General features: G+C 42.9%; 3 protein-coding genes and 1 long non-coding RNA gene across 7 annotated transcripts; 2 read left to right on the top strand and 2 right to left on the bottom strand.

The window, feature by feature from the left end:
- Positions 1-17,080: 17,080 nt before the first annotated feature.
- cln6b (CLN6 transmembrane ER protein b) lies at positions 17,081-29,144 on the top strand. The gene is made up of 8 exons (XM_055932954.1): positions 17,081-17,142; positions 20,733-20,847; positions 23,100-23,198; positions 25,452-25,640; positions 26,163-26,218; positions 27,414-27,536; positions 28,575-28,703; positions 28,906-29,144. Exons 1-8 carry the CDS (start codon positions 17,081-17,083, stop codon positions 29,054-29,056), a joined length of 924 nt encoding a protein of 307 aa, XP_055788929.1. The 3' UTR covers positions 29,057-29,144.
- Positions 29,145-34,544: 5,400 nt separating this feature from the next.
- On the top strand, positions 34,545-46,997 carry calml4b (calmodulin-like 4b). 4 transcript variants are annotated; one of them, XM_055934825.1, is made up of 6 exons: positions 34,545-34,635; positions 35,285-35,348; positions 35,472-35,502; positions 44,164-44,304; positions 44,492-44,680; positions 46,476-46,991. In XM_055934825.1, exons 2-6 carry the CDS (start codon positions 35,346-35,348, stop codon positions 46,571-46,573), a joined length of 462 nt encoding a protein of 153 aa, XP_055790800.1. In that variant the 5' UTR covers positions 34,545-34,635; positions 35,285-35,345; the 3' UTR covers positions 46,574-46,991. The 4 variants fall into 4 exon arrangements, with proteins under 4 accessions (XP_055790800.1, XP_055790801.1, XP_055790799.1 ...); XM_055934826.1 differs by lacking the exon at positions 34,545-34,635 and adding an exon at positions 34,867-34,890; XM_055934824.1 differs by lacking the exon at positions 34,545-34,635 and adding an exon at positions 34,897-35,105.
- A 319-nt stretch (positions 46,998-47,316) lies between these two features.
- Positions 47,317-52,354, bottom strand: LOC129862818 (uncharacterized). Its single transcript, XR_008760827.1, has 2 exons — positions 51,215-52,354; positions 47,317-50,760 (listed from the first exon to the last, which is right to left on the bottom strand). It is a non-coding gene; the product is annotated as an uncharacterized LOC129862818 (long non-coding RNA).
- A 12,787-nt stretch (positions 52,355-65,141) lies between these two features.
- Positions 65,142-70,187, bottom strand: rxfp3.3b (relaxin family peptide receptor 3.3b). Its single transcript, XM_055934823.1, has one exon. The coding sequence runs from the start codon at positions 69,959-69,961 to the stop codon at positions 68,756-68,758; it is 1,206 nt and encodes a 401-aa protein (XP_055790798.1). The 5' UTR covers positions 69,962-70,187; the 3' UTR covers positions 65,142-68,755.
- Between the last annotated feature and the right edge of the window lie 1,285 nt (positions 70,188-71,472).

Raw genomic sequence — 71,472 nt, 5'->3', positions numbered from 1 at the left:
TAGTCTATCTCATAGGCCCAATTAAATGAGAGATGCACATGTTTTTTTGTTTTGTATGGTTACTTCAGGAATATGAACTAAACTGTCTCAACATGGCTAGAAAAGGTGAAGAATTTATTCTGTTTATCACGACTCAGGATAAGACCCAGATGCAGACAGTTCGAATAACAGAAGTTTATTATAAAACAGGGGGCAGGCAAACGACAGATCAAGGGCAGGCATAGGTCGGTAGTCCAGAGCAGAGTCCGTAAGGTACCGAATGGCAGGCAGGCTCAGGGTAGGCAGAGGTCAGTAATCCAGGGCAGTGGCAAAATGTACAGAATGGTAGGCAGGCTCAGGGTCAGGGCAGGCAGAATGATCAAACCCGGGATAACTAGAAAACAGGGGCTCAAGAAAACAGGAGTACGAAAACACGCTAGTAGACTTGACGAGACAAGACGAACTAGCAACAGACAAACAGAGAACACAGGTATAAATGCACAGGGATAATGGGCTACCAAGTGGTGCAGCAGTCTAAGGCACTGCATCTCAGTGCAAGAGGCGTCAGTATAGTACCTGGTTTGAATCCAGGCTGTATCACATAAGGCCGTGATTGGGAGTCCCATAGGGCGGCGCACAATTGGCCCAACGTTGTCTGGGTTTGGCCGGAGTAGGCCGTCACTGTAAATAAGAATTTGTTCTTAACTGACTTGCCTAGTTAAATAAACGTTAAATAAAATTGAAATGGGGAAGATGGGCGACATCTGGAGGGGGCTGAAGACAAGCACAAAGACAGGTGAAACAGAACAGGGTGTGATGCAGTAATGGTTATGATATATCTATTATGTTTAGAAATGAAATATTGTCTACCCGAGAAATTGGACATTACAGTATTAGGTGTAGACTACAAATGTCAATGGAAAAGGTGAACCGTCTGTTCTACGTGAATCTGTGCTTTGGATCGGATTGGATAGAACAAAATACTTCTCATTAAATGAGAGATGGGACAAATGGTACCCTATACAAACTTGTTGTAGGCCTATAGGCTATTTTGCAACACGAGTAGCCTATGAAACCATCACAGTCTGAAAAGATTAGGAATGTTTTATTTTAGAATGCAAAGATAAGAAGAAAAGAAATGTCGGTCATCACTAATGGAAAATGTTTGCATATTGTTGTTATTTAGCTAGGCTACATGTTTTCTTTGTTATGAATAATATTGTCATACTGTATATTCACCATTTGGCAAGGCTACTACTTTTGCATTCTTGCAATGCAATACTTCAACAACTAGAAACTGTGCATATGCATGGTCTAAAGTTTGCAGGAGGATAAGCACATTCTCATTTATAAATGGCAACTATTGCGTGAAAACTTGCACACATATGTTTTGGGGCATATTTTGTGCATATGCAACATTTATAAATGAGTTCCCTGGACATTATATTGTACAATTAGAGCACTGTACAGGAAAAACAATAATTTGTGCCGATGTACAAGTGGGGTAGGGAGTACTCAGTAGGATCTGGGTCAAGGATTTAAAAAATAAATGTCCCCCACATTATTAGAATATAAATAAATAAGTGTCTATAACCTGTATTTATTGTTAATATGAAAAATGATTGTCCAAACACTAATAATGATACAACAATTCATATGTGTTCAAATTTAGGGGCGGCAGGTAGCCTAGTGTTTAGAGCGTTGGACCAGTAACCGCAAGGTTGCTAGATCAAATCCCTGAGCTGACAAGATAAAAATCTGTCCTTCTGCCCCTGAACAAGACAGTCAACCCACTGTTCCTAGGCTGTCATTGTAAATAATAATTTATTCTAAACTGACTTGCCTAGTTAAATAAAGGATTTTTTTTTTATCAACATTTGCATTACATTTGGGTTTTAAAACATGTTCTATGGTCAAATAAAGAATAACACATTTCTGTATACAGCACATACACATATTTCACTATACAGGATAAACTATTGAATGTGTATCCATAAAACTTGGGTACTGTGTACTCAAGACTCCCTGGAACACAAAACGGATATGTTTGAACAAAATTCTAGGCCATAGGAAGTGTTGTTGGCTTTTTACTCCACCCCCCCATAGCCCAAATGTTTTTAGTTGTTGAAGTATTGTATTGCAAGAAGGCAAAAGTAGTAGCCTTGTGCACATGGATTACATATTGGACTGTAGAGAAAAAACTTTACTACCCGTCTCAAATAAACTGGGGTGGAAAATACTCAGTAGGGTCTCTACTAACCAAATATAGTTTGTTTTGAAAGGGGACTGTGTCATACAGAAACAATGTTTTTTTTTACTAAGCCCCCTCCATAGCGCAAATGCAATTTACTGTACAGTATATGGAATAGACATTGGACTGTAGAGAAAAAACCTTACTTCCTGTCTCAGCTAAAGTGGGATGGGAAATACTTAGTTGGGTCTCTACAAATGAAATATATTTAGTTTTTAATGGGGACTGTGTCATCTCACTTTAACCACGCTGCCAAACTTATGCCTAACCTAAATTAAGACCAAAAACCTCATGTGTATATTCTCTATGGGTAGACAACAGACTACTCAGGTGAATGGTCAAGTTGCTAGTTTATTAGAGTTACATAATGATCACAGTGTTCGACATAACAGAACCGAATGTAATAGCATATTTTTCTGTCATGTGGCCAAAATTCAACAGTGCACGTCACCAGGTAAAATACACAGAGGCTATGCTACAGTTTGTTAACACAATCTTCTAAAAAAAAAAGAGTTCACTGTACATCATTCAAAACAACGCTGTAGGCTACTTCGAAACAACACTGTATAACTCAAGAAGATCTAAATGCATATCCCCATGAAATGGTCTTCACTAGCTTCTATACCCAGAAAGTCATAAACCCCACCAATTTCTAAAAGATATCTTCTTCAAATTTGATTTAAAACCTAATCCTAACCTTTTTACTAACCTTAAACACACCTTTTTATAACCTTCTTCCTGACCTACAATTAAATTGTGTAGGCAATCTTGACTTTGTGACTGTGTAATCTGACTTTGTGACTGTGTAATCTGACTTTGTGACTGTGGAATCTGACTTTGTGACTGTGGAATCTGACTTTGTGACTGTGGAATCTGACTTTGTGACTGTGGAATCTGACTTTGTGACTGTGGAATCTGACTTTGTGACTGTGGAATCTGACTTTGTGACTGTGGAATCTGACTTTGTGACTGTGGAATCTGACTTTGTGACTGTGGAATCTGACTTTGTGACTGTGGAATCTGACTGTGACTGTGGAATCTGATTTAGTGGATAAAGAAGCTAGCGGAAACCCCTTCTAACTGATTGAGATCAAATGGTTGATATGCAGATGCTGCATGGACTTTTCACCGGTAAAACTTCAAGAATTATTATTCACGATTGAATGCGGTAGTGTTTTTGTCTTACAGTAACGTTATTTTTTTTATTTAACCTTTATTTATCCAGGTAGGAAAGTTGAGAACAAGTTCTAATTTATAATTGTGACCTGGCCAAAATAAAGCAAAGCAGTTCAACACATACAACAACACAGAGTTACACATGGAGTAAAACAAACATACAGTCAATAATACAGTAGAAAAATAAGTCTATATACAATGTGAGCAAATGAGGTGAGATAAGGGAGGTAAAGGCAAAAAAGGCCATTGTGGCGAAGTAAATACAATATAGCAAGTAAAACACTGAAATGGTAGATTTGCAGTGGAAGAATGTGCAAAGTAGAGATAGAAATAATGGGGTGCAAAGGAGCAAAACAAATAAATACAGTAGGGGGAGAGGTAGTTGTTTGGGCTAAATTATAGATGGGCTATGTATAGGTGCAGTAATCTGTGAGCTGCTCTGACAGCTGGTGCTTAAAGCTAGTGAGGGAGATAAGTGTTTCCAGTTTCAGAGATTTTTGTAGTTCATTCCAGTCATTGGCAGCAGAGAACTGGAAGGAGAGGCGGCCAAAGGAAGAATTTGTTTTGGGGGTGACCAGAGAGATATACCTGCTGGAGCGCGTGCTACAGGTGGGTGCTGCTATGGGGACCAGCGAGCTGAGATAAGGGGGGACTTTACCTAGCAGGGTCTTGTAGATGACCTGGAGCCAGTGGGTTTGGCGACGAGTATGAAGTGAGGGCCAGCCAACGAGAGCGTACAGGTCGCAGTGGTGGGTAGTATATGGGGCTTTGGTGACAAAACGGATGGCACTGTGATAGACTGCATCCAATTTATTGAGTAGGGTATTGGAGGCTATTTTGTAAATTGTAGTTCACGTAAATTTTGTAAATTGTAAATTGACTACAGCTCAGCATTCAACACCATAGTACCCTCCAAGCTCATCATTAAGCTTGAGGCCATGGGTCTGAACCCCGCCCTGTGCAAATGGGTCCTGCACTTTCTGATGGGCCGCCTCCAGGTGGTGAAGGTCGGAAACAACATCTCCTCTACGCTGATCCTCAACACTGGGGCCCCACAAGGGTTTGTGCTCAGCCCCCTCCTGTACTCCCTGTTCACCCATGACTGCGTGGCCAACTCAATCATCAAGTTTGCAGACGACACAACAGTAGTGGGCTTGATTACCAACAACGGTGAGATAGCAAACAGGGAGGAGATGAGAGCACTTGGAGTGTGGTGTCAGGAAAACAACCTATAACTCAACGTCAACAAACAAAGGAGATGATCGGGACTTCACGAAACAGCAGAGGGAGCACCCCCCTATCCACATGATGTCAACGGGACAGCAGTGGAGAAGGAGGAAATGTTTAAGTTCCTCTGTATACACATCACGGACAAACTGAAATGGTCCACCCACACAGACAGTGTGGTGAAGAAGCTGCAACAACGCCTCTTCAACCTCAGGAGGCAGAAGAAATTTGTCTTGTCACCTGAAACCCTCACAAACCTTTACAGATGCACAATTGAGAACATCCTGTCGGTGTGTACGGCAATTGTACCGCCCTCAACCGCAAGGCTCTCCAGATGGTGGTGCAGACTGCACAATGAATCACCGGGGGCAAACTACCTGCCCTCCAGGACACCTACAGCACCCGATGTCACAGGAAGGCCAAAAAGATCATCAAGGACAACAACCATCCGAGCCACTGCCTGTTCACCCCGCTACCATCCAGAAGGCGAGGTCAGTACATGTGCATCAAAGCTGGGACCGAAAGACAGCTTCTATCTCAAGGCCATCAGACTGTTAAACAGCCATCACTAACATTGAGTGGCTGCTGCCTACATACAGACTTGAATCATTGGCCACTTTAATAAATGGATCACTAGTCACTTTAAATAATGCCACTTTAATAATCTTTACATAACTTACATTACTCATCTCATATGTATATACTGTATTTTAAACCATCTATTGCATCTTGCCTATGCCGCTCGGTCATCGCTCCTCCATATATTTATATGTACGTGTTCTTATTCCATCCGTTTAGATTTGTGTGTATTAGGTCATTGTTGGGGAATTGTTACTTTACTTGTTAGATATTACTGCACTGTCATAACCAGAAACACAAGCATTTCACTACACTCGCATTAACATCTGCTAACCATGTGTATGTGACCAATAAAATGTGATTTGATTTGGAGAGCCACCTTGTCCGCGAGTGGAAACCGGCGTTCAACACACCACTGAATATTTGGTCATGCCTGTTTTCCAGAGCCTAGTCAATGATGTACTGAGGGCTGTGGTTTGATGCTTCGTTTTTGTGTGGATGACATTTTGATTTTCTTTCTAAGGACTCTGAGGCTCACCAGCAACATGTTTTCTAATGGCTGTTGGAGAATAAGCTTTTTGTTAAAGCTGAAAAATGTGAATTCCATGCTTCCTGTCTTTCCTGGGTTATATTATTGCACAGGGATGGTTATGTATGGATCCCACCAAGGTCAGGGCAGTCAGAGTGGCCTGAACCCTTAATCCTGAAGCAGCTTCAGCATTTCCTGGGGTTTGCACATTTTTATAGATGTTTCATCTGCAACTACAGCCGTCTGGCAGCACCTCTCACCACCACCTCCACTCTGTTCCACTGGACCCCTGAGGCAGAGGCAGCTTTCCTGGAAGTCGCTCCGATCCTCACCAAGCCAGACCCAGAACTCCAGTTCACCGTGGAGGTGGATGCCTCCGACACCGGGGTAGGTGCTGTTCTGTCTCCACGTCCCCCCTGTGATCAGAAGCTCCACCCATGTGCATTCTTTTCCCGTAAGCTCTCATCTGCAGAGAAATTATGACATTTGTAACTGGGAACTCCTGGCAGTGAAGCTAGCTCTTGAGGAATGGCGTCACTGGCTGGAGGGTTCTATTCTCCCCTTCATCGTGTGGACGGACCACAAACCTGTCCTTCACTGGAAATGGTCAAAAATAAATTAAAAAAACCTTCTTAGACAATAGCAATTTATCAAGCAATAATTTTACTAGGACTGTCTGGGAGTGGGGAGGGGGAAACTGAATGCTATCTGTTATTGGCAGAGGTTTGGCACTGTCTTTCTTATTGATGTAGCCCAGCAGTTTGCATGTTGGACCAGTAATCGGTAAAGTTTGTAACGGCGGTCCTCCTCCTCTTCATCTTCGGAAGAGGAGTATTGAGGGAACCAAGGCGCAGCGAAGTTTGAACACATATTTATTAACGAAAAAACACAAACATGTATAAACTAACAAAAATAACAAACGGTGTAGACAAACCTATACGACGAACTCACATAAAACAAGAAGAACGCACGAATAGGACATTTAGACTACACAAACCGAACAAACCGTACACAGTCCCGTATGGTGCAAACAATTACACAGACACGGAAGACAATCACCCACAACGAACACTGTGACAACGCCTACCTAAATATGACTCTTAATTAGAGGAACGCCAAACACCTGCCTCTAATTAAGAGCCATACCAGGCAACCCAAAACCAACACAGAAACAGAAAACATAGAATGCCCACCCAACCTCACGTCCTGACCAACTAACACACATAACAAACTAACATAAATAGGTCAGGAACGTGACATAACCCCCCCCATAAGGTGCGAACTCCGGGCGGACCAGCACAAAGTCTAGGGGAGGGTCTGGGTGGGCATCTAACCACGGTGGTGGCTCAGGCTCCGGGCGAGGTCCCCACCCCACCATAGTCAATCCCAACCTCCATCTACCCCTAAAAATGTCCACCCATATCCCACAAAATCCTCTTTGTAACATCCATGACAGGGACAGCACCGGGACAGAGGAATAAATCAAGACAGAGGGATAGATAAGAATAAAGAGGTAGATCAAGATAGAGAGGGAGATCATAATAGAGGGGCAACTCCGGACTGAAAGGCAGCTCCGGACAGAGAGACAGCTCTGGACTGAGGGGCAGTTCTGGGTATATAGCCATTTCTGGCTGAAGGGCAGCTCATGGCTGACTGACGAATCTGGACGCTCATGGCAGGCTGACGGCTCTCGACGCTCATGGCAGGCTGACAGCTCTCGACGCTCATGGCTGGCTGACGGCTCTCGACGCTCATGGCAGGCTGACGGCTCTCGACGCTCATGGCAGGCTGACGGCTCTCGACGCTCATGGCAGGCTGAGGGCTCTCGACGCTCATGGCTGGCTGACGGCTCTCGACGCTCATGGCTGGCTGACGGCTCTCGACGCTCATGGCTGGCTGACGGCTCTGGCAGATCCTGTCTGGTTGGCGGCTCTGGCAGATCCTGTCTGGTTGGCGGCTCTGGCAGATCCTGTCTGGTTGGCGGCTCTGGCAGATCCTGTCTGGTTGGCGGCTCTGGCAGATCCTGTCTGGTTGGCGGCTCTGGCAGATCCTGTCTGGCGGGCGGCTCTAGCGGCTCCTGTCTGGCGGGCGGCTCTAGCGGCTCCTGTCTGGCGGGCGGCTCTAGCGGCTCCTGTCTGGCGGACGGCTCTGTAGGCTCATGGCAGACGGGCGGCTTTGCAGGCTCATGGCAGACGGGCGGCTTTGCAGGCTCATTGCAGACAGATGGCTCAGACGGCGCTGGGGAGACGGATGGCTCAGATGGCGCTGGGGAGACGGATGGCTCAGATGGCGCTGGGGAGACGGATGGCTCAGATGGCGCTGGGGAGACGGATGGCTCTGGCCGGATAAGGCGCACTGTAGATCTGGTGCGTGGTGCCGGAACTGGAGGCACCGGGCTAAGGATACGCACCTTCATACTAGTGCGGGGAGCAGGGACAGGGCACACTGTACTCTCAAAGCCCACTCTATACCTGGTGCGTGGTACCGGCACTGGTGACACCGGGCTGAGGACAAGCACATCAGGATTAGTAGGGGGAGAAGAAACAGTGTGTACAGGGCTCTGGAGACGCACAGGAGGCTTAGTGCGTGGTGCCGGAACTGGAGGCACCGAACTGGATACACGCACTACAGGGAGAGTGCGTGGAGGAGGACCAGGGCTCAGGAGACGCACTGGTAGCCTAGTGCGTAGTGTAGGCACTGTAGGTACTAGGCTGGGGCGGGGAGGTGGCGCCGGAAATACCGGACCGTGGAGGCGTACTGGCACTCTTGAGCATTGAGCCTGCCCAACCTTACCTGGTTGAATGCTCCCGGTCGCCCGACCAGTGCGAGGAGGTGGAATAACCCGCACCGGCCTATGTAGGCGAACCGGGGAAACCATGCGTAAGGCAGGTGCCATGTATGCCGGCCCGAGGAGACGCACTGGAGACCAGACGCGTTGAGCCGGCCTCATGACACCTGGCTCAATACCCAATCTAGCCCTACCAGTGCGGGGAGGTGGAATAACCCGCACTGGGCTATGCACTCGTACAGGAGACACCGTGCGCTCTACTGCGTAACACGGCGCCTGCCCGTACTCCCGCTCTCCACGGTAAGCCTGGGAAGTGGGCGCAGGTCTCCTACCTGCCCTTGGCCCACTACCTCTTAGCCACCCCCCAATAAATTTTTGGGTGTTACTCACGGGCTTTTTGGGCTTCCGTGCCAGACTCGTTCCCTCATAACTCCGGTTCCTCTCTCCGGTAGCCTCTGCTCTCCTCAGTGCCTCCAGCTGTTCCCATGGGAGGCGATCCCTACCAGCCAGGATCTCCTCCCATGTGTAGCAACCTTTCCCGTCCAATATATCGTCCCAAGTCCATTCCTCCTTCTTTTCCTGTCCCTTACTCCATTTACTCCGCTGCTTGGCTCTGGATTGGTGGGTGATTCTGTAACGTTGGTCCTCCTCCTCTTCGACCGAAAAGGAGGAGTATTGAGGGAACCAAGGCGCAGCGAAGCTTGAACACATATTTATTTAAACGAAAACACGAACTTGATTAAACTAACAAAACAACAAACGGTGTAGACAGACCTAAACGACGAACTTACATAAAACAAGTAGAACGCATGAATAGGACAATTAGACTACACCAACCGAACAAACCGTACACAGTCCCATATGGTGCAAACAATTACACAGACACGGAAGACAATCACCCACAACGAACACTGTGACAAAGCCTACCTAAATATGACTCTTAATTAGAGGAACGCCAAACACCTGCCTCTAATTAAGAGCCATACCAGGCAACCCAAAACCAACACAGAAACAGAAAACATAGAATGCCCACCCAACCTCACGTCCTGACCAACTAACACACATAACAAACTAACATAAATAGTATTCTTACATAGGTATTCCTCCATCTCCAGATGGGATAAGACAGTGTGCAGTGTGATGGCGATTGCATCGTCTGTGGACCTGTTGGGGCGGTATGCAAACTGAAGTGAGTCTAGGGTGGCAGGTAAGGTGGAGGTGATATGATCCTAGACTAGTCTCTCAAATGATGACAGAAGTGAGTGCTACGGGGCGATAGTCATTTAGTTCAGTTATCTTTGCCTTCTAGGGTACAGGAACAATGGTGGCCATCTTGAAGCATGTGGAGACAGCAGACTGGAATAGGGAGCGATTGAATATGTCTGTAAACAGCCAGCTGGTCTGTGCATGCTCTGAAGACGCGTGTAAGGATACCGTCTGGGCCAGCAGCCTTGCGGGGGTTAACGCTTTTAAATGTTTTATTGACGTCAGCCACGAGGCATTTCAGAGGGCGAGTTTGGTGAACACCGTGGCACCATGGAGGGGGGAAAAAGCAGACCTGATGAGTGGCAAGGGATACTTGTTCTTCATAGTGATGTTATTCAGCCCACAGAAGTCTATGCACAACCTCAGCGTCCCATCCTTTTTCTGTACAAAGAAAAATCCAGCACCTACCGGAGAGGAAGAAGGCCTGATATGTCCTACTGCCAGGGAAGCCTGGATGTACCCCTCCATAGCCTCCTGCTTGGGGCGAGAGAGGTTATACAACAGGCTACAGGGGAGAGGAACTCCAGGCTGGAGGTCAATTGCGCAGCTGTACGGCTGATGAGGCAGCAGCGACATGGCGTGGTGCTTGCTGAACACAGAAGCTAGATCGTGATACTAGAGAGGAACTCATGACAGGTCCGGAGGTTGTGGAAAGGACTGGGGCACAGACAAGGCAGGGGCAAGTGCAGAACAAAGGCAATTTGAGTGACAAAATGAACTCTAAGTGGTTACCTTTCTGGTGGTCCAGTCAATTTGTGGATTGTGCAGCCAAGTTCCAGGGAAGAGAGGGCAGTCGATTATGTGGAGACTGATCCTTTCCTGGTGATTCCCAGAGAGACGCAGGATGACAGGGACAGTTCTCTCAGACACGGGCGAGGAGCTGTCCGTTGAGAGCATTGGCATCAAGGGGTGAATCGAGGGGTGTCCAGGCCTAACTGGATAACAACACCTCGGTCCAGGAAACTCTCGTCGGTGCCCGAGTCGATAAGGGGAGGCAGAGGAAAAGCTTGGCTCTGCCACACAAGGGTGCCGTCTAGCAAGGGTCTAGGGGAGATGGGCTGGCGATTTGGTTAGAGTATATCCCCCACAACTAACGAGTCACTTTTTGCTGGCCGCAGGGAACAAGTGGAGACAAAGTGACCAACCTGGCCGCAGTATAGGCAGCTCCTAATGCTGATTCGCCGCTGCCTCTCCTCAGGTGAGAGACGGGCCTGGCCGAGCTGCATGGGTTCAGGTTCTGGAAGAGACTTGGGGAGGCAGTCAGAGGAGGAGAACCAAGCAAAGAAGCAGATGTAGTGATGGGGCATGCAACCCTACCTGCCCTCTCCCTCTGACGCTCATGGGGACAGCTGTCGATGCAGATGGCGAGAGAGATGAGCTCCTCGAGTCCATCCAGCTCATCCCTGGACACCAACTCATCATTGATGGTCTCAGTGAGAGCTTGCTGAAATGCTCCCTGAAGGGCCTCCTCATTCCAGCCGCTCTCAGTGGCGAGGATGTGAAACTCGATCGCCATCTCAGCAACACAGGCGCACAGTACTACATAGAGCCATGACTACATAGAACTCTATTCCACATCAAGTAACTCATGCAAGCAGTAAAATTAGATTTAAAAACAGATATAAATCCACCTTATGGTACAGCGGAAACTGTGAAGCAACACAAACAGAGGCACAGACACATGCATACACACATGATAACATACACACTATACACACGTACACATGGATTTTGTGTTGTAGATATGTGGTAGTGGAGTAGGGGCCTAAGGGCACACACTTGGTGTGTTGTGAAATCTGTTGTGAATGTGTTGTGAAATCTGTTGTGAATGTGTTGTAATGTTTTTCAAATTGTATAACTGCCTTAAATTAGCTGGACCCCATGAAGAGTAGCTACTTCCTTGGCAGCAGATAATTGGGATTCATAATTAATGAATTCATTTTAAGTGAGTAATTTATCAAATTCAGCAGGCTATGGTGTGAAATAGGCTTTTAGAAGTGCCATCTTTATTTAATTACTTATCGTTAATGATGTCTTTGGTGTGCTTTGGTGTGCTTATTAATGCACAAGCATACCCACTCTTTCCGATACAATTATTTAATAAGTCATCCAAAAGTTTTACTGTGCGTGAAGTTTCAAATGCATTCTGTTATTACTACATGTGTAATGTGATAGGTATTATTTATTTTTGAAACACACAAAAAACATTAATAAAATATTGTCTGTCACTGCAGATCTGACTTTTCCGGGATCTTCAGTTTGCTGTACTGAATATCACCTGGCATGTGAATACGTTCAGCACGTGTATATTCTCTACTATGCGTAGAGACAGGCTACTCAGGCAAATGGTGCTCGTTTATTAAAGTTAGATGAAAGCTGAATCAATGTCTGCAAGATCACATAATGATAGTATTCTACATAACAGTACCTTATAGCATTGTATAACCCATCCAAAATGGCATAGCAGTCAGACCTACTTTGTCCTCGTCTTGTCGTGTCCCGTGTATATATATCTTTTTACATCTTTCTTCGCATATCTTTTTATATATTTTATTTTCCAAAAACTCAACTTCAAAACACTCTCCTGCAACCCGCCTCACCAATTTAAAAAAAAGAAAGTATTAATTACCTGAAATCTGAAATCCATAATAGAAGCTAACCAGAAGCTAACCAGAAGCTAGCCAGTAGCGAACCAGAAGCTAGCCAGAAGCTAGCCAGTTCACTGGCTAACATTAGTATTCAGCTAACCATGGTTTGTGTTCATCAGCTATCCATTAGCTCGAAAAGCTATCGGCAGTTTTGTACAACGCGACTCAGACCAGAACATTCCGGACCTATTTTTCCTCTCCATATCCCCGGATTTCAACCGCAAGCTCTAGACATTTACACCTGGATCTCGCAGCTAGCTAGCTGCTATCAGTGTGACTATTGGCTTACGTCGATCCCGGAGCAAACATCAATTATTCCAGAGCTAGCCAGCTGAAGAGTTCCATCAGCCACTCCTGGGCTACAATCACCTATCCGGACCCGTTTTACTGCCGATGCGAAGCCCCAATGGGCCTTCACGACTGGACTACTGACGTTATCTGCCCGAGGGCGTTATCCAACTGGCCCCTCCGTCATGACGTTACCTGAACACCCATCTGCGGCCCCACTAATCGTTAGCTGTCTTATCGGCTGCTATCTGAATAGGTCTATAGGACAATTTTTCTTGGGTAACTATAACTACATCTATTTTGCCAATTGGATTGATCCCCTCTACCACACAGAACCACATTAATCTACTGTCGGAAACGCACGAGGTGGCTAAAAACAGACCTCCATCCTATGCTAGCTTGCTACCGATGGCCCGGCTAGCTGTCTGAATTGCCGTTACCCCAACCAACCTCACTACTCACTGGATCCTTATGATCACTCGACTAAGCATGCCTCTCCTTAATGTCAATATGCCTTGTCCATTGATGTTCTGGTTAGTGTTTATTGGCTTATTTCACTGTAGAGCCTCTAGCCCTGCTCCTTATACCTTATCCAACCTTTCAGTTCCACCACCCACACATGCGATGACATCACCTGGTTTCAATTATGTTTCTAGAGACAATATCTCTCTCATCACTCAATACCTAGGTTTACCTCCACTGTATTCACATCCTACCAGACCTTTGTCTGTACATTATACCTTGAAGCTATTTTATCGCCCCGAGAAACCTCCTTTTACTCTCTGTTCCGAGCGTTCTAGACGACCAATTCTCATAGATTTTAGCCATACCCTTATCCTACTCCTCCTCTGTTCCTCTGGTGATGTAGAGGTGAATCCAGGCCCTGCAGTTCCTAGCTCCACTCCTATTCCCCAGGCGCTCTCTTTTGATGACTTCTGTAACCGTAATAGCCTTGGTTTCATGCATGTTAACATTAGAAGCCTCCTCCCTAAGTTTGTTTTATTCACTGCTTTAGCACACTCTGCCAACCCGGATGTTCTAGCCATGTCTGAATCCTGGCTTAGGAAGACCACCAAAAATTCTGAAATCTCCATTCCTAACTACAACATTTTCAGACAAGATAAAATGGCCAAAGGGGGCGGTGTTGCAATCTACTGCAAAGATGTTCTATTATCCAGGTCTTTACCCAAGCAATTTGAACTTCTACTTTTAAAAATCCACCTCTCTAAAAACAAGTCTCTCACCGTTGCCGCCTGCTATAGACCACCCTCTGCCCCCAGCTGTGCTCTGGACACCATATGTGAACTGATTGCCCCCCATCTATCTTTAGAGCTCATGCTGCTAGGCGACCTAAATTGGAACATGCTTAACACCTCAGCCATCCTACAATCTAAGCTTGATGACCTCAATCTCACACAAATTATCAATGAACCTACCAGGTACCACCCCAAAGCCGTAAACACGGGCACCCTCATAGATATCATCCCAACCAACTTGCCCTCTACATACACCTCTGCTGTCTTCAACCAGGATCTCAGCGATCACTGCCTCATTGCCTGCATCCGTAATGGGTCAGCAGTCAAACGACCTCCACTCATCACTGTCAAACGCTCCCTGAAACACTTCAGTGAGCAGGCCTTTCTAATCGACCTGGCCAGGGTATCCTGGAAGGATATTGATCTCATCCCGTCAGTAGAGGATGCCTGGTTATTTTTTTTCCTCACCATCTTAAATAAGCATGCCCCATTCAAGAAATGTAGAACCAGGAACAGATATAGCCCTTGGTTCTCTCCAGACCTGAATGCCCTTAACCAACACAAAAACATCCTATGGTATTCTGCATTAGCATCGAACAGCCCCTGTGATATGCAACTTTTCAGGGAAGCTAGAAACCAATATACACAGGCAGTTAGGAAAGCCAAGGCTAGCTTTTTCAAGCAGAAATGTGCTTCCTGCAACACAAACTCAAAAACGTTCTGGGACACTGTAAAGTTCATGGAAAATAAGAACACCTCCTCCCAGCTGCCCACTGCACTTAGGACAGGAAACACTGTCACCACCGATAAATCCACTATAATTGAGAATTTCCATAAGCATTTTTCTACAGCTGGCCATGCTTTCCACCTGGCTATCCCTACCCCGGTCAACAGCACTGCACCCCCCCACAGCAACTCGCCCAAGCCTTCCCCATTTCTCCTTCTCCCAAATCCAGTCAGCTGATGTTCTGAAAGAGCTGCAAAATCTGGACCCCTACAAATCAGCCGGGCTAGACAATCTGGACCCTCTCTTTCAAAAATATATCTGCCGAAATTGTTGCAACCCCTATTACTAGCCTGTTCAACCTCTCTTTCGTGTCATCTGAGATTTCCAAAGATTGGAAAGCATCTGCGGTCATCCCCCTCTTCAAAGCGAGACACACTCTTGACCCAAACTGCTACAGACCTATATCTATCCTACCCTGCCTTTCTAAGGTCTTTCGAAACAAACAGATTACCGACCATTTCGAATCCCACCATACCTTCTCCGCTATGCAATCTGGTTTCAGAGCTGGTCATGGGTGCACCTCAGCCACGCTCAAGGTCCTAAATGATATCCTAACCGCCATTGATAAGAAGCAATACTGCGCAGCCATATTCATTGACCTGGCAAAGGCTTTCGACTCTGTCAATCACCACATCCTCATCGGCAGACTCGATAGCCTTGGTTTCTCAAATTATAGCCTCGCCTGGTTCACCAACTACTTCTATGATATAGTTCAGTGTGTCAAATCGGAGGGCCTGTTGTCCGGGCCTCTGGCAGTCTCTATGGGGGTGCCACAGGTTTCAATTCTTGTACCGACTCTCTTCTCTGTATACATCAATGATGTCGCTCTTGCTGCTAGTGAGTCTCTGATCCACCTCTACGCAGACGACACCAATCTGTATACTTCTGGCCCTTCTTTGGACACTGTGTTAACAACCCTCCAGACGAGCTTCAATGCCATACAACTCTCCTTCCGTGGCCTCCAACTGCTCTTAAATACAAGTAAAACTAAATGCATGCTATTCAACCGATCGCTGCCTGCACCTGCCCGCCCGTCCAACATCACTACTCTGGACGGTTCTGACAAATTCCTAGGTGTCTGGTTAGACTGTAAACTCTCCTTCCAGACTCACATCAAACATCTCCAATCCAAAGTTAAATCTAGAATTGGCTTCCTATTTCGCAGCAAAGCATCCTTCACTCATGCTGCCAAACATACCCTTGTAAAACTGACCATCCTACCGATCCTCGACTTCAGCGAGGATAGGTCAGGAACGTGACAGTTTGCTAGTTCAAATCCCCGAGCTGACAAGGAACAGTCTATTCATCTGCCCTTGAACAAGGCACTTAACCTTTATTGCTCCAGTGTTGCTGTCCTTAATGGCTGATCCATGACCCCACTCTCCGAGGGTGTCTCGGGAGGAGTGGGATAAGCAAGAAACACATTTCCAGTTGTAAATGTGTGAAACAGGACAACTATAAGCACCCACAATTTGACCTTAATATCATGTTTGCACAATTTTGTGAGTATCTAGCTACATGTCCCATTCACAGCCTGCATTCCACTACTCCCCTTTATAGTATAATCAGTATAATAGAGATGATATAGATATTATAATAATACAGAGATAAGAGGTATAATAGAGAGAATTTTACTGATCATTCTTGTACATGAGGGCACCTTGGTTTGATGGGAGCCGGATATATTTATGTACCGGGCCGGGCTAAATTGCATCCTATCTGCTCTACTCTGCCAAAGTCAGAGATTATGCCCCTGATAAAAAAGGGATGGGGAAAACAGATTAACGGTTAATCTGCAGGCTACTGAACCATTTCATTTCAATATCCCTTTAGACTCACACAGACTCGCAGAACTGAAACATGCATTTCAAACTAGATTCACTCAGCCGAACTGTGTGATAATATTTCAGAACTCTCTTCAAGACACGGGTTAGACTTTGAGGGCAAGAACAGCCTGTATCAACAAATGCTGAGGAGAGGAATATCGTGTAAACTATTGGAGAGTGTGGGACTCCCATCTCATCAAAGGCTATTATGTTACAGATAGTCACTGAGCCGGTCAATCTCTATTGTTGTGCTACTTTGTAAGGAGAGCAGCGGTGTGCGAAAGAAGAGGTTTTGAGGTCGGCATTGTTATTCGGATTGTTGACTAGTCAATTATTCAACGCAGATCTACAAATGGCTATTTCCTTTGTGAAATCTGATTTTATCATCTAGTTTCTTGACCAAGTTTAAAGGGACGGTGGCTGCCAAGTCGGGTCTGAAAGAAGTGATATCGAGGAGAATCTGCATGGTTCTGTTGGAAGATGCACGCATCAATGCGGAAACGGCAGAGCTATGCTATGCAGTCGTCAACTTTTCTCTCTAGGTTTGAAAATCAAATTTTTATTGTAGCATTTGAAAAACGTAATTCAAATAGTCTTACCTAAACCACTCATATTCAATTGAATTGTCTGCCCTTTATTGGCCTTCCCTACCTTTCATATGCATGACCCCTCACATCTTAAATGTTAATGTCAACATTAGGATTATTAACAATTCCATAAGTAGACATATTAAAGCCTAATCATCACCATGTAGCTGTAAATAATGCCATACAGTGCACTCTTAAAAATAAAGGTGCAAGTTGGAACCAAATAAGGTTCTTGAGAGCAATGCCATAATGGAACCATTTTAGGGTCTCTGAAGAACCATAAATGTGATGGTTCGTTAAAGAATCATACGAAAATCCAAAACCAGAAATGTTTTGGCCCTCCAGGACCAGATTTGAATAGCCCTGCTGTAGGGTTTTAAGCCTGATTTGCATATTTCCCAGGGTGCCTTTTGAGTGAATGTTAGTTACGAGTACCATCCATGACTGTTTGCTAGTGACAGAGATATGGTTGTGGCATTCATTCATTTTAAGTCCTGTGGCCTTCACCAAGTGAGATCCTAACTGAATATGTTGTTATTATATTTATTCTTTAAGGGTCTGATTCTGATCAGCAATAAGCACACGTAAATTAAACGTAATTCCCCTTTTATGCACTTTTCTCTATGGGTATTCTGACCTTGAACTTAAGCATGAGGATAGCATGGTATTCACCCGCTATTCGTTTGGGGTGGAAATCAAATAAATGAAGGTCTGGTTGAGGTTTGTCTACAGATACACCATATTCTGACCTTGACTTAATTCACTAATAATTCCACTACCTTTAAGCGCAAGGAAACCATGAATAAGGTCTAGCAAATCTACCGGTTCCAAGTGGAAAAAGCATCTACTTTTTTCCCCCAATAGAAATAACACAATTCCCCATGCACTGTAATTTAGAACTTGACTGTCTTAATGTAGTAATGATAGGCTACCTCGACTTTCTCTGTTTCCTACTTATATCATGTTAAATATTAGCCACTATCAGTATCAGCCATCAGTAGGCCTAATAACCACACATATTCAACTGCCAATGTACTGTTAGTCTCCTTCAGTTGGTATAGCCTACGTTATCATTTAATTTAATTACATTGCTTAGTTTACCTTCATTTGCTTCATTTGTAAACGCCGTCACGGCCGTGTGGTTGTTGCTGAGGATCATTATTAACAGTTGATAATATAAAAAAAAGACATGTAGGCTAATTAAATCGTTATGGAGCGGGGATCCAAGCCTTAAGCCTTAACAGTTTTAACCCGACGCAGGGCGCAATATTTGACCGTGTCATCGCGCAGTTCCATGGTTAGTGGAGGCAATAGATGAGGGTATTGCCTACTATTGTAACCTATTCGCCCTATTATAATTCTATGAAAACTAATCTTCCAACATTACCATGGGTTGAAGAACTGAATGTGGCAAATTTCTGAATTAATAAAACCACCCTTTCCATTCCCCTGTGCTTAAATGATTCCCTAAACCTAAATAATCAGAGTTTTTTTAGATTTTTTTTTTTAATCTACCAATTGGTGATGAAACAGATATCGAATATGCATACTTGGCTTTCTTTCATTGATGCCTAATATTCTGAACCCGTTCTCTCTATATATAGTTGCCAGCAGCATACCACCCTGCATACCACTGCAGGCTTGCTTCTGAAGATAAGCAGGGTTGGTCCTGGTCAGTCCCTGGATGGGAGACCAGATGCTGCTGGAAGTGGTGTTGGAGGGCCAGTAGGAGTTATGCTGGCTTGCAAAGTGATTTGAATTGTAATTCGTATTGGCATCCAGCCAGAGTGGGGATAACTAACATTTTTGAATTTTTATTCACCCGCAACCTGCATTCAGAATGTTTGCCAAGTTGGAAAGATTAAGATATGAGACTACCTTAAACATCTAACTGGAACAACCATTTCAGTAACGGGTGCAATAAGAGTAAGAGACTGGAATAGTTTAGAAAAATGTATGAAACAAGATATTGAAACAAACAATTCTTAGAATCAACCTGCAATAGAGCATGCTGGGAAATATAGATAATGATGGGTGTGGTTTTGGTTAAACTCTGGTGTCAACAACCAGAGTTTAACCAGAACCACACCCGTCATTGTCATACTTCCCTGGGGTTCTTTTACACCACTGAGTGTTAATTTAACTCCTGAATCAACACTAGAAATGTTACACTGAAAAATCAACACAAGTTGACAATGGCCAATTTTCTGGGTGAAATGAGAGGGACACATCTGCAGGCTTCCATACATTTCAAGAACCTTTAGGAATTATGAAGAATCGTAGATGCCATGTCAAGAACCCCACACTTCACAAATGTAATTTTTTGGGGCAAGAGTTCTCCAAGGAACCTTAAGAGCTGAGGAATAACCATTTAAGAACCTTTCTTTTTTTATGTGTATTATCATACATTTTATCTAATCAAGGTATAGTTCCCCTTTGTGCATGCTGCAAGTAAGTGCTCAAATGCCCATTACCAGGCGTTTCCTTCCCTTCTGTGGGATTGACAGGGTCAGTCCCCATGAGTGAATGTGTCACATTAGTCTGAAATATAGCCCACAGAAAGGTGATACTATGCCCTGCCAAGTGCAGCTGCTGCCTCTCCTCTCTTAGCTCCACTCAGGAGTACTGACCTTATGAAACCAGCGTGTAGGAGGAGCATGTTCTGTCGGGATTTGAAAGAGACAAATCGGATGAGATTAGAGTTGATTCTCCAGGCCGTGCCAGGATTGGGAAAGGGAAGAGGTCCTCTCTGCTACAGGATCAGGGCAGGCACTCGTTTGTCACCCCAACCACTGCTGATGCTCCATATACTCTGTCTCTGGCTAGAAGATCTGTCCATGCAGTGTGCATAGAGTTTCCCATGATCAGACTTCCAACACAGGCAGCTAAGTGGAAGCTAAGGCCAAATGGGTTCTGCTAGGGAATGTGTGGAGCCAGCAGTGGATCTCTCCACTGCATGTGTCTTGTTTAATGACCAAATAAAGACAGTAAACTTGAGAGAGATGACAGCAGCATTGTTGCTTTGTTCTTTTGTTGGCCTTGTTAATGTTGGGGCCAGGAGGAACAGCTGGGATTCAAAAATGCCAGAAGATGGTCTGGTGTGTAAAGCCTAATATCTTACAGCAGAGAAAGCCTTTGCAGACCTACTGTTTAAGACTGTAGAGAAGAGATGCCACCCAACCCTGTGCATATACTGTGTATCCACCCTCCCTCCCTCGGGACTCTGTCTTTGAACACAAATCTCTCCTTTCTAACAACCTGACTCTGCCTGTTGAGGTCCCTACTCTTTCAATGCTGTCTCTGAACTATACATACTTTGTTTAACCAACAAAAACATATTATGGACCTAATGCACCCTACAGAGAGCAAAGCTGTACACCTAGCTTAAGGGTTATTATTGATGTCAATGCAAAAGTTCAAAGGCCTTCCATTTAAAGTCTGAGCACATAATCCTTTTAACTTTAATAATGAGCTTATTTTTCCTTCTAACACACAACAGGCATGGGTCCATATTGATCTTATTTTGTCCTCCTTATACACAATAGGCATGGGTCCAGAGACATGGAATCATCTCTGCTGAAGCCCAAGTTCCACCTGGACCTGTGGGTCAGTTTCACCATCCAGAACTGGCTGCTGGACTTCGGGAGGCCCATTGTCATGGTGAGTGAAATCAAAATCAAAAGTATTATTGACTTGAATGGCAATGTCCGGTCTAGTAATTCTATTTATGTAGTAGACGACCCGACAGACCACAACTCAATTGTTTGTCGGAGGTTGTGCAGTAGCACTTTCATAACCTTTTCTCAATAGGGGGTGCTGTTTTCACTTTGTAAAAATTTCGTTCCCAAATTAAACTGCCTCGAACTCAATTCTTGCTCGTACAATATACATATTATTATTACTATTGGATAGAAAACACTCTAGTTTCTAAAACCGTTTGAATTATATCTGTGAGTAAAACAGAACTCAAGTTGGAGCAAACTTCATGTCAGGAAGTGAGACATTTGAAATCAGGCAGTCTGTTCTAGGGTCAGTTTATTAATTTGCATGTGTTCTATTGGTCGACATGCACTGCATACGCCTTCCCCTAGATGTCAGCAAGTAGTGAGAATTTAAATGGAGTTGCTAGGCAGATCTGAGGCCATATAAAGGGTCTGGGTACGTAGGGTACACTCTTTTCAACATTCGCCATGACGCAAGACAGACCTCAGGATTGCGTTCTGGAAAGCTCCCGTTATAGGCCTTAGATATATCCGGCTCTGATTTTATTCGATATAGGTGTTAAAGACATCATAATGTAGTTATTTTAAACCGAGTTATCAGTTTATATCAGTATATTGCGATTTTCGGATATTTCTTTGTGCTGCGTTATAGTGAGTTGGGCACGTCTTCGCCACATGGCTAATGTTTACTGCTAATTCCAAAGTTGAAGGCGACAATCTACAACCGAGCAACGATTCTTCTGGACAAAGGACAACTTGCCCAAGATTCTGATGGAAGCTCATCAAAAAGTAAGAACTATTTATGATGTTAATTCGTTGTTCTGTTGAAAAATGTGAAACTACTATTCCGCCATTAATTTCGGTGCGGTCTCGCTTTAACGCACGCTGTATGTCGTAGTAACGTTAATTTTAAAAATCGAACACAGCGGTTGCATCAAGAACTAATGTATCTTTCATTTGCTGTCCAACTTGTATTTCTTAGTCAAGTTTATGATGAGTTACTGATTAGATTAGGTGCCTCTCCCAAGATTTCTCCCGACATTTTGTTGGCAGCTTGGCTACTATTCTCATTGTATAACCACGATTTGTGCCGCTAAATATGCACATTTTCGAACAAACTCTATATGTATTGTGTAATATGATGTTATAGGACTGTCATCTGAAGAAGTTTGAGAAGGTTAGTGAAAAAATGTATATCTTTTGCTGGTTTATTCGTTATCGCTATTGTTGGCTTGAATCAATGCTGTTGTGTGGTTGGCTATTGTACTAAGCTAATATAATGCTATATTGTGTTTTCGCTGTAAAACACTTAAAAAATCTGAAATATTGGCTGGATTCACAAGATCTTTGTCTTTCATTTGCTGTACACTGTGTATTTGTCATAAATGTTTTATGATGAGAATTTAGGTAATTCACGTTGGTCTCTGTAGTTATTCTAGTTGCTTTGGTGAGAGTTGTGATGGTGGCTGCAATGTAAAACTATGATTTATACCTGAAATATGCACATTTTTCTAACAAAACATATGCTATACAATAAATATGTTATCAGACTGTCATCTGATGAAGTTGTTTCTTGGTTAGTGACTATTTATATCTTTATTTGGTCGAATTTGTGATAGCTACCTATGCAGGAAAAAAATGGTGGGGAAAAAAGTTGTGTCTTTTGCTATCGTGGTTAGCTAATAGAAATACATATTGTGTCTTCCCTGTAAAACATTTTAAAAATCAGAAATGATGGCTGGATTCACAAGATGTGTATCTTTCATCTGGTGTCTTGGACTTGTGATTTAATGATATTTAGATGCTAGTATTTACTTGTGGCGCTATCCTAGGCTATGCTAGTCAGCTTTTTTACTGATGAGGGTGCTCCCGGATCCGGGATTGTGACCAAGTAGAAGTTTCATAACATTGCCTATTTCATCTTAAACGTCCAGACTGGTTCTAAAACAGTATTTGGTCACAATGAATTGTTTATGGTAACTTTGACACAAAAAGTAACAACAGGTACCTAGTATCAAATGTCAAGTAGTGGTGCTTTTTTCAACAACACCCAAGAAACCACAGTAATTATTAGGTCATTATAACAATTACCATATTACCATGTCATGTCTGAGTATATTCAATGCTTATTACATGTCCCTGTGGTGTATAGTTTTCCCTTCCTCTAACTGATAAACTGTATATCTTCAGATCATCCTCCCTCTAGAGTGGTTCCCCCTGAACAGACCCAGTGCTGGGGACTACTTCCACATGGCTTACAACATCATCACACCCTTCCTGCTTCTCAAGGTAACCAATCATGGCACACAGAGACAGGGTGGTGTTTTTTAGACACACCATAGCGATACGTTTCAAAACTGATACGAAAATAAGTGTTTCTTGTTGGACAAGTCCGGGTAGTGCATTCCTATTCTAGTTAGTTTTCTTCCTCTTGGTGCCTAATGAACACAAGCCACAACAACCCAGTTGAATGCTACATGATGAGGGCACGCTGCTGTCCCTCCAACATTGGTTTCTCATCAGGCACCCTGGCAGTTTATAAGGGACACTTTGAAGGCATTGACATTAACTTGCTAAAGCAGATGCCAGCTCCACTCAGTCAGGTCAGTAACGGGAAGGTCAGACAGTCATTTACTCGTTTAATGGAACATCACGCTCTCTGTAGCCAATGTGAGTAAGACCTTTAAACAGGTCAACATTCACAAGGCCGCAGGGCCAGACGGATTACTAGGATGTGTACTCGGAGCATGCGCTGACCAACTGGTAAGGTAAGTGTCTTCACTGACATTTTCAAAAAGTTCCCTGACTGAGTCTGTAATACCTACATGTTTCAAGCACCATATTCCCTGTGCCCAAGAACGCTAAAGTGACTTGCCTAAATGACTACCGACCCGTAGCACTCATGTCTGTAGAAATGAAGTGCTTTGAAAGGCTGGTCATGGCTCAAATCAACACCCTCATCTGAGAAACCCTAGACCCACCCAAATTTGCATACCGCCCCAACAGATCCACACATGACACAATCTCTATTGCACTCCACGTGGCCCTTTCCCACCTGGACAAAAGGAACACCTACGTGAGAATGCTGTTCATTGACTACAGCTAAGTGCTCAACACCATAGTGCCCTCTAAGCTCATCACTAAGCTAAGGACTCTGGGACTAAACACCTCCCTCTATTACTGGATCCTGGACTTCCTGACGGGCCACCCCCAGGAGGTAAGGGTAGGCAACAACACATCTGCCATGCTGATCCTCAACAAGGGCCACCTCAGGGATGCATGCTCAGTCCTGTACTCTCTGTTTACCCATGACTGTGTGGCCAAGAACGACTCAAACACCATCATTAAGTTTGCCGACAACACAACAGTGGTAGGCCTGATCGCCGACAATGATGAGACAGCCTATAGGGAGGAGGTCAGAAACCTGTCAGTGTGGTGCCAGATCAACAACCTCTCCCTCAACGTGATCAAGACAAAGGAGCTGACTTGGACTATAGGAAAAGAAGGGCCGAGCACACCCCCATTCATATCAACGGGGCTGTAGTGGACCGGGTCAAGAGCTGGTGTCCACATCACCAGCAAACTATTATGGTCCAAACACACCAAGACAGTCATGAAGAGGGCAAGACAATCCCTATTCCCCCTCAGGAGGGCAAGACAACTATTCCCCCTCAGAAGATTTGGCATGGATCCTCAGATCCTCAAAATGTTCTACAGCTGCACAGTCGATAGCATCCTGGTTGCATCAACACCTGGCATGGCAATCGCTCGGCATCCGACTGCAAGGCGCTACAAAGTGTGGTGCGAACGACCCAGTTCATCACTGGGGCCAAGCTTCCTGCCATCCAGGACCTCTATACCTGGCGGTGTCAGAGGAAGTCCCTAAAAATTGTCAAAGACTCCAGCCACCCCAGTCATAGACTGTTCTCTCTACTACCACACGGCAAGCGGTACTGGAGTGCCAAGTCTGGGACCAAAAATCTCCTGAATAGCTTCTAACCCCAAGCCATAAAACTGCTGAACACTTAATCAAATGGCTTCTCTGACTTTTTACATTGACACCCTTTTTTGTAACGCTGCTGCTACTCACTGTTTATTATCTATGCATAGTCACTTTACCCCTACCTACATTACATGTATATACCTCAATTAACCCATACCCCCGCACATTGACTTGGTACCGGTACCCCCTGTATATAGCCTCGTTATTGTTATTTTATTGTGTTACTTTTTTTTGCTTTAGTTTATAAAGCAAATATTTTCTTACTCTGTATTGATGGTTAAAGGCTTGTAAGTAAGGATTTCACAGTAAGGTCTATACCTGTTGTATTCAACACATGAGACAAATACAATTTGATTTGTCTTGTCTCAGATGAAACCCATTCACACGTTGGACTGAGGGAGCTGAAAGATCATAGCTGTCAAGTTGAACAGAGAACATAACCTTTATGTCCCTGCTGGCCTGCCATCTCCCACTAACCACCTTTTGAAATTGTCTCCAGAAGGAATTTCACTGCCCAATTCTCTCCCATCCCTCTCTAGCTGATCGAGCGTAGCCCCAAGACCCTGCCCCACTCCGCCGTGTACCTGTGCATCATCACCTTTGTGATGGGCGCCAGCATCCACCTGGTGGGTGACTCCATTAACCACCGCCTCCTGTTGAGTGGCTACCAGCTCCACTTGTCTGTCAGAGAGAATCCCATCATCAAGAACCTCCAGCCTGCCTCTCTGGTACTCCACCATGACACCCTCTATACCTCTCTCATACTCAGGAGCACTTGTCTTAAGCGGGTTTTAATTACACCTTTACAACCAGTTTAAGGCTTATGTGGAATTATTATGTCATTTCAATCAGTTTTTCCAGGATGTTATTACAAGGTTGTAACAAAGTTATTTCATCCAGTTTTGACGTAAACCACTAGGTGGAGAAAATTAGTGTCCTCCCCACCCTTACCCCACACAATAACAAACCACTATCTGCCTACTACATTGTGCATAGTCAATAACACTGTGAAAGCTGAATGTAAAGCTGTGAAAGTCAAGGACTGCCATACTCCGCTGAATACTGTGATATTGCTATATTGCTATACTGATACTGTGTGTAACTTTTTACATTGTTTTTGCTTATTGGATAGGCTTCTTTTTGTATAAAGACCAAATATGAAATGGTAGTACTCATTAGCATGATTTGATTGGATTATATTTTGGTAATTGCAGAAATTCTAGACCTCTACTGTCCTCTTTTTCCCACAGATAGATTCATTTGAGCTACTTTACTATTATGATGAAAAGCTTGGCCATTCTATGTGGTAAGGAACACGTTTGCTCGAAACTACACTACCGTTCGAAAGTTTGGGGTCACTTAGAAATGTCCTTGTTTTTGAAAGAAAAGCACATTGTTTGTCCATTAAAATAACATCAAATTGATCAGAAATACAGTGTAGACATTGTTAATGTTGTAAATGACTATTGTAGCTGGAAACGGCAGATTGTTTTATGGAATATCTAAATAGGCGTAAAGAGGCCCATTATCAGCAACCATCACTCGGGTGTTCCAATGGCACGTTGTGTTAGATAATCCAAGTTTATCATTTTAAAAGGCTAATTGATCATTAGAAAACCCTTTTGAAATTGTTAGCACAGCTGAAAACTGTTGTCCTAATTAAAGAAGCAATACAACTGGCCTTCTTTAGACTAGTTGAGTATCTGGAATATCAGCATTTGTGGGTTCGATTACAGGCTCAAAATGGCTGGAAACAAAGAACTTTCTTCTGAAACTCGTCAGTCTATTCTTGTTCTATTCCATGTGAGAAATTGCCAAGAAACTGAAGATCTTGTACAACGCTATGTACTACTCCCTTCACAGAACAGCGCAAACTGTCTCTAATCAGAATAGAAAGAGGAGTGAGAGGCCCCGGTGCACAACTGAGCAAGAGGACAAGTACATTAGAGTGTCGAGTTTGAGAAACAGACACCTCACAAGTCCTCAACTGGCAGCTTCATTAAATAGTACCCGCAAAACACAAGTCTCAACGTCAACAGTGAAGAGGTGACTCCGGGATGCTGGTCGTATTCCTTAAGAAATCAGCCATTTCCAGCTACAATAGTCATTTACAACCTTAACAATGTCTACACTGTATTTCTGATCAATTTGATGTTATTTTAATGGACAAAGAATGTGCTTTTTTTTTCAAAAACAAGGACATTTCTAAGTGACCCCAAACTTTGAACAGTAGTGTATCTTTACTGTACTGTACTGAATGACTGAATCAGATGGAAAAAAGTAATTTCCCCTTGCCCATAGCTATACATAAATGTATACCATTCAAACTGTGAATGTCATATGAGATTATATCGACTTGAAGACTGTCATAGATACATTGACATGATGTGCAGTGTTTGCAGCTTACCAGCATTTTAATCACTTTCAATTGTTTAATCTTCCCTGGGAAAAACACAATTGAACATGATTGAAAATGTGCCATTTTTCCTTTTCTTCCACAGGTATGTTCCCTTCTTCCTCATCCTCTTCCTCTACTTCACTGGTTGCTTCACACACATCAAGGAGGAGAAGAGAATGCCGCTCGCTGCTTGGTTTCTTCTCGCTCCCAGCGCCGTCTACTATTGGTCAGCGTCTTTAGTGTCACATCATACCATCACAGCCTGTAATGCTAGAATGTTTGTTTTGTTTCTGTCCGAATCCACTGTGAGTGAACACAATGACTTAGCCCTGGGCAAAGGGCAGGACACGTCAGTGTATTGTGCGTATGTGTGTTTTGAGGGAGGAAGGGAGGGAGCGAAGGAACTAAGGCTGCACTGTACGTTCTGATTCCAATGGACCCTTGTCCATTATTCACCACAGCAAAACCGACTCCCTGAGACTTGCGCTCTATCTGTAGAGTTCTTTATGGGCTGCGTTCACAAGGTCACAGAGTTACAGTATTTCCCTTCAGAGGTCTCCTTAATGCTACTAAAATGTAACATGCTGGAAGAGTTATCAGGTCAAATTAAAAGCACTGAAAGTTTTTAGGCAACATTTTGAATTACTTTTTATCCTTCATTTCAACTGTATGGGATGGTTTCGCAGTCACAGATCATGCCTCGACTAAAAAGCAAGCTCAGTGGAGAATCTCTATTGAAAGTTCTTTTTAGTGCAAGGCTTAATATGTGTTGGAGAAACCTCCCCTATGTGAGAATATGAAATATAGGAGTTGACAGGAAAGTATTTCATCCATTGTTTTCAAAGTGGTTTGATACTTTGTGTCCATTCCAATGAACAAGGCAAAGAGAAAGTATGGCCCAATCCCAAATCGACCTGTAGACCTGTGGAGATCTGAGAGGATTTGACTGGTGTAAGCAATATAATAATAGATCCGCCTTGTACTCTGATAGGATAGGTGGAAATGTCCCCATGCTTATATCAATTAAATACTCTCAGATCTCTACAAGTGCATTGATCTTAGGGTATAGGTGTCAATTGAGACAGATACCAAAAAAGGCAGCAGCATAAGACCTCCATTTCCCTCAACTGTTCTGCATAGGTACCTTGACTGCGTCATGTTCAAGGCGCCAAACGGATGAAAACTGTAACAGGGAGGGACTTAAGTAACCCAATTTTTGTTTTCCATTACATGCACTAAATGAACACAGCTCTACTCTGTACAGGTACCTGATCACAGAGGGCCAGATCTTCATCCTCTTCATCTTCACCTTCTTCGCCATGACGGCCACAGTGATGCACCAGAAACGTAAAGGCTTTGTCCCCGATAGCAATGGGCTCTTCCTGCTCTACAGGTATAATAATAATACTGTTTCCTACATTGTTTGTTCCTCTAAGAATATTTGGGGTGGTTTCGTGGACACAGATTAAGCCTACTCCTAGGCTAAAAACCATGGACTAGGACTAGGATTAATCTGTGTCTGGGAAACCACCCCTTTATTTAAAGTGAATTGAGACCCGAGCAAAATGCATTTTAAAATAAACTTGACTTGACAGTTTCTCCATCGCCCTGGGTCTGGTCAGCGTCTGGGTGGCTTGTCTCTGGAGCGACCAGGTCCTCCGCAAGAAATACCGCGGGGTCATCTACATACCGGAGCCTTGGGCCTTCTACACTCTGCACATCAGAGACAAGGGGGCATCAGCTTGAGCAAGGCGAATTGCAGAATCGGTAATCTTGATCACATAATGAGTAGCTAATTTGGATGCAGGTGCACAACAGAGACAATCAGCGTGTTGGATGGAATCAGTTTGAGCAAGCGAGGCACAGAATCACTCATCTTGATCACCCATAATATAATGAGTAGCTATCTGGGATGCGAGGTGATTTGTGGATTTTTCCCATTCCGACTGCAATGGAGTCGATCTCCAACACGCACAATCACTAGCTGCTCAAATGACTCACTCTAGTCATGTGTGCTGGGAGGAAATGAAAGAAGGATAGAGCACGAGTTTACCTACTATGCAACAAAAATACAAAAGTAAGAGATGTTGAGAGGTACTGTACTCTTGGGACTGTGTCAAGAACTTGAATTATTTCTGAAGTGAAGTAATTTTTTTTTTTTTTTTTTTAAAGGTTTAAGTTACCTAAGATAAATTAACTTGATTGCGTATGCAGATACAGATATGCAATTCCTCCATTGCTTATTTGTACAGAGAAGTGGTGTGGTGTAATCAATGCAAGCCCTGTTGATTGTGTCATACGTCTCAGAACAGTAGAAAGAGCTGAGCCAGCACCATCTGGCAACATTGAATGGAGTCTGGAGAAACTGAATGTATGATTCTCCTGGGATTCCTGCAGAGATGCTTTTTGATCACACACACACTCACCAGGGTTGGGGTCAATTCCATTTTGGGGTCAATGCCATTCCCAGTCAATTCAGGAAGTACACTGATTTTCCTTGTTGAAAAGCTACGGAATAGAATTGACCCACACTCTGTCACTCACTCTATGCCCTTGATCAGGATTGAAAAGATCATTATAGTTTTATCAATGTTCAGAAGCAGATTTTATGTAGTTCCTTGGATGATATGAAGTCATCTTAGCTTTTATTATGATGTGCACCAACACTGTGAGGAAATTTTAGCTGACAATGTTTTATTATGGCTTGACTAATATAAAATGTTTACCTTGATCTTTTCCACCTTGTTTCATACTGTGTGCTTGTAGAATGTAAAGGTACACTCAGCTAAATGACAGCACCAGAGTTGAGCGAGACGCAATACTTTGCTCTCACTGTCACACACAGTATCTGCGCACGTGCACGGGTTCAGTTCACACTGTTCACAGTGTGGTAGCCTGGGCAACGAAAACAGACGAAGTTGAGCCTCATCACTTTTAGTTGTTTGCAGAAATTGACCCACTATGCTGTTTAATTTCTGCATCTACATCATATCGCTGAGTCTACCTTTAATAGAGGAAAATATTGCCTAATTATTTTCCTATATTCCAATGTATATATTCTATACTGTCCTTGTCCAAACTGTTGTTGTAGCATATATAAAGCCATAAATATTGAATTATGTTTAGTTTGTGTTGTATGCTCACTCACACAAGTACAGATTGTAAGGTCTGAAATGTCCCAATGCGGCAACCTCAAACTGTTAAACATAGCTGTTATTATAACCTGGGTGGTTTGAGCCCTGAATGCTGATTGGCTGACAGCTGTGGTATTTCAGAACGTATACCAAGGGTATGACAAAACATTTATGCTTACTGCTCTAACTACATTGGTAACCAGTTTATAATAGCAATAAGGCAACTCGGGGGTTTGTGGTATATGGCTAATATACCACGGCTAAGGGCTGTATCCAGGCACTCTGCGTTGCGCTTAAGAACAGCCCTTAGCCGCGGTATATTGGCCATATACCACACCCCCTCAGGCCTTATTGTTTAATTATAGCCCAACGGCCGCAAGATGGCGGTACTGTATTATTCCTTTTACGTTGTTTGTCATCTTATCTCCGAATTGAATGTGCACAGCCGGCAATACACTCATTTCCCCCATGAACCGGCTCGTAAATAAAGCATCCACCATTCAGGCTACAACGGCATCAGTTTCCTCCTTAAATCAATTTAATGGCTCGTCTATGGAAAGAAACAGAAAATATGCATACTGTCTTAATAAAACACAATTTTCCACCACTATGCTAGAGTGGCTAATGCTACAACGGGATGTTGCTTACCACATTCAGCCAATCATGTTGAAGCAGTCTGTTTTCACCCCTGGTCTGTTAAAAAAATTAAAGGTGGTGCTTACTAGTCAGAAGTTGGATCAAAGATAAACATTTATATGGATCTTAAGTTTTTTTTAATCTACAATTATATTAAATTAGAAATTGATTTTAACATCTTTGTCCGTATTTGAAAAGACAATCAAGTCCTCCTTCAGAACACATTCAGCAAACTGGGAAAAGAAATTGATGGGCATTTCAGTTTTCCCCAACAAAATTGTTACACTTAAGATTCTAATTCACAAGTATACAACGACACAGCTAAAATATAATTTGACAGTTCTGTTTTGCCTTTTAGTCAGTATACTTTCAGTAGGTTAATTGTACATTACTTATACTCTCATACTTACTTTCAAGGCAAAGACCCCACAAGAAGTAACATCTTGTTGGCATGGGTGAGGAAGGTACCACACGCCCATCTGGAGATATTACACCCCTTCTCTCTCAGGAATTATCTGAACATATATGTTAATAAAAGTACAACATTTTGAAAAACTTCCTTGATTACAATATAGAGATTAATCACAGAGGGGAATCTGAGAATACAGGGATTCCAGCAGGGTGTGAGTTGAAGTAGTCAAATCTGGAGCTGACAAGGCTCTGATTTAGCATATTGGGGGATGGTGTGTAGTGTGGAGGAAGAAGCAGAACATTCAGATTAGGGCTGGAATGTAAATGACATGTGATCATCTTGGATTATCTAACATCTGAGAATGGACAGGCATTCCCTCGAATGAAGAGCATCTTCGTCTTGCTGAGTATGTGCTGTCATCCAGGTAGAAATGTCACCTGCATATCTGATGTAGGAAAAGAGATAAATTGAGTGTCCTGTGAATATGTTTATGTATATGTACATGTGTGTGTGTGTGTGTGTGTGTGGTGGTGGGGGGGGGGGGGGGGGGGGGGGGTGGTACAGTGGTTTGCGAAAGTATTCACCCCCCTTGGCATTTTTCCTATTTTGTTGCCTTACAACCTGGAATGAAAATAGATTTTTGGGGGGTTTGTATCATTTGATTTAAACATGCCTACCACTTTGAAGATGCAAAATTAAAAAAATTATGAAACAAACAATAAATAAGACCAAAAAAATTAAAACTTGAGCATGCATAACTATTCACCCCCCCAAAGTAAATACTTTGTAGAGCCACCTTACAGCTGCAAGTCTCTTGGGGTATGTCTCTATAAGCTTGGCACTGGGATTTTTGCCCATTATTCAAGGAAAAACTTCTCCAGCTCCTTCAAGTTGGATGGGTTCCGTTGGTGTACAGCAATCTTTAAGTCATACCACAGATTCTCAAATGGATTGAGGTCTGAGCTTTGACTAGGCCATTCCAAGATATTTAAATGTTTCCTCTTAAACCACTCAAGTGTTGCTTTAGCAGTATGCTTAGGGTCATTTGTCCTGCGGAAGGTGAACCTTCGTCCCAGTCTCAAATCTCCGGAAGACTGAAACAGGATTCCCTCAAGAATTTGCCTGTATTAAGCCCAATCCATCATTCCTTCAATTCTGACCAGTTTCCCAGTCCCTGCCAATGAAAAACATCCCCACAGCATGATGCTGCCACCACCATGCTTCACTGTGGGGATGAAATTCTCGGGGTGATGAGAGGTGTTGGGTTTGCACCAGACATAGCGTTTTCCTTGATGGCCCAAAAGCTCGATTTTAGTCTCATCTGACCAGAGTACCTTCTTTCATATGTTTGAGGAGTCTCCCACATGCCTTTTGGCGAACAACAAACATGTTTGCTTATTTTTTTCTGGACACTCTTCCGTAAAGCCCAGCTCTGTGGAGTGTACGGCCAAAAGTAGTCCTATGGACAGATACTCCAATCTTCGCTGTGGAGCTTTACAGCTCCTTCAGGGTTATCTTTGGTCTCTTTGCTGCCTCTCTGATTAATGCCCTCCTTGCCCGGTCTGTGAGTTTTGGTGGGCGGCCCTCTCTTGGCAGATTTGTTGTGGTGCCATATTCTTCCCATTTTGAAATAAATGCTGCTCCGTGGGATGTTCAAAGTTTCTGATATTTTTTTTTATAACCCAACCCTGATCTGTACCTCTCTACAACTTTGTCTCTGACCTGTTTGGAGAGCTCCTTGGTCATCATAGTGCCGCTTGCTTGGTGGTGCCCCTTGCTTAGTGGTGTTGCAGACTCTGGGGCCTTTCAGAACAGGTGTTTATATACTGAGATCATGTGACAGATCATGTGACACTTAAATAAAGTCCACCCGTGTCCAATCTAACTAATTATGTGACTTCTGAAGGTAATTGGTTGCACCAGATCTTATTTTGGGGCTTTATAGCAAAAGGGGTGAATACATATGCACGCACCACTTTTCATTTCACTTCACCAATTTTGACTATTTTGTGTATGTCTTTACATGAAATCCAAATAAAAATCTATTTAAATTACAGATTGTAATGCAACAAAATAGGAAAAAACGCCAAGGGGGGAACACTTTTATATATTGATATCTTGGTATATTTTTTTCAATTATTATTATTGTGTTTTGTGGATGAGGGGTGGGGGGAGGTTGACGGGGATAGTGGAGGTGATGGGGGTGTCCTATTGAGGGCAAAGGGACCTATTGGGGAGGATATTCTTCATGGGGGCACATTCAGTCATAGTTTTGTTTATTATAAATGTATTTATATTTTACTTTTTTTCCTATTATTATAACAGTTTACTGTAATTATGGATATATGCACTCATGTTGACTTATATATAGATATTTCTTTTTCAACCAGAGTACAATTTTTTATTTATTATTATTTTATTTTTTATTATTATTGTAACTACATTCTTAAATTAAAACAGATAAAGTGTAATTTAAAGGAAAAATCGTAAGAGGGAAAATCACGATGGGATGGTGGATTGAGGGATAAGGTAGAGAGAACAGTAGAGGGCTCTAAAAACTATTATTGCTGAAATAACCACTTTTTGTGACTAGAGTAGAATACTTAATGTGGCACACATCAGACGGCATGATAGGTCACCAAAATTATTCTGAAGTGTGTCAGGCCTTGCAGTCCCAAGATAGAAGAGGGGAGAGAATTTTGGCAGGCAATAAAATGGCCTTGTCGACCCCCCCCCCCCCCCCCCTTCTCAATTCCTTAATTTTGTGGCTTGAGTCAAATACTTTCTATAGAACAAACTTCATGTCAGGATAGGCAACCGAAATTATTAATTCAGAGAGGTGTGTTATATTAAACATAGAGGAGGGAGCAAAATGTAGGCAAGCAATAAACATTTCAGAACAACTACTTGTCGAATAAGACATGGGAGAGATGACACATTTTGGCAAAGATATTTATTTATAGACTAATAGACTTGAAACACATAGCCAAACCGAAAACTGCAGACATTACTTGTGCCTCCCTCGCGATCGAACCGACAAAAATAAAATGAAACGCAGCCTAACTTGATCAGAAATCTCAACAAGCAAGCAAGTCGCAGCAATGAAGATTTGAGTGCGTTCGCGCGAAGGGAGGGAGAATTTTGTCAGTGGGAGCTTTTCGGCACAACACCTGTTCTTGCCTACACATACTGTATTTTCCCAGTTTTATTTTCCTACGACGATCAATTAAATCGAGTTAAGGAGGAAACGGACACATTTTCAGCCTGAATGCAGGATGTTTTATTTACGAGCCGGTCCACGGCGGACACCAGTGTATTACCGGCTGTGCACATAGAAGTCGGACGTAAAATGAAAAACGATGTAAAACGAATAGCCCAATACTGCCATCTTGCTGCTGGTTGGGCTACTATTATTACTGATTTATAAATAATCTATAGTCCATAAACTACTTATGAATCCTTTGTCTTTGTAACCAAACAATATAAGGTTAAAAGTTTAAAACTATATAAAAACGTGATGCCATTCTGCATCCATAGCTTCTTCCAGTTACGAATTTGAGAGTAACGTTAGTAGGCTAGGCTACATTTATCCAGACCTACAGCAAACCAAGTGGTGGGTCTTTCGGCGAAAACATAAATTAAGGATTGCGCCTTTATTGTGACAGACCGTTTCATGGTTATCGGAGATAAATAGCATAGTAGCCTATAGTTGGTGTGGGGTCTAGTTCACCATGTGCTCATGGCAACACTGTATCAATAATGCAAACTTCTAAATAAAGGTTACTCACGCAGGTAAAACAAGCGGACCTGACACGTCGAGTGTGTCTAGGAGCACTGACTGAGCGTAACCACGATGGTAAGCAAGTTATTCCAGTGAAATCATTGTTATGTACAATAGTTGGCTCATAGTTAGATGTAGCATCCACTATAAATAGTTAGTTGCATATAAAAGTGACGTGCTTCTCTTGTTTTGTTACAGGCAAAGTTCCTGACTCAAGACCAAATAAATGGTAAGACGCGTTAGACTGTGCACATATTGCGCACGCTATGTTGATTTGGATAAATGTGATCATTTTAGGCGAGTACGGCACAAGGCAGGATTGTTTATCACATGTCAAATTAATCGTGGGTATTCATTTAATTTAATTCCTGGTATGCACGATCGTTATAATCGTTTCATTTTGCGTTACCGTCTGAGAATGTCCACTATCTTGATGATTGCAGTTTGGATAGTCTCTGATCAATACTCAAGAAATTGGCGAATAAAATGAAAACTACTACATGCTCACAGAAGCCTACATTCCAGGACTACTTCTTATTGCTTGATGTTGATATGAACAGACTTTTATTCCACGTAATTTTCCGTGTGCCTGCCACAACACAATGCACCCCATTTGTGTCAACGTTCCTGTTGAGAAGACACACACAATGCATCACTTATATCACCAGTCTTTTGATAGTTTCTTCTTTTGTTGTCAAATGTAGATCATAAAACCGTTCAACAATATTTTGAATAGGATGTTACAGACTATGGAGGACTAGTTTACGTATACCAATATATAGCCTACTAATATAGAATACTATGTATGATTGGTGCTATCATGAATGTACCTAGTCCAATATGTACTCTTAAGATTCCTAACGTTACCTTTAGGTCCAAGGACATGTTATTTTCAGAGGTAGACTGACTCTGGCAGCCAAATACTCCATCTAAACGTGAATTGATTCTTGATTGCAATACGGTTCTAGAAACATCTCACATTAAAATAATTTCACAAATGCAAAATATACACTTACTGTTTTAACCAGCTTCATCACAGTTGCAGCCAACAGTATTTTTCAGTGACAACACGTTTCTGGCGGCCTACTTCCGTTACACACAGGTGTTCCGAGCATGCTAGATAGCTAGTTAGCACAGGTGGTTCCTCTGTCTTCCGTAAATATACGCTGTAACATGAATATATGGCCGTGTGGGAACACTAACCCTAACCGTATAAAGGTGTGTATCAATTTCACCTTATTTAAAAAAACATTTTTTGCTGATATGAAAGATAAGGTCCTTATGCTTCCAAAACCATACCGCAAGCAATTTGTGTTAATGTTCAGACCCAGACTTGGGGCTCTTAACAAAACTCCCCTGTACAGAAGACGCCTTCGTCCAATGACTCTTATGTATATTGTAATGGAAATGAGAGTCATGATCAAGGGCTAGTATACAGTGCACCATGCAACCCATATATATTTCTATGGCCCTTCTGTTTGCCTTTCAGTAGGCAGCCTGTGCTCTCCTCTGTGTGATTGAAGCAGATCCTGACGGCTGTAATCCTTCAAAGATTAATGAGCGGTGACTGCAGATACTGCCTCGATTAAGACTGACCTGTATCTCCCATTGAAGAGTATAATGCTCTAGTTCAGTTCAAGCCAGCAGATCCAATTTGCTTGCTTACAACTGCGCTAAGGTTGGACAGGCGTCCTGTGTAGATTAAGACAAAATATGGCTCCGAATACATACCTCAATCCGGGTATGAGAACTGCGTTGTACTCTGAATTGTCCCATTATCACAACTGTTACACAGAGAAGATTGAACAACTCTTATCTAGCTAGCATGATCATTTTCTCAGTGTAACAGTTGGGATAATGGGACAATTCGGAGTACAACACATTTCTCATCCCTGGATTGAGGTCCGTTTTTCGAGCCTTGTCTCACGCTGGCTCCGTGGTGTCTTAATCTACACAGGAAGCTTGGGGATCTGTTGGCTAGTTCAGTCTGTGAGATGAACGGGCCTTATGCTTAACACAGTGAGTTTAACAGCATGCCTTGCCCTTAACTGCACACACAACTAACATCAACAACATGCATGATAGTCAATTTCTCTTTAACCCTCAACCATGAAAGACTACTTCCCTTCTAGTCTTTTTAAGAAACATTTGTATGTTGAAAATGCCTAACCACTTGTGTAATCTATTTGCATACACTTCAAAAACAGACATACCCCACCAGACACGCCATGATGGGTTTCATCACGGTACCAAACCAAAAACAGATTTAACTTTAAAAAAAACAGATAAACATATTCTATCACAGCGCCTCTCCTCTTTCTAAATATTTAATTTAACTGTACTGTGTATAAGAACATGAATCTGTACAGTAACCTCCAAAAGTATTGGGACAGTGACACATTTTTTGTTGTTTTGGCTCTGTACCCCGGCATTTGAAATGCACAATGACTATGGGTTTGGACTGTCAAGTGCAATTTGAGGGTATTTTCATCCATATAGGTTGAACCGTTTTGAAATTACAGCACTTTTTGTACATAGTCCCTTCATTTTAGGGGACCAAAAGTATTGGGACAAATTCACTTATATGTGTATTAAAGTAGTAAAAAGTGAAGTATTTGATCCCTTTTTCATAGCACGCAATAACTACATCAAGCTTGTGACTTTATACATTTGTTTGATGCATTTGCTGTTTGTTTTGGTTGCGTTTCAGATGATTTTGTGCCTAATAGAAATTAATGGTAAATAATGTATTGTGTCATTTTGGAGCCACTTTTATTGTAAATAAGAATAGAATATGTTTCTAAAGAACTAAATAATAGTTCTCATAGCCTTTATCCGTACCCTTATCCTTCTCCTCCTCTGTTCCTTTAGTGATGTAGAGGTTAATCCAGGCCCGGCAACGCCTAGCTCCACTCCCATTCTCCAGGCACTCTCATTTGTTGACTTCTCTAAAAGCCTTGGTTTCATGCAAGTTAACATTAGAAGCCTCCTCCCTAAGTTTGTTTTATACACTGCTTTAGCACACTCTGCCAACTCGGATCTCCTAGCCATGTCTGAATCCTGGCGTAGGAAGGCCACCAAAAATCCTTAAATTTCCATCCCTAACTATAACATTTTCCGACAATATAGAACTGCCAAAGGGGGCGGAGTTGCAATCTGCTGCAGAGATAGCCTGCAGAGTTCTGTCATACTATCCAGGTCTGTGCCCAAACAATTCGAGCTTCTACTTTAAAAAATCCACCTTTCCAGAAACAAGTCTCTCACCGTTGCCGCTTGCTATAGACCACCTTCAGCCCCCAGCTGTGCCCTGGACACCATATGTGAATAGATTGCCCCCCATCTATCTCCAGAGCTCGTACTGTTAGGTGACCTAAACTTGGACATGCTTAACACCTCAGCCGTCCTACAATATAAGCAAGATGTCCTCAATCTCACACAAATTATCAATGAACCTACCAGGTACAACCCCTAATCAGTAAACACGGGCACACGCATAGATATCATCCTGACCAACCTGCCCTCCAAATACACCTCTGCTGTCTTCAACCAGGATCTCAGCGATCACTGCCTCATTGCCTGCGTCCGTAATGGATCTGCGGTCAAACGACCACCCCTCATCACTGTCAAACGCTCCCTAAAACACTTCAGCGAGCAGGCCTTTCTAATCAAACTGGCCCGGGTATCCTAGAAGGATATTGACCTCATTCCGTCAGTAGAGGATGCCGGGTTTTTCTTTAAAAGTGCTTTCCTCACCATCTTAAATAAGCATGCCCCATTAAAAAAAATATAGAACCAGGAACAGATATAGCCCTTGGTTCACTCCTGACTTGACTGCCCTTGACCAGCACAAAAACATCCTGTGGCGTTCTGCATTCGCATCGAATAGCCCCCGCAATATGAAACTTTTCATGGAAGTTAGGAACCAATGTACACAGGCAGTTAGGAAAGCAAAGGATAGCTTTTTCAAACAGAAATTTGCATGCTGTAGAACACACTCCAAAAAGTTCTGGGACACTGTAAAGCCAATGGAGAATAAGAGCACCTCCTCCCAGCTTCCCACGGGACTGAGGCTAGGAAACATTGTCGCAACCGATAAATCCACAATAATTGAGAATTTCAATAAGCATTTTTTTTCTACGGCTGGCCATGCTTTCCACCTGGCTACCCCTACCCTGGGCAACAGCCCTTCAACCCCCACATTAACTTGCCCAAGCCTCCCCCATTTCTCCTTCACCCAAATCCAGAAAGCTGATGTTCTGAAAGAGCTGCAAAATCTGGACCCCTACAAATCAGCTGGGCTAGACAATCTGGACCCTCTCTTTCTAAAATTATCCGCCACAATTGTTGCAACCCCTATTACTAGCTTGTTTAACCTCTCTTATCATCTCAGAACCCTAAAGATTGGAAAGCTGCTACGGACATCCCCCTCTTCAAAGGGGGAGACACTCTAGACCCAAACTGTTACAGACCTATATCTATACTACCCTGCCATTCTAAAGTCTTCGAAAGCCATGGTAACAAACAGATCACTGACCATTTCGAATATCACCGTACCTTCTCCGCTATGCAATCTGGTTTCCAAGCTGGTCATGGGTGCACCTCAGCCACGCTCAAGGTCCTAAACGATATCATAACCGCCATCGATAAAAGACAGAACTGTGCAGCCGTATTCATCGACCTGGCCAAGGCTTTCGACTCTGTCAATCACCACATTCTTATCGGCAGACTCAATAGCCTTGGTTTCTCAAATGACTGCCTCGCCTGGTTCACCAACTACTTCTCAGACAGAGTTCAGTGTGTCAAATCGGAGGGCCTGTTGTCCGGACCTCTGGCAGTCTCTATGGGGGTGCCATAGGGTTCAATTCTCGGGCCTACTCTTTTCTCTGTATACATCAATGATGTCGCTCTTGCTGCTGGTGATTCTCTGATCCACCTCTACGCAGACGACACCATACTTCTGGCCCTTCTTTGGACACTGTGTTAACTAACCTCCAGACGAGCTTCAATGCCATACAACTCTCCTTCCGTGGCCTCCAACTGCTCTTAAATGAAAGTAAAACTAAATGCAGGCTCTTCACCCGATTGCTGCCCGCACCTGCCCGCCCGTCCAGCATCACTACTCTGGACGGTTCTGACTTAGGTATTTGTAGTTGTCCACATATTCTAGGTGTCTGGTTAGACTGCAAACCCTCCTTCCAGACTCACATTAAGCATCTCCAATCCAAAATTAAATCTAGAACCGGCTTCGTATTTCGCAAAAAAGCATCCTTCACTCATGCTGCCAAACATACCCTCGTAAAACTGACTATCCTACCGATCCTTGACTTCGGCGATGTCATTTACAAAATAGCATCCAACACTCTACTCAGCAAATTGGATGCAGTCTATTACAGTGCCACCCGTTTTGTCACCAAAGCCCCATATACTACCCACCACTGCGACCTATATGCTCTAATTGGCTGGCCCTCGCTTCATATTCGTCGCCAAACCCACTGGTTCCAGGTCATCTATAAGTCTTTGCTAGGTAAACCCCCACCTTATCTCAGCTCACTGGTCAGCATAGCAGCACCCACCCGTAGTACGCATTCCAGCAGGTATATTTCACTGGTCACCCCCAAAGCCAATTCCTCCTTTGGCCACCTTTCCTTACAGTTCTCTGCTGCCAATGACTGGAACGTATTGCAAAAATCACTGAAGCTGCAGACTCATATCTCCCAAACTAACTTTAAGCACTTTAAATCAGAGCAGCTTACACATATCTGCACCTGTATATAGCCCATCTGTAAATAGCTTATCCAACTACCTCATCCCCATATTGTTATTTATGTTCTTGCTCCTTTGCACCCCAGTATCTCTACTTGCACATTCATCTTCTACACATCTATCACTCCAGTGTTTAATTGCAATTACTTCGCCACTACTGCCTATTTATTGCTTTACCTCCCTAATCTTACCTAATTTGCACATACTGTATATGGACTTTTCTATTGCATTGACTGTACGTTTGTTTATTCCATGTCTAACTCTGTTGTTTGTGTCGCACTGCTTTGCTTTATCTTGGCCAAGCCGCAGTTGTAAATTAGAACTTGTTCTCAACTAGCCTACCTGGTTAAATAAAGGTCAAATATATATTTTTTAATTAAAATAAATTATAAACTTCTACATTAATGTGGATGTTATGCTACCGTGATTACGAATAATACTGAATGGATCATGAATAATGATGAATGAGAAAGTTAGACAAATATCATACCCCCAAGACATTCTAACCTCTCACCATTACAATAACAGGTTTGCAGATGGGCTATATACAGATGGGCTATATACAGGTGCAGATATGTACAATAACAGGTTTGCATTTTTTTTTTTTTTTTGGGGGGGGGGGGGGGGGGGGGGATTGATATTTGTACATCGGTAACTTTCTCACTCATCATTATTCACATTTCATTCAAGATTATCCGTAATCATGGTAGCATCCACATTAGTGTTAAAGTATTTAGAAACATATTCTATTCTTATTTACAATAAAAGTGACTCCAGAATAACACAATACATTATTTACCATTAATTTCTATTGGGCACAAAATCATTTGAAACACAACCAAAATGACACAATACATTATTTACCATTAATTTCTCAATATTAGAAAGATGTTCTTAATGTCTAACTTCTATTTTTTATTTAAAATGTAATGTAATATCTTATGTTGTTCTTGTCTATAACTGTTCTGTACTTACAGTGCATTTGGAAAGTATTCAGACGCCTTTTTCCACATTTTGTTACATTACAGCCTTTTTCTAAAATGAATGAAATTATTTGTTTTCCTCATTAATCTATACACAATACCCCATAATGACAAAGTGAAAAAAAGTTTGATATTTTTGCTTATTATTTTTTTGTTTTTTGGGGGGGGTTTATTTCAAAAAATAAAAAACAGAAATACCTTATTTACATGATTTTTCAGACCCTTTGCTATGAGACTTGAAATTGAGCTCAGGTGCATCCTGTTTCCATTGATCATCCTTGAAATGTATTTACAACTTGATTGGAGTCCACCTGTGGTATTTTCAATTGATTAGACATGATTTGGAAAGGCACACACCTGTCTATATAAGGTCCCACAGTTGACAGTGCATGTCAGAGCAAAAACTAAGCCATGAGGTCGAAGGAATTGTCTGTAGAGCTCCGAGACAGGATTGTGTCGAGGCACAGATTTGGGGAAGGGTACCAAAAAAATTCTGCAGCATTGAAGGTCCCCAAGAACACAGTGGCCACCATCATTAAATGGAAGAAGTTTGGAACCATCAACTCTTCCTAGAGCTGGCCGCCCGGCCAAACTGAGCAATCGGGGGAGAAGGGCCTTGGTCAGGGAGGTGATCAAGAACCTGAAGGTCACTCTGACAGAGCTCCTCTGTGGAGATGGGAGAACCTTCCAGAAGGACAACCATCTCTGCAGCACTCCACAAATCAGGCCTTCATGGTAGAGTGGCCAGACGGAAGCCAATCCTCAGTAAAGGACACATTGCAGCCCGCTTGGAGTTTGCCAAAAGGCAGCTAAAGGACTCTCAGACCATGAGAAGCAATATTAGAATCGAATCAAATTTGGTCACATACGCCGAATAAAACAGGTGTAGACCTTACCGTGAAATGCTTACTTACAAGCCCTTAACCAACAGTTCAAGAAATAGAGTTAATAAAATATTTACTAAATAAACTGAAGTGGGGAAAAAAATCGAATTAATCAAAAAGTAACACAAGAAATGTACATAACAATAACGAGGCTATTTACAAGGGGTACCGGTACTGAGTCAATGTGCAGGGGTGCAGGTTAGTCAAGGTAATTTGTAAAGTCATGCATAGATAATAAACAGCGCGTAGCAGCAGTATAAAAACAAAGGGGGGATCAATGTGAATAGTCTGGGTGGCCATTTGATTAATTGTTCAGACGTCTTATGGCTTTGGGGTAGAAGCTGTTAAGAAGCCTTTTGGACCTAGACTTGGCTCTCCGCTACCGCTTGCCGTGCGGTAGCAGAGAGAACAGTCTATGACTTGGGTGAATGGAGTCTGACAATTTTTTGGGGCCTTCTTCTGACACCGCCTAGTATATAGGTCCTGGATGTCAAGAAGCTTGGCCCCAGTGATGTACTGAGCCGTACGCACAACCCTCTGTAGCGCCTTGCGGTCAGATGCCGAGCAGTTGCCATACCAGGCAGTGATGCAACCGGTCAGGATGCTCTCGAGGGTGCAGCTGTAGAACTTTTTGAGGATCTAGGGACCCATGCCAAGTCTTTTCAGTCTCCTGAGGTGGAAAATGTGTTGTCTTGCCCTCTTCACAACTGTCTTGGTGTGTTTGGACCATGATAGTTTGTTGGTGATGTGGACACAAAGGAACTTGAAACTTTCAAACCGCTCCAATTCAGCCCTCTCGATGTTAATGGGGGTGTGTTCGGCCGTCCTTTTCCTATAGTCCACGATCAGCTCCTTTGTCTTGCTCTACATTGAGAGAGAGGTTGTTGTCCTGGCACCCCACTGCCAAGTCTCTCACCTCGGTATAGGCTGTCTCATCGTTGTCGGTGATCAGGCCTACCACTGTTGTCGTCAGCAATGTGCAGTAGCTAATCGTGATCTTAATAAACTAAACAGAACCTATTGAATTAGAGGGATTAGAACGCTCTTGAAACCTCTGACCATGGAAATTTGACAGGTAAACTCATGGGTACATAAAACATGTCTGACAGTCCATCTATTATGGCATAATTGACCTGTAGGGGGATGTCTGTTCTATTCATTCTATTTCTATGGTTTGACCTCAGGGGAATAACCATTAGAAGCCTACATAGACATACCTAGAAGAGCTGAGGAAATGTGACAACCTCTTCTTTCTCACAGAATTCAAGGAATGCTTTTCACTCTATGACAAGAAGCACAAGGGTAAAATTGAGGCCAAGGACCTGATTATAGTCATGCGCTGCTTGGGGGTCAGCCCCACTTTCATTGAGGTGGACAGACACCTGCAACTCTCCAAGATTGGTACGCATGTCTGTCTGTCTGTCTGTCTGTCTGTCTGTCTGTCCGTCCGCCCACTTGTCTGTCTGCACGCCTGCATGTCTGTCTTTCAATATCTTGTCATTGCTAAACTATCCCTTTCAATAAATTTTCTAATCAACAAATCATTTGATCGATCATTCAATCAATCATTCTCCTTCCGTAACACTAGATAAGTGCGGAGAGCTGGACTTCTCCACCTTCCTGACCATGATGCATCAGCAGATCCAGCAGGAGGACCCCAGAGCAGAGATTCTGGAGGCCATGAGGATGACGGACAAGCAGAAGAAGGGCTACATCCTGTCCTCGGAGCTCCGGGCCAAGCTCACCGGGCTGGGAGAGAAGCTCACTGATAAAGAAGGTAAGGGTCATAAAACCCACATGCCACATGTATACAAGAGTGTAGAGTGTATGCATGTGCATTTTGTTTGTTTGTTCAAACCCCGCACATCCAAAATCACAAGTGTGCATTATTGTACCAACTTAACAACATTTCTATGGTAGTAAATGTAATTGAATTACTTTGTTACTTTATTACACTGATACTGTATATTCTGTTTGAACACTTGAACATTTGACATACAGTACCAGTCAAAAGTGTGGACACACCTACTCATTCCAGGGTTTGTCTTTATTTGTACTATTTTCTACATTGTAGAATATTAGTGGAGACATCAAACTATGAAATAACACATATGGAATCATGTAGTAACAAATATATTTTATATTTGAGATTTTTCAAAGTAGCCACCCTTTGCCTTGATGACAGCTTTGCACACGCTTGGCATTCTCTCAACCAGCTTCATGAGGTAGTCACCTGGAATGCATTTCAATTAACAGGTGTGCTTTGTTTAAAAGTTAATTTGTGGAATATATTTCCTTCTTAATGCATTTGAGCCAATCAGTTGTGTTGTGACAAGGAAGTGGTGGTGTACAGAAGATAGCCCTATTTGGTAAAAGACCAAGTCCATATTATGGCAAGAACAGCTCAAAGAGAAACGACAGTCCATCACTACTTTAAGACATGAAGGTCAGTCGATCCGGAAAATTAAGAACTTTGAAACTTTCTTCAAGTGCAGTCGCAAAAACCATCAAGCGCAGTGATGAAACTGTCTCTCATGAGGACCGCCACAGGAAAGGAAGACCCAGAGTTACCTCTGCTGCAGCAGATAAGTTCATTAGAGTTACCAGCCTCAGAAATTGCAGCCCAAAGACACCTCAGGCCTTCATGGTCGAATTGCTACAAAGAAACCACTACTATAGGACTCCAATAAGAAGAAGAGACTTGCTTGGGCCAAGAAACATGAGCAATGGACATTAGACCGGTGGAAATCTGTCCTTTGGTCTGATGAGTCCAAATTTGTGATTTTTGGTTCCAACCACAGAGTAAGTGAACGGAGGATCTCCGCATGTGTGGTTCCCACCGTAAAACATGGAGGTGTGAGAGTGGTTTTCTGGTTACACTGTGTGATTTATTTAGAATTCAAGGCACACTTAACCAGCATGACAACCACAGCATTCTGCTGAGATACGCCATCCCATCTGGTTTGCGCTTAGTGGGACTATCATTTGTTTTTCAACAGGACAATGACCCAACACACCTCCAGGCTGTGTAAGGGCTATTTAACCAAGAAGGAGAGTGATGGAGTGCTGCATCAGATGACCTGGTCTCCACAACCCCCCGACCTAAAACCAATTGAGATGGTTTGGGATGAGTTGGACTGCAGAGTGAAGGAAAAGCAGCCAACAAGTGCTCAGCATATGTGGGAACTCCTTCAAGACTGTTGGAAAAGCTAGTTGAGTGAATGCCAAGTGTGCACGGATGTCATCAAAGCAAAGGGTGGCTACTTTGAAGAATCTAAAATATTTTTTTATTTGTTTAACACTTTTGGTTAATTCATGATTCCATATGTGTTATTTCATAGTTTGTTTTTACGATTATTCTGCAATGTAGAAAATAGTAGAAATAAAGAAAACCCTTGAATGAGTTAGTGTGTCAACTGTTGACTGGTACTTTGTGTGGCAGAGATGATTGTATGATTTTATGACCAGTAGTCATAAAACATCTTAAAACATTCAAAGACCAGTGATGAAATTACTAGATTTGATGAGTTATAATTAAGTTGTGTGGGTGTCATCGTCTCACTTCCCTGTAGTTGACGAGCTGCTGAAAGAGACTGGTGTGGGACCAGACGGATGTGTCCACTACGAGGAGTTTGCCAAAACAATGACCCTTCCTTCTACAAACTGCTGAGCAGCCATCAGGCCGGACACGATCATACTGTACCACAAAAGTGCACTGATTCAAAGCATTTGCATGCGGGCTGCCCACTAACAACATGTTGAGATGAGAAGTTATTTTTTTCTTTATTAGCTTGGAGGTATGTGTCTCTATTGTTATTACGTTGTTATTCCTTATATTTCCATGATATATATTTGTATGTTGAAGGAAGCAATGGTGTGCCTGGTTGAAACGTCTGCTCTTTAAATATTTAGCTAATACTAACCGGCATTGTTATAGGTTATCACTTTTACCAAGTAATCATTAAAAAGCCCACTGACATCACAAAGTAATGACATTGTTCTTATTGATACAAGAGCAACTTGATTTCTTGATAATAAATGGACCAATCATTTTGGGTCCAAACTTGCTATAAAATTGTTTTTATGTGAATACACTTTGTAGGTTTGGATCAAACAATCCCTCATGGAGAAAATGTGTAAACCAGAGGTAGTTTACATGGTGTGGCAAAATGAATATGCCTTTTCTGGGGCCTGGAGTTTTTCCTGATCTCATGTCCTGGTCAGCTAAAACTCTGGGTCCTATTCGTAGGATATGACAAAATAGCATTATTATAGATAGCTTCCCTTTTTGTCTGTGCTATAGGGCTAGGTTTGTTCTTGTCAGGTCATGTGAATTGGAAACACTCCTGGCCTAAAGTGGACCCTTCAAACTACCCCAAATCTTATTATTCATTCCGAATCTGATATCAAAAGAGCCAGAGACTACAACTTTAATTGACAACATACTCTGTAGTTTAGTGAACTATTATAGCAGGGCTGAGTGTAATTCTTACAATGTCTTTAAATATTATAATATCTATACACACACAATGTTAACTCTTAAGTATACTTTCCCTTTTTTAAATTTTCGCCTGAAATTACATATCCAAATCTAACTGCCTATAGCTCAGGCCCTGAAGCAAGGATATGCATATTCTTGGTACCATTTGAAAGGAAACACTTTGAAGTTTGTGTAAATGTGAAAGGAATGTAGGAGAATATAACACAATAGATCTTGTAAAAGATAAAACCAACCGTTTTTTGAATTTTATTGTACCATCATCTTTGAAAATCAAGAGAAAGGCCAAAATGCATTTTCCCAGCCCAGCTGCAATTTAGATTTTGGCCACTAGATGGCAGCAGTATATGTGCGAAGTTTAGACTGATCCAATGAACCATTGCATTTCTGTTCAACATTTTGTGTCAAGACTGCCCAAATATACCTAATTTGTTAATTAATAACTTTGTTAAAAATTGTGCACTCTCCTCAAACAATAGCATGGTATTCTTTCAATGTAATAGCTACTGTAAATTGGACAGTACAGTTAGATTAACAAGAATTTATGCTTTCTGCCAATATCAGATATGTCTATGTCCTGGGACATTTTCTTGTTACTTACCTCATGCTAATCACCTGGTTGCCTACGTTAGTTCAACTGTCCCGTGGACGGGACACCGATCCTGAAGAAGGGATATAGGGGGTGCTGTTTCGACTTAGCGAAAATTGATCTCCAAATTAAACTTCCTAGTACTCAATTCTTGCTCGTACAATATGCATATTATTATTATTATTGGATAGAAAACACTCTCTAGTTTCTATAGCCGTTTGAATTATGTCTCTGAGTGGAACAGAACTCATTCTACAGCACTTTTCCTGACAGGGAGTGAGATTTCAGAAATCTTGGCCTCTGGTCCCAGGTCAGTTTTAAAGTCCCTGTAAATGCTATGAGGATACAAACACTGCCCACGCCTTCCTCTAGATGTCAGTAAGTGGTGACAATTTGAATGGAGTCGATTGCGCAATCAGGGCCTGTATAAAAGGCCAAAGACCGGATGTACCGTTCTTTTGCTCCCTGCGCCTGACGCACGATGGACGTCGGACCTGCTCTCTTTCCAAGCTGTTGTTTAGCCAGTAATATATCGCCGGTCATGTTTTTACTCGTTATAGGTGTTAAAAACATCATAAGGTAGTTAATTTAAACCATTTTATAGCAATTTATATCCGTTTAGTGCGATTTTGAGGCATTGCTTTGTGATGCACTTTGAAGCGCCGGGCACGTTTCGGGGTCCCGGTCGAACGTTAGTGGGCATTTCGACGGACAAGAGGACATCTTTCGACCAAAAGAAGATTAGACCCAAGAAAGGATACATTGCCCAAGATTCTGATGGAAGATCACCTCATAGTAAGAAATATTTAAGATGATAAATCGTTGTTCTGTCGAAAAATGTTAAACGCATATTCCGCCATTTTCTTTGGTATAGCTTCGCTTGGCGAACCCTGTATTGCACAGTAAGGATAATTTTAGAAATGTAATTCAGCGATTGCATTAAGAACTAATTTGTCTTTCGATAGCTGTCCAACTTATATTTTTTTAGTCAAGTTTATGAATAGTTATTCATGAGACAAGATCACTGTCAAATATGGCGCCCGACATTTTCAGGCTAGTTTTGCTAGTATTGTCATTGTATAACCACGTTTTTTTGTGGCTAAATATGCACATTTTCAAACAAACTCTATATGTATGTTGTAATATGATGTTACAGGAGTGTCATCGGAAGAATTCTGAGAAGGTTAGTGAAAAAATTAATATATTTTGGCGATGATTACGTTATCGCTCTCTTTGGCTTGAATCAATGCTGGGGTAACGTTTGCACATGTGGTATGCTAATATAACGATTTATTGTGTTTTCGCTGTAAAACACTTAGAACATCTGAAATATTGTCTGAATTCACAAGATCTGTGTCTTTCCATTGCTGTGAGCTGTGTATTTTTAAGAAATGTTTTATGATTAGTAATTAGGTAATACACGTTGCTCTCTGTATTTATTCTAGTCGAGTTGTGATGGTGGGTGCAATTGTAAACTATGATTTATACCTGAAATATGCACATTTTTCTAACAAAACCTATCCTATACAATAAATATGTTATCAGACTGTCATCTGATGAGGTTTTTTCTTGGTTAGTGGCTATCAATATCTTTATTTGGCCGAATTGGTGATAGCTACTGGTGGAGAGAAAAAATGGTGGACAAAGAAAAATGGTGTCTTTTGCTAACGTGGTTAGCTAATAGATTTACATATTTTGTCTTCCCTGTAAAACATTTTTAAAAATCTGAAATGGTGGCTTTATTCACAAGATCTGTATCTTTCATTTGGTGTCTTGGACTTGTGATTTTATGATATTTAGATTTTCCTTTTCATTGTGACGCGATGCTAATCAGTGAGGGGGGGGTTGGGGGTGCTTGTCAGTTGGGACGCTAGCGTCCCAACTATCCCAGAGAAGTTAACAATCATAAAAGTATGGAAAATACTGTAAGTATTAAATAAAAAACTAGCAACTATAATTGAAAGTGAGAACTGTGATGAAATTATCTTTCAATAATTACACTTTTGATGTCATATACATATAAAAGATCAATATTTGACAATATCTGAATTTTTCTCACACATATATGGTTGTTCGTTGCAAGGGTTCATTTAACACTATACACCAGATTTCATCAACTAGATTCAGCTGCGGGATATTTTCTTGAGCAGATGATCTGGGGTCCGGAACATAATTACAAATCATTTATAGACAGCAAATTGACCTCAAGAAGCCGAAATCAATATAATGTTAAACATTTCAAACCTTGCTTACATTTGTATACAATCACATTTTTCTCTTTATTATGCGTGGGAATACTTGGGAATAAATGTCTTTAGTTAAAATCACTTGAAGCTGATTTCCTGATTTTTAGTCTATTATGTCCAGCAAATAACAAAAACAAAAAAAAATGCTCTGAAAACTTGGGTGTCCAAATAAAATTTGTCAGCGTGCCACCAATTAGGGAACCCTGCTTTACACAGTAGACTTTGTTACACTTTTTAATTAAAAAACAAACAAAAACAAATTCTTATTTACAATGATGGCCTACCCTGGCCTATTGTGCACCTCCCTATGGGACTCCCAATCACAGCCAGATGTGATACAGCCTGGATTTGAACCAGGGATTGTAGTGACACCTCTTCGCAGTGCTTTAGACCGCTGCGCCCCTTGGGAGCCCAAGCCCGAGTGACTTTAAATCATAAAACCATTAACCTTGTGTTGTTGTCCTGGCCTCCATCTGGCCCACCAGATGGTTGGTTCTCTGGCACTCACTGTAGGAACTGATTGCCTGTCAAATCCATATATTCAATCATTAAATCAACTACTTTCAACATTTTCATTGAAAATAATATCCCCCTTTTTATGAAGTAGATTTTATTGAATGCCACTTTTTCTGTTGCACTATATTCCAACCAAACCTGCATTACCAGTTCATATCAGTAGGTGACACTATGCACTAGCTAGTTGAAAAAGACTGATGCCATGATGGCTGCCTGTCTCTGTGTTTGTAAAAGATGGTAGTGCTAGAATCCATAAATGGTTTCTTTCTGCATTAGCCATTTATCTGTTATGGTTGGACAAACGTGTACATATTGTCTGTTTAGACTGCTCCGTGGTGGAATTTGTAGATGCATTACTTTTAAGACAGTGACATTTTCACCACAAACATTTGTGAATAATCACCAGCAGTGGAAATAAAATAATATGCCAACATTACTGAATCAACAAACTGGCTGACTAACCTTTTCAAGAACTTCAGAATCCCTTGTCCTTTGGTAGCAGCAACAGATCGTTTCATCTTCTTTACCCTGTGCCAAAAACATTTATTAAGAATCTAGATTTCCATCCAATTGGCGACATGTGCATATTAAAAACAATATGCACATTTTCCCACCAGAGACGTTTCCATCAAATTGACTTGTTGCAGATAAAAGACTGTGTGATGACATAGTGCACATAAAAAAACCTTACATTTAAATTCCGAAATGTACTGAATAGAAAAGAAAAGTTAAATGGGTTTCCATTGCATTTTCAACTCTGCTGATGGTTTTCTCAAAATAAATGTGTTATATACATGTAGTGAGTGTGCTCACTCTGGTATTGGCACTTCCGCTCGAGCCAGCAGCGGCAGATACATGAGATTATTATGGACTAAAGAGCAAGACCATTTTTATTTGTCAAATGGCCACCAAGCATTGACGGTCATGTCACTCGAATAAAACCCTTGAGCTTGATGCTCGTTCCAATAAATATCATCACCTTGCACTTTCACCACCCTGTGAAGTTCATCATCATTTATTTAATCTGTAGCCTAATAAACGGCATGCTTTCCTGGGGCTCCAAGTTAACTTCGATATGATGGTTATTAAATAAATATTTCGTCATAAAAGCGCTTCCATCGACATTTCTCACATTATTAATTTTAGCAACACAAAAAGTATTTTGTTTTCTCGAGAATTTTAAAGTTGACCGAATTTTTTCCCCCGTAAGGCCTTTCATAGCGTTTTTTAAACCGACATGTACTTTACCCACATAAAAAGGTTGGATGTATACCTGGTTAGAGAGTCAAAATTATAAACATAAACTCCTGGTGGCATGATTGCATCAACCTAGCTAGCTAATGTTAGCTATCTAGCTAAGCGACTTAAATTACATTTGTAGTTTAGTTAGCTAGCTACAGATTGGATCATTCTAGCTCATTTTAGAGGACGACTAAACTGCTTTAATAAAGAGATACTTCAGGATTTTGCAATGTTGCCCTTTATCTACTTCCCCAGAGTCAGGTGAACTTGTGGATACCATTTTATGCTACCAGATACCCATAGACTTCCAGGCACTGCGCTAACGCTAGTTAGCATTGGCTTGTGAAAGTACCTCTAACTTTCTTCATACTGGACGAAGAAACATAAACATGGTATCCACGAGTTCATCTGACTCTGGGGAAGTAGACAAAGGGCCTCATTGCCAAAACCCTGAAGTATCCCTTCAACACATACCTTGTTTCCCATTAAAATTTGTGTTCGCTCTATCATGAGGTAGGCAACCAGGCAGGCAGGAGAGGAGCTGGTGCAAATGTAGTTGTTGACAGCTGTGGTTGATAAGGCGCTGTAGCTAAGAGATCCCTGTGACTGACAAGTGAATCCACCTGTCACATTGAGCATCGGGATTAATGCATGAGTATATATGCGTTCAGTATATAAAACAAATGGGCTGAAATTGGGGAAGGTACTATGTCAACTTGGCCAATAAATAACACCTGCTTTCTTTTCTGATGCTAAACATTTTTCTATATTTTCTATGACATGAACTAAGAATATGTCTGAAAAACGCTTTTACCAGACATTGAAGAGTACTCAGGCAAATGCTGTTTCGCCACACGTTTTCCGGCGGCTCTGACGTAAACATAAATGGTATCGTAGATTTCCTTTGATACAACGTGATGCGTGAGATAACGAGCAGCATTAGTTCAAGTGCTTTGGACAAATCACAACTTTGCAGGTGTTAGCATCTTTCGATTTAAGGAAGAGTAGGAAATATTTGGCCCACAAACTTGCCCGTAACTTGCAAAGAGGGAGTTGGAGCTCTTTGTCCCAGTTCCGATCCTCATTCGATCTCTTCTCTTAACATGTATGGACCCAGAATTGAATCGAGCATCTGACCAATTACGCAAGACGTTAGTTCTGGGTTAACTGAGATTAAGCAAACATAGATTTGTATTGTGATGAAATCTGGTGGCTAACTATATTATAAACTCAGCAAAAAAGAAACGTCCTTTCACTGTGTAAATATTTGTATGAACATAACAAGATTCAACAACTGAGACATAAACTGAACAAGTTCCACAGACATGTGACTAACAGAAATGGAATAATGTATCCCTGAACAAAGGGGGGGGGGGGGTCAAACGTAACAGTAACAGTCAGTATCTGGTGTGGCCACCAGCTGCATTACGTACTGTAGTGCATCTCCTCATGGACTGCACCAGATTTGACAGTTCTTGCTGTGAGATGTTACCCCACTCTTCCACCAAGGCACCTGCAAGTTCCCAGACATTTCTGGGGGGAATGGCCCTAGCCCTGACCCTCAATTCCAACAGGTCACAGACGTGCTCAATGGGATTGCGATCCGGGCTCTTTGCTGGCCATGGCAGAACACTGACATTCCTGACTTGCAGGAAATCATGCACAGAATTAGCAGTATGGCTGGTGGCATTGTCATGCTGGAGAGTCATGTCAGGATGAGCCTGCAGGAAGGGTACCACATGAGGAAGGAGGATGTCTTCCCTGTAACGCACAGCGTTGAGATTGCCTGCAATGACAACAAGCTCAATCCGATGATGCTGTTACACACTGCCCCAGACCATGACGGACCCTCCACCTCCAAAATCGATCCCGCTCCAGAGTACTGGGCTCGGTGTAACGCTCATTCCTTTGACGATAATCGCGAATCCAACCATCACCCCTGGTGAGACAAAACCGCAACTTGTCAGAGAAGAGCACTTTTTGCCAGTCCTGTCTGGTCCAGCGACGGTGGGTTTGTGCCCGTAGGCGACATTGTTGCCAGTGATGTCTGGTGAAGACCTGCCTTACAACAGGCCTACAAGCCCTCAGTCCAGCCTCTCTCAGCCTATTGCGGACAGTCTGAGCATTGATTGAGGGATTGTGCATCCTGGTGTAACTGGCAGTTGTTGTTGCCATCCTGTACCTGTCCCGCAGGTGTGATGATCAGATGTACCAATCCTGTGCAGGTGTTGTTACACGTGGTCTGCCACTGCGAGGATGATCAGCTGTCCATACTGTCTTAGGCGTCTCACAGTACGGACATTGCAATTTATTGCCCTAGCCACATCTGCAATCCTCATGCCTCCTTGCAGCATGCCTAAGGCACATTCACGCAGATGAGCAGGGACCCTGGGCAACTTTCTTTTGGTGTTTTTCAGAGTCAGTAGAAAGGCCTCTTTAGTGTCCTAAGTTTTCATAACTGTGACCTTAATTGCCTACCGTGTCTTAACGACCGTTCCACATGTGCATGTTCATTAATTGTTTATGGTTCATTGAACAAGCATGGGAAACCGTGTTTAAACCCTTTACAATGAAGATCTGTGAAGTTATTTGGATTTTTACAAATTATCTTTGAAAGACCGGGTCCTGAAAAAGGGGCGTTTCTTTTTTTTACTGAATTTAGGTGTATTTGGATTTCATAACCATCCAAACAGATATATTAACTTGAGGCAGAAAGAGGTCAGTATTGCAACTGTTTACCTAATCTTATTTTCACAAATTGATGAAAATAAAGGCAGATCAGAAATGGCTTCAGTTACTATTATTGTACAACTATAGCCATTCCTTACTTAGATGTTCCTTTTGCAATTGTGAATGCAGCTGAGTAAATGGTAAACATTTTTTATTGCCAATATAATTTATTTGCCTTACAACATTGAGACATTGAGACCCAGAGTCTCTTTTTCAAGGGAGACCTGGCCAAGAAGGCAGCAACAATCAATACATTACATAATTAAAATATACTATCATGACACAAGGCGAGATCCAGATGCAGACACAGGAGGCAGATGGTTGGAGTCTTACAATGTAGGCAAGAGAATAGTCGTGAACAGGCAAAAGGTCAAAACCAGATCAGAGTTCAGGAGGTACAGAGTAGCAGAAAGGCTCGTGGTCAAGGCAGGCAGAATGGTCAGGCAGACGGGTACAGAGTCCAGAACAGGCAAGGGTCAAAACCGGGAGGGCTAGAAAAAAGAGAATAGCAACGGCAGGCGAACAGGAAAACCGCTGGTTGACTTGGAACATACAAGACAAACTGGCACAGAGACAGGAAACACAGGGATAAATACACGGGGGGAAAAAAGCGACACCTGGAGGGGGTGGAGACAATAATGAGGACAGGTTAAACAGATCAGGGTGTGACACATACAACAATACAACAACATGATCCAGTCTAAAAAACAGCATTTACACTCCTCTGTAACAGAGTCTCCCATCAATATTTTAAATTCATTCAGTGGCACTAACATATCTAGATGAAGCATGGATTGTAGACTATTCCATGCGTCTGGTGCACAAGAAGAGAAGGCAGTCTTGCCTAATACTGTGAATGTCCTGGGGACTTTAAGTAGCAACCACCTAGCAGACTGGGTATTGTAAGAGCTGTCGCTTTCCTCATCCTCGGAAGAGGTGAGGAGAGAAGGATCTTCGGACCAAAATGCGGAGTTAGGGAAATATGCCATCTTTATTTATTAACACGATGGTCACGAAACAAAACACTTTAACAAACTACAAAATAACAAAACGACGTACACGCAACCTGAACATAAACTTACATGGAACAAACGTAAACTCACGAACAGGAACGGACATCGAAACGAACGAACAGTCAAACAGCTCCAAAAGTGAATACATCTAACATAACGAAGACATCACAGGAGACAATCACCCACAAACAAACAGTGAAAATGCCCTACCTAAATATGACTCTTGATTAGAGGAAAATGCAAACCACCTGCCTCTAATCAAGAGCCATACCAGGCAAACCGAAACCAACATAGAAACAGATAACATAGACTGCCCACCCAAAACACATGCCCTGACCAAAAACACATAAAAACTAACATAAATAGGTCAGGACTGTTACAGTACCCCCCCCCCCAAGGTGCGAACGCCGGGCGCACCAGCACAAAGTCCAGGGGAGGGTCCGGGTGGGCAGTTGACCACGGTGGTGGTTCCGGTTCCGGACGCTGTCCCCATACCACCATAGTCACTCCCCTCTTCTGTCTACCCCCTCTAATGACCACCCTAACACTACCTTCCCCTAAATAAACAGCGAGCACTAGAACAAGGGGCAGCACCTGGATAAGGACCATCACCGGAATAAGGGGCAGCACCGGGACAAGGGGCAGCACCGGGACAAGGGGCAGCACCGGGACAAGGGGCAGCACCGGGACAAGGGGCAGCACCGGGACAAGGGGCAGCACCGGGACAAGGGGCAGCACCGGGACAAGGGGCAGCACCGGGACAAGGGGCAGCACCAGGATAAGGACCATCACTGGAATAAGGGGCAGCACCGGGACAAGGGGCAGCACCGGGACAAGGGGCAGATCCCGGCTGAAGGACTCTGGCAGGTCCTGTTTGGACGGCTCTGGCAGGTCCATGCTGGCTGACGGCTCTCGACGCTCATGGCAGACTGACGGCTCTCTACGCTCCTGGCAGGCTGACGGCTCTCGACGCTCATGGCAGGCTGACGGCTCTCGACGCTCATGGCAGGCTGACGGCTCTCGACGCTCATGGCAGGCTGACGGCTCTCGACGCTCATGGCAGGCTGACGGCTCTCGACGCTCATGGCAGGCTGACGGCTCACGACGCTCATGGCAGGCTGACGGCTCTGGCTGCTCATGGCTCTCTGACGGCTCTGGCTGCTCATGGCTCACTGACGGCTCTGGCTGCTCATGGCTCCTTGACGGCTCTGGCTGCTCATGGCTCACTGACGGCTCTGGCTGCTCATGGCTCACTGACGGCTCTGGCTGCTCATGGCTCGCTGACGGCTCTGGCTGCTCATGGCTCGCTGGCGGCTCTGGCAGATCCTGTCTGGTTAGCGGCTCTGGCAGATCCTGTCTGGTTGGCGGCTCTGGCAGATCCTGTCTGGTTGGCGGCTCTGGCAGATCCTGTCTGGTTGGCGGCTCTGGCAGATCCTGTCTGGTTGGCGGCTCTGGCAGATCCTGTCTGGCTGACGGCTCTAGCGGCTCCTGTCTGGCTGATGGCTCTAGCGGCTCCTGTCTGGCTGACGGCTCTGTAGGCTCATGGCAGACGGGCGGCTTTGCAGGCTCATGGCAGACGGGCGGCTTTGCAGGCTCCTGGCAGACGGATGGCTCAGATGGCGCTGGGGAGACGGATGGCTCAGATGGCGCTGAGGAGACGGATGGCTCAGATGGCGCTGGGGAGACGGATGGCTCAGATGGCGCTGGGGAGACGGATGGCTCAGATGGCGCTGGGGAGACGGATGGCTCTGGCCGGATATGGCGCACTGTAGACCTGGTGCGTGGTGCCGGAACTGGAGGCACCGTGCTAATGATAAGCACCTTCCTACTAGTGCGGGGAGCAGAGACAGGGCACACTGAACTCTCAAAGCGTACTCTATACCTGGTGCGTGGTACCGGCACTGGTGGCACCTGGCTGAGGGCACGCACCTCAGGACTAGTACGGGGAGAAGTGACAGTGTGTACAGGACTTGGGAGACGCACAGGTGGCTTAGTGCGTGGGGCCGGAACTGGAGGCACCGAACTGGATACACGCACTATAGGGAGAGTGCGTGGAGGAGGAACAGGGCTCTGGAAATGCACTGGTAGCCTAGTGCGTAATATAGGCACTGTAGGTACTAGGCTGGGGCGGGGAGGTGGCGCCGGAAATACCGGACCGTGCAGGCGTACTGGCTCTCTTGAGCATTGAGCCTGCCCAACCTTACCTGGTTGAATGCTCCCGGTCGCCCTGCCAGTGCGGCGAGGTGGAATAGCCCGCACTGGGCTATGCAGGCGAACCGGGGAAACCATGCGTAAGGCAGGTGCCATGTATGCCGGCCCGAGGAGACGCACTGGAGACCAGACGCGTTGAGCCGGCCTCATGACACCTGGCTCAATGCCCAATCTAGCCCTACCAGTGCGGGGAGGTGGAATAACCCGCACTGGGCTATGCACACGTACAGGAGACACCGTGCGCTCTACTGCGTAACACGGTGTCTGCCCGTACTCCCGCTCTCCACGGTTAGCCTGGGAAGTGGGCGCAGGTCTCCTACCTGCCCTTGGCCCACAACCCCTTAGCCCCCCCCCCAAGAAATTTTTGGGAGTTACTCACGGGCTTTTCGGGCTTCCGTGCAAGACGTGTCCCCTCATAATTCCGGTTACGAGCTTGAATCTCCGGTTTCCATCCACGTCTCCTAGCTGCCTCCACATACCAGCGCTCCTGGGCTGTGGCTGCCTCACTCTTCTCACGAGAGCAGCGATTTCCTCCAGTTTGCGCCCAGGGTCCTCTACCAGACAGGATCTCCTCCCAAGTCCAAAAGTCCTTGTTGCTCCGTCGAGCATTTTTCCCATACCGCTTGGTCTCTGTATTTTGGTGGGTGATTCTGTAAGAGCTGTCGCTTTCCTCATCCTCGGAAGAGGTGAGGAGAGAAGGATCTTCGGACCAAAATGCGGAGTTAGGGAAATATGCCATCTTTATTTATTAACACGATGGTCACGAAACAAAACACTTTAACAAACTACAAAATAACAAAACGACGTACACGCAACCTGAACATAAACTTACATGGAACAAACGTAAACTCACGAACAGGAACGGACATCGAAACGAACGAACAGTCAAACAGCTCCAAAAGTGAATACATCTAACATAACGAAGACATCACAGGAGACAATCACCCACAAACAAACAGTGAAAATGCCCTACCTAAATATGACTCTTGATTAGAGGAAAATGCAAACCACCTGCCTCTAATCAAGAGCCATACCAGGCAAACCGAAACCAACATAGAAACAGATAACATAGACTGCCCACCCAAAACACATGCCCTGACCAAAAACACATAAAAACTAACATAAATAGGTCAGGACTGTTACAGGTATGGTAACTACTGGTGGTGAAGGAGACCAGACTACAGAGGTAAAGAGGGAGTTTACCCAAAAGGGCTCTGTAGATGAACACATACAAATGTATCTTTCTGCGCATATAAACTGAGGTCCAACCTATGATTTGGTACAATGGTGGTTGAGTGACTTGGCATTTGTAATAATGCGCAAGGATGCATGATAAACAGAGTCCGGTCTTTGTAAGACAGAGGAGGTTACATGCATATATAACAAGTCACCATAATCAATTACAGAGAGAAAAGTGTCCTGAACAAGCTTATTTCTAGCCATAAGCGGGAAGCAAGTCTTATTACGAAAATAAAAACCCAATTTAAGCTTTGTCACAAGATTATCCACATGAACTTTAAAGGACAACTTGTCATCCAACCAAATACCTAGGCATTTGTAGGATGACACTTTTTTCAAGGGATAAGCCACCAGATGTGACAATGCTAAAAGTTCTAGCTCTGGTAAAGGTCATAAATTTTGTTTTTTTGTACATTCAAGACCAGTTTGAGACCATAAAGGGAGGCCTGCAGTGACTGGAAAGCAGTCTGGAGCTCTTCAACAGCCTGAACCAGAGAAGGAGCACATGAATATATGACTGTATCATAATTTTGCCGGTTGCATCCCATTTCCCAAATCATTCATAGAAATTGAGAACACAGGAGCTAACATGGAACCCTGGGGCACACCTTTATTAATCTCAAGAAAGCTAGACTTATGATTGTCAGTATATACACATTTTGTTCTGTCAGAAAGATAGTTCCTAAACCAATTTACTGCCCCTTCACTGACACCAATGTTTCTGAGTCTAGCTAGCAACAATTCATGGTTAACTGAATCAAAGGCCTTTGATAAATCCACAAACAGAGCAGCACAACATTGCTTTTTATCTAGTGCATTAATGATGTCTTTTGCCACTGCCATAGCTGCAGTTATGGTGCTGTGCCCCGATCTAAAGCCAGACTGAACCCCGCTCAGTATATCATTTTCAATTAAGAAGTGTTTTAACTGTAAGGTCACTAGGGATTCATAGACTTTGGCCAGGAGTTTAGAGATAGGACGATAGTTATTAACATCTGAGGGATCACCAACCTTTAGCAGTGGGAGGACATAAGCTGATTTCCAAATGCTGGGTATGGAATTGGTCAAGAAACTCAAGTTGAAAATATGAGTCACAGGTTCAGTAATAATATCATCTGCTATCTTTAAGAGGTAGGGCTCTGGACCTGCAGATTTTTTTGTGTCCATAGCCTTTAGTGCTTTATAGACCTCAGTATAAGAAACAGGCTCAAATTTAAAATGGTTCACACGAGGGCCTATATCATAGTTGACTATAGCCGAGCTTACATTAGAGGCCTGGGCCCCACCATTAACAGAAATAGAACCAGCAGATATGAAGTGCTTGTTAAAAACCTCTACAATATTGGCTTTATCCTTCACTTCATTAGAATCCATCATTAAATGGTCAGGAAGGCCAGAGGATACATTAGAACCTGACACTGATTTGATTATCTTCCAGAACTTGGTAGGGTTGTTTAGGTTCTCTGTGACTGCATTTAAATAGTAATCTGATTTGGGCTTCCTGATCAATCCTGTGCATGTCACGCCCTGATCTTAGAGATCATTTTTATGTCTCTATTTTGGTTTGGTCAGGGCGTGAGTTGGGGTGGGCATTCTATGTTTTGTGTTCTATGTTTTCTATTTCTGTGTGTTTGGCCGGGTGTAGTTCTCAATCAGAGGCAGCTGTCTATTGTTGTCTCTGATTGAGAACCATACTTAGGTAGCCTTTTCCCACCTATGTTTTGTGGGTAGTTGTTTTCTGTTTTTGTGTCTGCACCAGACAGAACTGTTTTGGTTTCGTTCGTTCTCTCTGTTTTTTGTTACTTAGTGTTCAGTTGTATTAATAAATCATGAACACTTACCACGCTGCGCTTTGGTCCACTTTTTCATGCAACGATGGCCGTTACAGAACTACCCACCACCAAAGGACCAAGCAGCGTGGTGAAAGGGACTCCTGGACAGGTGAGCAGTGCTATCTGGAGAATGAGACAACCTGGGAGGAGATAGAGAGGTGGTCGGTCGACCCAGGGAGAGTGCCGGAGCCCGCCTGGGATTCTGTAGAACAGTGCGAGGAGGGATACCGGAGAATGGAGTTGGCGACAAGAAAACGGCTGGCAAGGACGCCCGAGAGGCAGCCCCCCAATTTTTTGGGGGGAAGGGGCACACGGGGAGTGTGGCAGAGTCAGGTAGTAGACCTGAGCCAACTCCCCGTGCTTACCGTGGCGAGTATGGGACTGGTCAGAACCCGTGCTATGGGGTGATGCTCACGGTGTCGAGGCGGAGCATTCACAGGCCGGTGTGCTCGGTGCCAGCGTCCCGCATTTGCCGGGTGGAGGCTGGCATCCAGCCAGAACGGGTGGTGCCAGCCCTGCTCTCCAGACCTCCAGTGCACCTCCACGGCCCAGTGTATCCGGTGCCTCGGCCAAGGACAAGGCCTCCTGCATGTCTCCCCAGCCTGGTGAGTCCTGTGCCTGCTCCCAGGGCCAGGCCTCCTGTGTGTCTCTCCACTCCTGTGATGATCCACGGCACAAAGCCTCCAGTGGTGATCCACGGCCCGGAGCCGCCAGAGTCGCCCTCCTGTCCGGGAGCCGCCAGAGTCGCCCTCCTGTCCGGGGCCCGCGGCGAGGGTCCCGCACCAGAGCCGCCACCGTGGATAGATTCCCACCCAGACCCTTCCCTATAGGTTTAGGTTTTGCGGCCGGAGTCCGCACCTTTGGGGGGGGGGGGGGGGGGACTTACTCTCAGACTTACTCTGTCACACCCTAAACCTTAGAGATCCTTTTTATGTCTCTATTTTGGTTTGGTCAGGGCGTGAGTTGGGGTGGGCATTCTGATTTGTGTTCTATGTTTTCTATTTCTGTGTGTTTGCCCGGGTGTGGTTCTCAATCAGAGGCAGCTGTCTATCGTTGTCTCTGATTGAGAACCATACTTAGGTATCCTTTTCCCACCTGTGTTTTGTGGCTAGTTGTTTTCTGTTTTTGTGTCTGCACCAGACAGAACTGTTTCGGTTTCGTTCTTTCTCTTTGTTTTTTGTTACTTAGTGTTCAGTTTTATTAATGAATCATGAACACTTACCACGCTGCGCTTTGGTCCACTTCATGCAACGATGGCCGTTACAGTGCATTTGTTTCTTAGCGCTCTGAAGGAGGCCCAGTCAACAGGAGCGTTTATATGTCTAACTTGAGCTAGATATTTATTTTCGAATTAATTCTGCCAAGTTGTCTGAACCAGGGATTGTCCCTTCCACTGATTCCAAATTTCTTCAGAGGCATGCTTATCACAAATCGACACAAATGTATTATAATAATAGTCCCAGGCAATGTCAACATCAAGAATCAGACTTACTCTGGCAATAGCATGGTACAGATCATGTAAGAACGCTTGCTCGTCAAACGGTCTAAAATATATTTTTAAAATATAACGTGGTTTGGCTTTGGTCATTTTTGTATTTCTAACACAAGCAATTGCACAGTGATCACTGACATCATTACAGAATATCCCAGTCGATGTGTATTTGTAAGGGGTATTCGTTAAAATAATGTCCAATAGCGCTGATTTGTTAGGTGGTCAGGGATTCGGTCTTGTAGGCGCATGAGTTAATTGATCGAGATTCAGAGTCACACAGTTCTTTTAAAAGAATCCAATACAGATGTAAGCATGTCCAGGTCAAATCTCCTAAAATAATGAATTCAGAGTCATTTAACTTGTGCAAGACATCAGAAAGATGTGCGTCTCCCGAAGCCGAGGGCGGTCTGTAGCAGCAGACTACACTGATGTGGGAGTCCTTATATACGTTTACTTTAACCGCAAGCAATTCAAAATGTTTGGCTTTGGTAATCGAGAGAATTTCAGAGGTGTTAAACTCGGATTTAACATAAATTGCAACCCCTCCTACTTTACTCATCCAACCCGTTCTAAAAACCGTGTACCCATCAATAGAAATCCAGCTATTTGACACAGATTTATTTAGCCAAGTTTCTGATAAAACCATTACACCTGCATTTGTCGTTTTGGCCCATATTCTAATCATGTCTATTTTTGGAAATAGACTTCTGACATTAACACGCAAGAGGCCAAAACCTGCTCTGTTTTTAAATCATAGGGAGTCGGTAGAGATTGCATAGTATCTACCGGCCCAGGGGTTGGTTGCACTTTACCAGAGACCAACAATAAAAGCATAACAATATATATGTTGCCCAATGCGTGAGGACTTGGTGGAGCAGCACCATTGTCAATAAAACAAATTGAGTTTTTCGACACAGAAAAAAATAAATTCAATAGTTTGAGAAGTATTTTGGAAGTATGCCATCAAGTGTAGGTCCAGTTGCGTTTGAGAATGGTAGAAATGTAATTGCAGAGAGACCAAGTTCCTGGTGGTATTGACATAATGGTCTCGTCAGAGTGTTTGCAAATTGTAGGGCATAAGGCGAAGATAATTCACTCAACCATTGATCATTCAGCCTATTTAATCCAGGATGGCATTGAGTAAAGAGGAGGCACAGTAACATATACCTAATGCCGGTTTTTATAGGTATTTCAGCACAGGTGTCCAACGATCAGTAGACGTTGTATAGAACAACCTAGATTTTCCCACCGCCCACAGTCCATCAGGTTTTCCAATCTGATAAGCGCTTCTCCGCTCCTAGCCTTCAGTGTGCACCTGCGCTCACGAAGCAGGCCTTGCGCGCAGACAGACGCTCCTGACTCGGTGAGCTCCAACTCCAGAACGGTGTATAAAAAAGAAATGCCTTCTCAATACAAAATGTAAAATAGAGACTGAGATCTAAAAAATAATAGTTGTTATATACAGCATCCGCCTTCACATAAAAAGTATTTGCTTCTGTAAACAGGATCAGGGTAATTAAAACATTTAAACTCTGATCTCAAGGATCACATATACAAACGGACAGACTGATTGGCTACCATCTTGGATTTGCCTTTCCACTGAGTATTGTTTACTCCTAGGTAATGCAAACTAGCATATTCAGACTTGGGGATGGCAGTAAATGAGCTATGAAATTTAAACCTATAGAGAAATTTCAGCGGACTTGGTACACTGAGTGTGTACACAGTGATGTTACAGTAATGTGCCTTGAGCAGTACAATAGTGTGTGTGTGTCGCCCTGAGGATCTCTATGGCCCTTAATAATCTCCCAAAAGGTTGTCAATAGTTTCATGATCTCCCCCATTACTCCATTTCACGAATACCATAGGGATTTCTATGGCATATACTTTATAGCCCCTCAGCCACGTAGACCCTTTCAGTGATTCTGTCTAATGTGAATCGACAGAGGCAGGTACACTGGTGTGTGGTGGATTATTAAAGTTATGGCGTTTGACTTTGTAGAGATTGACAGGTTATAAAAAGGGTTATAAAATGTGAAGTCATTTGTAAGATATCAGGAGAACCTTAACTTGGAACACAACAGCCATGTGGGTGGAAACTGGAAATAACCTGTTGTGACTTGCTTTTTTGTTTATTTTAGAATATTCATAACACATCATGTATAGCCCAATAATTCCCTTGGTTTTCTCCTAAATATTTAGCCGGTTTTGTTGTCTTGTCAAGTACACGTTGAGATTCAATGAATTATTTATTGGCTATAGTGGCCCCTCCGTGGACATACTGTGTTAAGAGCTACACTTCATTTGACTATACTCCAGCATTTTGGATTTGAGATCAAATATTTCATATGAGGCGACAATACAGAATGTCACCGTTTATTTGCGGGTATTTTAATACATATCTATTGTTATCTAGTGGTGGGAAAAGTACTAAATTCTCATACTTGAGTAAAAGTAAAGACGCCTTAATAGAAAATGACTCAAGTAAAAGTGAATGTCACCCAGTAAAATACTACTTGAGTAAAAGTCTAAAGGTATTTGGTTTTAAATATACTTAAGTGTCAAAAGTAAATGTAATTGCTAAAATATACTTAAGTATCAAAAGTAAAAATCTGAATAATCAAAAAATATTTTTAAAGCAAACCAGACAATTGTATTTTATTTACGGATAGCCAGGGTCACACTTCAACACTCAGACATCATTTAAAAACAAAGCATTTGTGTTAAGTGAGTCTGACAGATCAGAGGCAGTAGGGATGACCAGGAAAGTTTTCTTGATTAGTGTGTGAATTGAACCAGTTTCTGTCCTACTAAGCATTCAAAATGTAACGAGTACTTTTGGGTGTCAGGGGAAATGTATGGAGTAAAAAGTGCATAATGTTCTTTAGGAATGTAGGGAAGTAAAAGTAAAAGTTGTCAAAAATATAAATAGTAAAGTACATATCCCCAAAAAAACTACTTAAGTAGTACTTTAAAGTATTTTTACTTAAAAGTACTCTACATCACTGCTTTAATCATTCAAAAATGAAAGCACATTATGTATCTAGTCCCTCCTTTTGAAGAAGTCATAAGTATTTGGACAAATTCACTTATTGTATATTAGCTCCTGCCAGTTCTGTCTTACTCTTGGCACTGATGTTTTTCCAAAATGTGTAATTTTTATTGTGTTGAGGATTTTCCACTTATTTTTGTTTAGTGCCAAACTTGTTAACATCACTGATAAATTAGACAAAAATGGCCATGAGAAATAATTGTATTATGCAAATGTATTGGTTGACATATCAGTCGTTACATTTGTTTAGTGAAGAGTACACGTATTTCACAGGCATCAGTCACAGAAACTTTTATAATATTTACATCACACATGTTTCCAAAGGTCTCCTTGTAGTTCATAATAAAATAAGCCAATGATGTTCATAAACCCTGGCCATTGAGAGGCTTTGAAGCCACCGGTTGGCCATATTGGCACTCCCCAGTAGGAGCAGTCCTCCACAGGAATTAATGTAATTATACAGTATTTCAATGAAATGTTTCCAGGACACAATTACAGGCCCTGAATCAAGGATTTGAATATTATTGGTACCATTTGATAAGAAACACTTTGAAGTTTGTGGAAATGTGAAAGGAATGTAGGAGAATATATCACAATAGATCTGATTTAAAGATAATACAAAGAAAAAAACAACCGTTCTTTTGAAAAGAAAATTGTACCATCATCTTTGAAATGCAAGAGAAAGGCCATAATGTATTATTCCAGCCCAGGTGCAATTTAGATTTTGTCCACTAGATGGCAGCAGTGTATGTGCAACGCTTTAGACTTATCCAATGAACCATTGCATTTCTGTTCAATTTTTTTTTACGACTGCCCAAATGTGCCTAATTTGTTTATTAATAACTTTTCATGTTCAAAATGGTGCACTCTTCTCAAACAATAGCATGGTATTCTTTCACTGTAATAGTTACTGTAAATTGGACAGTGCAGTTAGATTAACAAGAATTTAAACTTTCTGCCAATATCAGATATGTCTATGTCCTGGGAAATTGTCTTGTTACTTACAACCTCATGCTAATCACATTAGCCTACGTTAGCTCAACCATCCCATGGACAGGACACCAATCCCAAAGATCGGTGTCTTCGGGATCTTTTTTTTTGTAGTGGGTGGGGGAGTTCCAAGATGGAGGCACAGTGGCTTCAACACAGCGCCACCAAAAAAGTAATCTAGTGTATAGACTATATAAATCCTTGGAATAGGCATAGGCTACAGTCACAACTTTACCCTCTTTATATGTCCAGAAAAAAATTAATGACAAGACCCGGGAAAATAGCCTATGAAAATGTTCCAATGTCGCACTATTGAAATTCCACAAAATACACAACATGCAGATTAGCGAAAAAATTAAAAACACATTATCCGAACAGGTTGTCACATGGAAGCCTTTAGCCTAGGTATTTACTTCACACAAAGTTGCCATAAATTCAAAGCACACACGTAATTGACACCGCTACCCTCCTTTAAAGGTTTTCACTCCAACTCCAGTTGTAACTAATCTGATTCTTATCAACTAGATAATTATTAGAATCAGGTGCGCTAGATTAGGATTAAAGTGAAAACATACAGGATGGTGGCTCTCCGGGAAGGAGAGCTCTGCCTAACAGGAAACCCTTACAATAGAGCCTGTAAAATAACGTGTGCCTATTTGAGCTGTCATTGTGGCTCTCCAGACAGTCACAAATGTGATAGGCCTTTGCACAATTCCCTATACAGTATAGGCATCTCTGTCACAGTCTGTTAACAATTCAGAGAGGCATGAGTGAAAATTCTACTGTATAGTTGCTGCCCAGATGAGAGCTTCGGTATGCGTGATCAACAGACCGTATGAAAGTAGATATGGATATTTTTAGAGTTGGTCCCTGTTAAGATACCTTGATATTTTAAACTATTTATACTCTTAAATCTCCCTGTTGTTAATGACCTGATATTCTATCTGTATAATCAGCAACTCGATTTTGCCAAATATAGAATATATTATGTCATTAGTTGAAGATTATCTAGCAAGCTTAGCAAGTTTGCATGATTCGACAACGCTATACTCGGGGTGCGCTCTGTGCGTCCTGAGCGCGCTCTGTGTCGAGATATGCACTACATTCATTGAGGAACATGATAATGCTCGGAATGTATGGCTTTAATTCACAACAGTGTCATTGGCGATCAAAGATAGTTTTTTGCTCTGAAATCTTTACATAGATGTGCAGCCCAGTCGACAAGGTGGCACAGCGCCCTTATTATTTGGGGAGAACCCTGACATAGTGGCCATATCTTGGTTTTAAACGCTTTGAATTGGGCACTTCCGATTTTTTGCCATACTTTCTGGGACTCAAGTGATACATATGAAGTATTCCCTGTACTGAAAGTTGGAAAGTTTCCCGGAAAATATTCATCCCTAGTCACAAAGTTACAAAGCATATGTTAATGAAATACTGTGAATTACTGAAAATTACTGACACTTGCATTTTACTTTGCAAAATGGAAATAACAATATTTTTCTCAAAATACACCTAGGCCTATACCACACTGACTATACCACACTTACACACTTACTACAACCAATAGCCATGGAAATCACACCAGGCGTTCAGGCAGTAGCCAACGTTTTTGTTCGATTTAAAAACTGTCCAAAAAGCGCAATGTAACGACAATATAGCATTGATTTAGCAAGGTCAAGAGCTTTTCAATCATCTGTATTTCTGAAGCTTTACACATTCTGCAACAGAAGTGTAAAGGTAATTTCCGATTGAGCCGACATATACTGCGTTTACTATGAATGCAGTCTGCTAATGCGGGAATATTGCCTTAAAAATTTCAATCAAGCTGTAACGCTGAACTTCCGCGATACAGATTCAATAGATCCCCAAGTAGGCCTAAACTTAAATTATGTTAGGTAGTACGCTATGTACATAGGTAGAAATCATTTTGAAGTCACATAGGGGCTGAGGCCAGTCACGGAGACAAATATTTGCTTGGCTCAGCTGGCATCTTATGCGCAATTTGGTAGGCTACATGATAGAATATCATCATTTATAAACTTAAATACTGTTCATTAAGAAAAGTTCATGTGCTCATCTTAGTCCTATGCATTGAGTCGAGGATAATACATTTCGTAATATGTGACTCTTTTGAACAGTAAAAAAACTAATTGTTTTAAGAAGCGGCTTAGAGCTCTGGTTTTACGCATTAAGTTACCTTTACGGTTGGCTGTCCTCCGCTAATGCGTCACATTGCCCATTTACAACGGATAGTTGACAGAGATCGGTGTCTATGACATTCAAAGGTATTTGGGTGTCACCGTGGACAGAGGCTTTTAGAGTTGCAGAAAAGGGACGTATTTGGCAGCTGTTCGCCGGTGAGGAAACCCGCCAGAATAAATCCTTCAGCATTTTCCTGAACTCTCTTCGCATGAGACAATATAAAATTGGGTTCAAGCAACTATTGGCATGTGCCAGGCACACGGTCACAGGGAAAACATAGGTGTGAACCATATAATAAGACTTGTCCCAGTTCACCACATTAAATTTGACCAGGACGCCCCAGAAAGTGATGGCGTGATTTGGCATCCAACACAAAAAGAATGAAAGAACCACAATGGTAACGGATCTAGTGACTCTGTTACTCCGTTTAGGATGGTTGTTGTTCATACTCCTCAGGCGAACGAATCGTAGGAGCATCAAATAGCAAATGGTTACTATGAGCATGGGGAAAACAAAGGCAATTATGATTTTTTGTAAGTGATATAAAGCCAGCCAGTGCTGGCCCTCCGGGAACCGCAAAAGGCAGAGCTTCTCCCCAGCGATGTTTGTCATATTGGAGAAAATAGCCGTTGGCGCGGTGGCCACAGTGGCAGAGACCCAGAGCACTGCGCTTACCCATCTCACCGAACAATATCTGTGTCTAGTGCGGTCCTTTAGAGCCGAGGCAACGGACCAGTAGCGCGTGACACTCATAGCAGTGAGGAAGAACACACTCGCGTACATGTTCATAACAGTGACGGAGAGAATGATCTTGCACATCGCGTTCCCAAACGGCCAGCTGAAGTCCAGAGCAGTGTCCACCGCCCAGAAAGGCAGGGTCAGGACAAACTGGAAGTCTGTCATCGCCAGATTAAGAACAAAAAAGTGAATGGTGGACCTTTTTCTTCCTCGTCTCACTTTCATTAAGAAAACGACTAACAAATTCCCCACCAAACCCGCTGCGCAAACCACAGAATACACGATTGATATCATGATTCGAAGCGCTGGACTGCCGTCTGCGGTCATATCTATGTCCTCCAGGCTGCTGAAGCGGTCTGGGTCCGTAGAAGACCGGTTATAAGAGCTGATGTTATGGTTCCAAGTGTCCCCCATTCTTGGCAAGGCAGGTGCTTTTACGAGCAGCAAGTTAAGTGCCGTTTGCATATCCACTATTTCGTTCCAGACGTAAAATATATTCAAAAACAATTAAAGATACATAGTTGCAAACATGGTATGGTAGCATAAACTTTTCATACGTTCAAAACCGATTTCTGAAAGTCTCCATCTTCTCATGAAATGATGGTCCGTGCGCTCTGACCGCAAACTGGCTTTTAAATAGCCTACTGTGCCAGTGGAAGCGTCACCCCATAGGCAACGATTGGTTAACGTTCCTCTGATTGCTGATTGACATGGGTGCTTCAAGCCTGCTAAGGTAAAGGAACAGCAAGGAACACAACGTATCACAAGGGACTGGGGGAAATTCAACCAGGTAGCCTAGCAAAAAAGCGTTGGGCCATTAACCGGAAGATCGTTTGTTCGAGACCCCCGAGATTACTTAGTGAAAAATATGTCCATGTGCCTTTGAGCAAGGCACTTAACCCCCACCTAACTAAAATGTAAACCCCGGTTCGTGGGTAAAATTACAGGGAAAGCCCCCCCCACACACACACAACCTATGTGTTGTGATAATTGCTTGTTTGATCTATAACCTGTTAATTCATATGCCTTGCGACCGTTATCTAAACGCCGAGATAATAAGAAGACACAGTGGCAGAATAAATTCAACCACACCTTTGTTTTATCACAACACCGGATAGCAAACTCTGTCCAGTGAAGTCCACAAAGCATATTGCATGTACAGTAACAAACAATTACATGACCTATGACCTAGAGCATAGTCAAGCAAGTTAACGTTTCCCGACATTTTCAGTTACCGCAAGTCTCAAAGAAAACAGGAGATGCCTCCACTATTCCAGCACCATTTCAACTTCAACATTTCAACTTCATGAAATAACCCCTGCCAAGTCTAATACAGTGACAACTAAAAGATACCAAAAACTATTTAGTGCAAGCAAGGTATGCTAAATATGATGTGGCTGTCCATGTTTCTGATTTCTGTCTGCGTGTGTGTCCAGGGGCTCAACTGATTTTAGAAGTGGGTGGACACAGTATATTTTACAATTGTTATCTTTTGTTTGTTTTTTAGTCCCATCTTTCAGCTCCACTCAACCCCTCCCATCTATCTCTGAACACCATCCAGTTTTGATTTGCTATATATATAACCTTTCTATTCTCATAGATTCTACATATTGTAAATTAAAAATAAACATTTTTAGTTAAGAGTGTTATTATATTATCGATCAATTGACTATACACTTATAACCAATAGCCTAACAAATGAACAACTCTTACAAATAAAGTACAAAGACAACTTTTGATTGTCTTTAAGACATCCTCAATATCAAATTTCAGCAAAACCGAGCCGCCTACACGCCCGACCCCTACCAGTCTAGTCTATAACTAAACTCTCTCAACAACACAACTTCCTTCCCATGTTTTTATTAATGTCTCAAGCAGGGCCGTAATTATAATATATATTAGGGGGGGACATCCCCATCAAATACGCTCAAAATGTCCCTCCCCAATATATTGATATAAAAAATATTGGCTTTGGG

The sequence above is a fragment of the Salvelinus fontinalis genome, chromosome 9, assembly GCF_029448725.1.
Source record: "Salvelinus fontinalis isolate EN_2023a chromosome 9, ASM2944872v1, whole genome shotgun sequence".
Taxonomy (NCBI): Eukaryota; Metazoa; Chordata; class Actinopteri; order Salmoniformes; family Salmonidae; genus Salvelinus; species Salvelinus fontinalis.
This window is presented reverse-complemented; position numbering and strand designations above follow the sequence as displayed.

Coding starts and splice junctions, on each gene's coding strand:
- cln6b (XM_055932954.1), top strand. CDS start 17,081: ATGCACGCATCAATGCGGAAACGGCAGAGCTATGCTATGCAGTCGTCA. Junction 20,848..23,099: donor TCGGGAGGCCCATTGTCATG/GTGAGTGAAATC, acceptor GTATATCTTCAG/ATCATCCTCCCTCTAGAGTG. Junction 25,641..26,162: donor ACCTCCAGCCTGCCTCTCTG/GTACTCCACCAT, acceptor TTTTTCCCACAG/ATAGATTCATTTGAGCTACT.
- calml4b (XM_055934825.1), top strand. Junction 35,503..44,163: donor GACTCAAGACCAAATAAATG/GTAAGACGCGTT, acceptor TCTTTCTCACAG/AATTCAAGGAATGCTTTTCA. Junction 44,681..46,475: donor GAAGCTCACTGATAAAGAAG/GTAAGGGTCATA, acceptor ACTTCCCTGTAG/TTGACGAGCTGCTGAAAGAG.
- rxfp3.3b (XM_055934823.1), bottom strand. CDS start 69,961: ATGCAAACGGCACTTAACTTGCTGCTCGTAAAAGCACCTGCCTTGCCA.